The 72089-nt window shown below is 33.0% G+C and overlaps 3 protein-coding genes, 1 long non-coding RNA gene, 2 other non-coding genes and 1 pseudogene across 6 annotated transcripts in view; 4 read left to right on the forward strand and 3 right to left on the reverse strand.

Moving 5' to 3' along the window:
* Nucleotides 1-10529: 10529 nt before the first annotated feature.
* On the reverse strand, nt 10530-11009 carry LOC149498216 (uncharacterized). Its single transcript, XM_089717257.1, has one exon. The coding sequence runs from the start codon at nt 11007-11009 to the stop codon at nt 10530-10532; it is 480 nt and encodes a 159-aa protein (XP_089573383.1).
* A 1343-nt stretch (nt 11010-12352) lies between these two features.
* Nucleotides 12353-15636, forward strand: LOC105629088 (protein PSK SIMULATOR 1). The gene is made up of 2 exons (XM_012210606.4): nt 12353-12872; nt 13667-15636. Exon 2 carries the CDS (start codon nt 13694-13696, stop codon nt 15389-15391), a length of 1698 nt encoding a protein of 565 aa, XP_012065996.1. The 5' UTR covers nt 12353-12872; nt 13667-13693; the 3' UTR covers nt 15392-15636.
* A 130-nt stretch (nt 15637-15766) lies between these two features.
* LOC105629096 (iridoid oxidase-like) lies at nt 15767-47169 on the reverse strand (annotated as a pseudogene).
* On the forward strand, nt 35631-35737 carry LOC149498217 (small nucleolar RNA R71). The gene has a single exon (XR_016319866.1). It is a non-coding gene; the product is annotated as a small nucleolar RNA R71 (small nucleolar RNA).
* An 8185-nt stretch (nt 47170-55354) lies between the features above and the next one.
* Nucleotides 55355-55460, forward strand: LOC149498218 (small nucleolar RNA R71). Its single transcript, XR_016319841.1, has one exon. It is a non-coding gene; the product is annotated as a small nucleolar RNA R71 (small nucleolar RNA).
* Nucleotides 55461-70086: 14626 nt separating this feature from the next.
* LOC105629094 (iridoid oxidase) overlaps nt 70087-72089 on the forward strand; it is a 2131-nt gene continuing 128 nt past the window's right edge. Inside the window, exons 1-2 of the mRNA XM_012210610.4 lie at nt 70087-71172; nt 71452-72089. The exon at nt 71452-72089 is cut by the window's right edge and continues 128 nt beyond it. Coding sequence (XP_012066000.1) covers nt 70243-71172; nt 71452-72060 — 1539 coding nt within the window. The 5' untranslated portion in view covers nt 70087-70242 and the 3' untranslated portion in view covers nt 72061-72089. The remainder of the gene's footprint in view (nt 71173-71451) is intronic.
* The window catches only part of LOC110008955 (uncharacterized), an 8968-nt gene continuing 8733 nt past the window's right edge, over nt 71855-72089 (reverse strand). The window contains exon 3 of the long non-coding RNA XR_002283754.3: nt 71855-71979. This is a non-coding gene — a long non-coding RNA (uncharacterized LOC110008955). The remainder of the gene's footprint in view (nt 71980-72089) is intronic.

Consider the following 72089-nt stretch of genomic DNA (forward strand, 5'->3'; position numbering starts at 1 on the left):
AGGGCAGTATTTAAAGTACGAGAGAGAGAGAGAATACATCTACTGCTTTAAAGATAGCGAGAAGCATTGAATAATTAGAATCAAGGACACCCACAGACTCAAAAAATAAACATATCACTATACTGTCTAAATTTCTAAGAACTCCACTGATACTAGCTGGGCTTGGTTTTCCTCTAAAAACTCCATCGATGTTAAATTTTAGATAACCGATAGCAGGTTGTTGCCAATCCGGCACAAATTTATCTATAAAGTCGCCCAAAGATCCAAACCACCTACTTTTATAAACCAAGATCGGGTGAGAAAACGAATCATTAAAATAATAAGAAATAGATGAGAATTTAACCTTAATTATTATAATTTAGTTGTTTCTAGTAAAATTTTTCACCAAAAAAATTACTTTTTTCCTTTTAAAGTTAATTTTGGATTTATAGAAATAACTTTATTATAATTTATAGGTAGTTAAAATTTTTGGGTCAACAAGTAATAAAATTACTCAAAACTTTAAAGCAAAATTTGTTATTTGTAATTAATAATGATAAAAAAAATCAGGTCTGATTTGTTTAGCACTTTAGGCTTACTAATTTAGATTCTTAAAAGGGACAATTGCAATTTTGGTGTATTCAAAAATTTATATTTTTGTGTATGAATAGAAAAAGTTTACAATTTAGTGAACCAACTTCTAAATTTTTAACAATTGAGTGAATTTTGAACACGTGGACAACTGGAAATCCCTGTAGGATGATCAGGCCCCACATTGTCAATTAAGTGTTGCTGATTGAGCGCCAATTAGGTTGCCATATGGATTAAAAAAAGCATATGTGAAAAGACCTAAATATCCTCTGTCTTCTTCTCCTCTCCCTCTCACTTAAAAGCTTATCTGATCGACCCAGCTGCGATTTGTTTCTTTTAGATCCTAGATCCAAGCACTTTGTCTTCTCCGATCACAATCTTTTAACTCTAGTGACCTGCAGTTGCTCCTCCTTTGCCTCTTCTTATCTCTCACCTCCTTTTTCTTGATTCCATAGTACTTCAATTTCATTTCTTCTTCTCTTTTCCATTTTTTAGAAATAAATTCCATCTTTCCTTGTGATAGTTCCCATCATAGGTGAAGTAGTTATTCCCATTTTCTTGCTTTTATTCGTTAATCGATCTGTTTTTATTTTGCATCTTCTCCATCCTTATCTTGTTAAAAATTAAAGTTCGATACTTACTAGTTTGACTTTCAATATGATAAATTGAGCTCGAGTCGAGTTTGACTTTCAATATAATTTTAATAAATCAAACTTTGAATCAATAAAATTCGACAGGGATCAACTCAATTGTATTCTTTTACAATCTTACCTTTTATACTACGAGACAAATATTACATTGAATTTACATTTTATAGCGTCATATGATATCTAATATAAAATATATAGTATTGGGATAAAAAACTAAATATTATCTATTTTAATTTTAGAAAATTAGAGTTTATTGAAAAAATTAAAATATTAAATATTATAAATAATTAATCAATATATATCATATATAAAATGAGATATCATAATTAATAAAGTTTGAACAAAGTAGAGAGAAAACGATGGGTTTGGAAAAAGATATTTCTGTGTTATATCTTGATAATAGGAGATTACAACGCTTATATCTAAATATAACTGTAAAGACTAAAAGTAACTGTTAGTACAAAAGTGCCCTTAACTAACTAATTAAATTATAAATACATTTAATCTAATATACTCTTCAAAATTTATTGATGTTTGAACGTACAAAAGAATTATTTAAATCCTTTTAAGTAACAAAGCTTATAAAGATGATATTAGATTTAAATTCTGATACTTATACCTAATCATATTACAAGAGGATCTCTCATTACTTTACATCTAAAATTAGTCATGAAAAAAAAATTACTATATAAAGTTTATTTAATAAAAAACAATACTAAATTTTTTATTTACAATTTCCTACACAACCTTTATCTAAAAGCAAGTTATGACATTTAGAAAAACAATCATCAAAGACTATATAATAATAAAATATAAAATAAAGAACCATATGTATATCTAATCAAAGTGGGCAATTTGAAGGTGTTGGAATTGAAATTGTGGATTTTTTCATAATTAATGATAAAGTTTCCTCTTGTTTTGTCAAATTTCCTTCTTATGGGTAATTACTATGTTTCTTTTCCTAGCAGGCGTACCTAAAAGCTAAATGGACCAACTTTATCATGCCATTTTTTATTTTTCAAAAGAAAAGCAGTCCAAAAAGTAGAGATTCTGTAGTGATTAGCATGTGAGGTTGTTTTTTTATTATTATTTTTAACCCTTATCTTTGACAGTTGGCATTGGGTTGCCCTCATTTAGATTTCCAATACTGTGCAGTGGTAATAGGAATACTAACTACTAGAGTGAGCCATTCCTAGTTTCAAACTAACCGGAATCAAATCAAATCGATTTATTTCAATCAAATTTAAATAATTATTTTAAAAATTCAGTTGATCTGTTTGAATATATAAAATTTTAATTTTTTTATCTTTATTTATGTTACAGTGTTTAACTAATCAAATTGATTTTTAATAAAATAGTTAATTTTGTTTAACTGAATTTAAACTAAATCAAACTAATTTAATTCGATTTGAATATATTATTATACTATTTAATTTTGAATTTAGATACTATAAAAATATATTTGGATAAATTAAAATTGACTGATTTGGTTTGATCCGATTTGATTAACCAAATGCTAACCTCTATTAACTAAGCAGACCATAAGGCCACAAACTTACCTAATCAATCGGTTCGCAAAATTTCAATTCACTTTGGATATTAATAAAAAAATAACTTTTTTTCCATTGGATTGATTTTTTTATTATATATAAAAAAAATTAATAACTTTAAAATCAAACTGATTGAGTCGGAAATTAAGTTAAAATTGAAAAAATAAATTACACTGAAACAATTCAATTCAATCTCATTAAATTAGATAAATGATTTGATTTAATTTGATTTTTCTATTTAAATTCATTCGATTTGATTTCACTCAAGCAAATGAATGCTATTTTGTAGCACTAAAATAAAGAAAACAGAAAATGCTGATTTTACTACTAAAATAAAATATAAAAAAAAAACAAAAAATAGAATATATTGGTAAAGAAGATTGCCTATGTAGTATACATTTTAGAGGCTCAAAATGACTTTCGAGTGTTTGATAATTGTTAGTGCACTGGAGGGGACCATTCTTGAAATGGGTTTGATTTTTCTTAGAAGAAAATAAAAGAATAAAATATCAAAAAAAGCTGCCAAGGTTATAATTAATACCTGGAATTAATACAATGAATCCAGAACACTTTTCTTTTATTATATAATCCATGTGAATCGATTCTAATTATGCTCACGCTTTGCCCTTTACCCAAAATTATTTTTTCTTTCTATGATTTTTTTTGAAACGTAATTCATTTATATAATATACAAAAGTAGAGATATTTATTCTAAACCATAACCAAGTGTAAATTTTTCAAATTGCCAAGTGTAAAGAGAGCAGTTATTTAGCACAGTTGTAAGAAAATCAATTATTCTATATTTTCAAATAATATCATTATCAAGATAATATCTATTAATTACATTCCATCAAAATAAATTAAATTAAAATACATATAATGCAAGTTATTAAATTAAATTAAATGATTCTTTAAATAAATTAAATTAAATGAGTGTGTCTGATCATTTATTAATAAAAAAAAGTCACAAAAATTAAAAAAAAAACACTTCCTTTTTTCTCATATACTAGGAGCTAGGTTGTATGGACACCTGACACAAGATACGAAACGTACGAGATACGAGAATTTTTTTGAAAATATAGGACATCCACACTCTTAGGACACACTACATTAAATAAGTATAGTATATTAATATTTCAAATAAATAAACAATCATTTATAATAAATAATAAACATAAAATAAAAAAATACTTAATTTCTTATTTCAATATAATTAGTTAATTCTCAAAATAATTATAACTAGTGAAACATACATTAATAGTGTGTGCATTTTTTAACGCAAGTCATACCATGTATGACTTTTGCTATGCATATCTTGGTGAAAGACTTCATATGATACATAAAAAGACACATTTTAGCATTGCAATTTTTTCAGTATATCTTAATGAGATACAATTTTATAATGCATTACACGATCATTTTATTATACAATTTTAAGGGTGTCAAAATGGTCATAACATGCAAATACGATTCACTTAGCACGCGAAATAAACGGATTAGGATTAAGGTTAAATTGATATAAAATATTATAAATGGGTCATACATTTATGACACGAATATAAACGTGTTGTGTAACGAGTTGACATGCGGGTTAAGTGAGTGACCTGTTTATTTAAGGGTAGATATAATTACTCCAACTAAAATCCTATTAACTTTATTGTTGTATTAATTTTTTTTAATTTTAGTTGTGAATCTTGAAAAATCTATACAGTTATATATAATATTTTATTTTTAAATATAATTTGAGTTAAATAGGTTAAAACTTAAAAATATCATAAGAAAGTTAAGTGGCTCATATATAGGTCAATATGACTCACTTATCCTATTTATGATAGGCAGGTTACTAGACAGGTTCATATACGGGTCAACACGACCTGTCTAACTTGTTTATGATATTAGGCGAGTTACACATGTCGTGTTCGTGTTAACAAATTTGACACGATTATTAAATGTGTTGCGTTCGTATTGACCCTAATCATATTGCATGTTAGACGAATCTTTGTCAAACCCGACATGTCAACCTATTTTGACACTCCGAACAATTTTATTATTTTTAAATGATGTTATAAGAGATTATTTTATCTTTTAATATAGCTCCGCGCATCTCGCAGGTTCTAACATTAGTTAATAACTAGATAAAGCTCGCATATTGCGCGTGTATTGTTTTACAATCCAATTCAAAGAAAAAATAAAGACATATGAACTAAGTTATCACTACACAAAACTAAAATGAATTGATCATATTGATAAATGAGTGTTCTAATTAATGACAATTGAAAATTTAAAATTATGAATCGAATAAAACTATCTGCATGGACTTGGTTGGAATCATCTTCATGAACTCAATATCACTATACTTCATGGTTTTATTATACCTAGCCTGGAGTATTTGGATGTTGTAGCAACTATCTGCAAATATGAAGAAAAAAAATAATCAATGAACAATTGACTATGTATAATGATCGTGTGAATTGAAAGAAATAACAAAAAAATAGGAAGAAACTATTGTGAAAGAAAAAAAAACATACAGAAAATAACCATTATGAAAGAAAAAAAAGACATATAGAGAATTGAGACTCAACCAAAAAAAATATATATGTATCCTGATAGTTTTAGATAGATAAGATTAAATTTGAAAAGTATTGATTAATATAAACAAATATTAACTTTCAAATTTAACAATTATTTTAGATTTAAATTTAAAAAATATTTTAGTTGCCAATTAAATTATAAAAATGATAAAAAAAAAGAAAAATAGTTTTAAATAAGTAAGATTAAATTTCAAAAGTATTGATTAATATCATAAAATATTAACTTTTTAATTTAAAAAATATTTGAGTGGCCAATCAAATTGTAAGAGTGATAATAAAAAAGAAAAAAATTCAAAAATTTGTAAAAAAAGAAAAATAGAAATACTCAAAAAATAGAGCGTCACATAAGTATTTTTGATATATTTTTTGCTTCAGGAATATATTTCTATATAGATAGAGATAACATCAAGAATTATAAATAGGGATATAGACTACACATATAACTTTACTACTAATAGCTGATAGAGTTTGCTGATCTTTTAATGAAATAAAAGAATACATATCCTTTTACATGATGAAACTAAAACTGAAAAATATAATATTAAATATTTTCGTTTGGAATAGATCATGACAAAAGATATAAATGTTCATAGTAGCAACTAGTCTGTTAATTGATTTCAACGCTAAAATAATAATTCATCTGAATCTTCTATAACTGGATTATTTTTTCAATAATTTATTAATGTGCAATGTGGTGACTAACTCACGCTTCATTTTATTTTGAAATTTTTTTTTTTTGGAATGATTTAAAGTGCCTAAATAGGAGTAATATGTACGTTTATTGATTAATTCAAATTAATAAATAAATTTATTCTTTATTTTATGGATTAGAAATTATTTATAATTTTGAATTACTGTGAAATATTTTTATATATGAAGCAATCTATTTTAAAATATTAACAAAAGAGTCAACGAGTAAGGATATGATTTAAGAATCTAATTTAATTTATAGAATCTAAGATACAAAATATACATTCTATCCATCCACTTTTACCTATTGTTTTTTTAATTTTCATTCAAAATTACTTATCCTTTTTGAGAAAATTAAGAAGTATTAGTTAAATTTTTCTAATTTTACTCTTATATTTATTCAAGACGATAACAATTTTTTATTCTTAAAACTCATCTTATTATATTTCTCTCCTCTTTCTTAATTTTAGTGGCAAATTAGTTGAAAGAGAATAGCTAAAATTGAAGTAATCAAGTGAGATAAAAAAAAATAATAATTTAGTGAAATTAAAGAATATTGTATTATAATTTAGATATTTTTCCTTTTAGGAAAATAATTTAAGTGATTTACTTGCTTCTTTAATCACCACATGAAAATGGAAAGACGGGAGGAAATAAAATATATAAAAGTAAAACAGAAATAAATAAATAGTATACCATGAGAACATCTCAATTAATGGTTGTTAATGCCTCCTTAGACTTATTAAAGCTAAAGAATAAAAATTAAATTTAGTGTCACGACTTTCAAAATCCACAATAAATTTAAACTATAACTAACTCAACTTTCGATATCAAATAAATAGGTCTCACATAAGGATGATGATTTTACTCGACGCAAGAGATAATGGATCTAATTTTGATAGGTTTGGGACGGATTTGGATAGTTTTATTACTAGCCGTATGGGGTTCGGGTTGGGTTCTGATTGAATGACTCGAGTATTCGTTACTCGTTACCCGTTAAATTAATATTTCAAAAATATTTAAAATAATTATTTTTTAAAAAGAAACTATATATAATCAATGCTATATTATATTTAATATTTATATTACACTTTTTATCAAGTCAAAATAATAATTTTATAATTTTTACTTTTATTTTTAAAAATAAAAATAATATATATTTTTAATATTAAACGGATTCAGATATTTAAACAGGTAATTATAATCCAAGTAGTTTTTTTTTTTTAACTTATATTTTATTAATAAAAACCAAGAAAAACTTAGCATATAGATCCAAACTAGCCCAGACCAATAGATCCCCCCACACGACCCCAATGGTAAGTGAAAAACTTGATAAAGAAACATTAGAAATTAAAGCATTATACAGGGATGAGGAGAATCTCTCTAAATTAAAGCATTATAGTAGGACAAGCAAAAGAAATAGAAACCTGAGCTAATGAGCGGGCCACGATATTAGCTTATCAGCGTATCCACTTGACTTCAAAACCAACACCTTCATTCAAAAGAACTTGACACTTACAAATAATATTACCAAACTCATTATTTAGAATTGAATTAGAAGAAACACTTTGCCAAATCTCCGTACAATCCATCTCCAAAGCAACATTAGAGAAATGTTCCTGCTTAAAGCCAACTAAGGGCCTTATGAATAGCAATAGCCTCGACGACTTTAGGAGAGTAATACCCAAAAGTCCAAGAAGAATAGCTGCAAACAAACTGACCAGATGAGTTGCGGACAATAGCACCCCACGCTACCTTACCTTCCAAAGCAAGGACAAACTGACCAAATGGATTTAGGTATTTAATTTATAATAATTAGGTTTAGATTCCGATAGTGCATTTTAAGTAAGTAGTCGGCCTGTTTTCATCCTTAATCTCAAGCCCAACATCATAAGATTCATTTCAATTAAACATAAAAAGGGCTCACTAGGCCCATATTATCAAACCAGTCAATTCACATCCATATGATATCATATCATCATCATGATTATAATATAAGAGGTTCAACCATTCTCATATAATTTAATAATTAAGATTACACACGACATTAGAATACTAGATAACTGTCGTACTAGGTAACCAGTCATGTACCTGCGTTTTGTGCAGATATTCAATTTTTTGTCATTTAAATTTAATGATGTTATTAATCTAATTGATTATTGTAAAAAGAAATTTGAACGTTTTGCTATTTTAATTGAATATTAATTTTTAATAATAATTACAAGTAAAGATATCATTAATATTTGCTCTATTAGTATCTAAATTTAAAAATTAAATTATAAAAATAATAAATAAATAAAATAAAAAAAGGTAATTACTTTTAGAATAGAAAAATAAATATGTTAATATTTTTAAATTTTTTTATAATTCGGTCAAAACTCTTTTTCATCACAATGGCGACTAAAAAACTTAAAACATGATGATGAAAGACAAAATAAATCATTTCAAAATAAAATCGATCAACCCTCATATTACAAAGGGTAGAATAGTTTAGTTTTGATTTCTATTCAAAGAGGTACATAGGGAGGATCGACTATAAATTCAAGCTACGAGTCAAATCCACGACCAAAGACTCTTTTTGTCTTCTTTTCTTCTTTATTTTAGTTTGTTTTGTGTGGAGAGATGTGTAATTGCACTATTCCCCAAAAGTGCTAGAAGTAATCCTCCCTCTTTTATTTTGGTTTCATTTCATTTATTGCTTTACTTTGTTGGCTTCAATATAAATGTCATTCTTTTGGTCTCAAATCTCTTTCATTTGGCAATGAATTAATTTTTTAAACCGAAAATCTAGTCTTTAATCTGCCTTGGTTTCAATGGTTAGTGTCCTCTTCTTAATTGGAGTTAATCATTAATGGGTTTGCTTTACCATATTTCCTTATCCAAGCTTTGTTTCCTTTTCACCGGGGGTATGCAAATGGGAGGTTAAGTTTCCAACCAAATCACAAAAATTGAAAATAAAAAAAACTGTTCTTTGAAACCAAACCAAATCGAAATAAAGTCGAACTAAATCCATCAAACGATTTGATTTTTATCAGAAAATAAGTATTTTATAATAACTGATCCAAATACCGAAAATCGAATATATAATAAAATGCAAAGTTTTAGATTTTTTTATGTAAACTATTGATATCCGAATCCTATTACCATGGATTGTCTAATCTTGCTCGGTGTTTTGGTCAAAGTTAAGAGTTTTTTCCCTCCTTGTAGGTGAGTTTAATGGAAATTACATCCAAAATCTCTTTCTACATGTTCAACTTGTGTTGCTAATTGAGTCACAATCTGTCGGTAAGCTATAGTATTTTTAATAGTTTACTTTAGGCAGTATTGCTCATCTCTCTAACATATAAATCGCCACATGTACCAATACTATTTAGGGGAGGAGAAATGATTAATGGAACGATTCCTTCCAAGACACCACAATTGTTTATTGCCAAATATTGAGAAATAGGCCAGGTGCATTGGAAGTTAAACCTTTGTTTGAATGGATGTAAAGTTTGGATGGATGTAAAATAAAGAGTGAAAATTTCTTGGAATTATTAAAATTTCTTGTTTGGTTTGAGGTAAAATATCAAGGAGAGTGTAAAATAAATTTATTTTACACCAAATTTTAACTTCATTTTTACTCCATTTTGGGAGGAAAATAAATAGTAAACTTTTCCATCCCTATTTTACTTTCACCCCTTTTCTAACTTCCTCTCTTCCCAAACAAAGCATAAAAGAAGTAGAAATACTAGTAGAAAAGGACAAAGATGTAAAAGCAAAATTTATGACAGACTGTGCCTTTACAATACAATAAACAAAAAATTAATATATTATAGAAAGAAACATCATTAAAATGGGAAAACCTCTAATTTCTTTATTTTTTTAGTGGTAAATAATATAAATCCTTCAATAATATAACCTCAAGTTGATTAATTTCATGTTAAATTTATTTTTCTTTCAATATAAATCATTCAACTTTAAATTAGGAAAATTCGTAAATACTGTATTTATGTTTTGACTTGTTGAAACTTTTTATATACTAATTCATTTTTAATTTTTCTTTATTATATTCTAACTTTCTCTTCAAATTGAAAAGATTAAAATCTTGTCGAACCTAATAAAAAATAACTAAAATTTTCATTCCTTTCCAATTTTATTCACCATATCCAAACAAGGGAAATTAGTTTTTCCCTTAATTTGGTTAATTTTGTTAAAACGTTGCAATTTGAAAAGAAACCATGGGCTATTACACTGTGGGAAGAAAACACAAAATATATTAATATTGTTTTTTTTTTTTTTTTTTTGATAATTGCATCTCGTTTTGCTAAGTGTTAAATAGAGACGGCAGATTTATCTATTAATAAAAAGATTTGAAATGAGATTATAATTTTACTACCCATGATGGATTTTGATTAAGGACTTTGATACCTATTATATGCTTTAACTTTTTTTTTTTTTTTTTTTTTTAAGTATTGGGAGGAGATTCGAATCTGGATCTAATCATCATTTTCATCATAATTATCTTTCTTGCATTTGCCACATGGTGGAAATTTTTTTCTTTTTGATAAATATTTGTTCGTTGTCTTGGCAACTAAAGCAGCCTCTATAGTATTATCTTCTCTGAATGCTCTTCGTTGCTCCACAGCTTGTAGTGCATTAGTTAGTTCACCAACGGAAATTTCAGAAAGATTTTTTGTGTCTTCAAGAGAAGAAATTTTGGACTCAAATTTTTCGGGTAGACTTATTAGAATTTTTTCAATCACCTTTCTTTTAGGAAATTCCTCACCAAGTAATCTAATTTTGTTAACAATGGACATGAGATTGTTAACATATTCTTTGACACCTCCAGATGTTTCCATTTTTTGCATCTCAAATTCTCTTTTAAGATTCAAAACTTGCATCAATTTCATTTGCTCGTTGCCTTGATACTCATTTTTTAATGAGTCCCATATCTCATTTGCTGTTTCACAAGTCATAATACTTGTGAAAATTATATCCGAAACAGAAGAATGAAGATAGATTTTTGCTTTGAATTTTTTGGCTTTTTCTTCTCTATGATTCTTAATTTGAACCATAGTTGGGTTGGATGGCAATGGAGGGATTTCTTTTTCTGTTTCAACATGCTCTCATAAGTCATAAGCTTATAAATAAGCTTTCATTTTAACAGCCCATAGCTGATAATTTTCGCCAACAAAAATTGGAGGGGAAGAAAATGGAATAGTGTTTGTGACCATTTAACAGACAGGCTCTGATACCATGTTGAAATTTTGGAAGGAAGAATGGAAATGCACAATATGATTAACAATGTTTAGCACTTTATTCAATTAACAAAAGAATGTGTCTATTTATAGGCTTACAAGTGAATCAAATAAGACCTAAAAATACTCTTAAAAATCATTAATCCTAATAACAAAAATATCAAATTCTATGCAGAAAATCTGCACTAAATAAAATTGAAATCTCAACAGATTTTTCATAATATTATTTTGAATTAATCCTAACAGTCATGAATTGTAAACAATTAAAATGATATTTATACATTATAATAATAAAAGTACTTGACATGTTTTACATATATTTTACTGTAATTAATAAAAACATAGGAATACTTGCAATTAATTTTTTTATCATTATGATTTATCAAAAATTCATTTATTATTTAAACAAATTTGTAACTTGCTAACTAGTGTTCACTGTCCAGTTTAAAGAACTCAAGTTATAGTAACTTATCTATTTTTTTAGTTAGCTTAGCAAGTAGCCAAATAAACTTTACGTCACTTTCAAGAACTAAGTGGATTGTCTGCTTTACCCCTAGCTGAGTACACCTACAACCTTTTTTCATGTTTTATGTCCCTGATTCACTTAAGATTACTATGGCCCACCAATAATTGTAAAATATACTCCGTGCTTGGAACGAATCGTTCCATGTATCACTGCCCATGTAGGCGGTACATTTTTGCCTTTCCCAAGGTTCATTTCTTAAAATATTCAATTTTCAGTCGGCCCCACATTTTCTTTTCTTTTCTTTTTTTCTTTTTAAGTTCTTGATCTTTGTTTCTGAGTGGGATATTCTTTAATATATTTTCCTTGATGTATTGTAGAATTCAAATATGGTATTTCTATGAAATCAATGTCTCCTTCATTACATAAAGCCAACAAATGAAAGATTTGGCATCTGTCCTATAATTTAACAAGAGACAAAATGAGTTTTCTGTTCTTTTTCTTCTATAGAATGTATTAACAAATTCCCTTGTAAATATCACTGTACATAGAGTTTTGTCACCCACATTAGCTTTGATGGTAGGATTGTTGCCATGGACAGTTGTGCAAGAATTATTGCATTGCATATGCCTCCCAAATTCCGTATTCTCCTTCACAAAATCAACATTAACACAACTCTTTTCTTGTTATGTTCTACAATCCAAAATCCAACAATGACACACACATAAAGACATTTTATATGTAAGTTACCTTCTGATAAACAACAGTATAAAAAAGAAAAAAGGAAAAGAGAAATTAGTCAACTTCAGAAAATAATGGTGAATTATCCAAAGCTTTTGACAAACAAATCATTAGAAAATGATGTCCTTTGATTGTTTTCTAATCGTGTATCCTATGACATTTTGAAAAGGCATAATCCCACAACTGCGAAGCTATATTCGGAACTTTTAAACCTCGAGTCCAACGAATTTCACTTCTCTACGTTTACCTGTTTGTCTCTACTCAACTTCCCGTCTTCTGGTCCTTCTCCATATCTTCTATATGATGCTGATGATGGGTTCTTCTTAAATTCTCCGCATTTCAAAAAGTTTTCCTCGCATTCCATTGCTATTGCAACTGTAAGTGTTGCTTACTTTTATTAACCTTTATGGTTAGAAAAATAGTTTTTGTTTCTGGGTATTTGATTAAAGGTTAACAAAATAGTTTTTATTTCTGGGTATTTGATTTTGTTGATTTCAATTGCTGCATTATTGTTTTTGGCTTGAGATCTGTGAGGAAACTGAGTGGCTTAGCTAAAAGTTCTGTGGGAAGTTTATCAAGTTCAATTTCTTAGCTTAAAATTTAATGCTTTATTGTCTGACTTCTGGATTTTATTGGCTTAGGTTTCAGAACGAGTTAAGTTAATTTTCAGGATTCTTGAAGATTTTTGTGTTTATTCTGATATAGAATTTTCCTTTGTGTGTGTGTGTGTGTGTGTGTGTGTTAAGTTTTGTGCATTTTCTATCTGCTATGAAGTTTTGCTGCATTTGGACTTGTGACTTTGAAATTGCAATATCCTAAATTTCTTGTGATTTGTTAGCTGTGGAGATCTTTACTTTTAGATTAAAGAATCCTCGTTTGGTAACTAAAAGAAAATGGAGAATGATAGGAAACTCTTTGAAATAAAAGACTCAAATTTTTAAGTCCAAAATTGCTGTTGGTGAATTTTTTTTGTTATTCTCGAAGACATGAGAATTTGCTTTTGTGTTTTTAAAGTTCCTATTCAGTATGTATATTTCAGAATTCAGATAACACAAAGAAAACAAAGTTTTGAGTTTTATACTTTCCTGCCTTTATTTGGTGTTTTCTCTGTGTTTATCTTGTGAACTAATGTGTCAAATACATCTTATTATTTGTTTCATTATTTTTGTAGCATATGCGATTGGATTGAACCAGTTATATGGGGACCGAGTCTTGGTTTAGTAATTTTTGGCGGAATTCAGGTAGGGGTTCAGCAGAGAATGACAAGGCTGCAATTGGAGTTTTGGCATATGAAGTTGCAAGTTTGATGTCCAAAGTTGTTAGTTTTTGGCATTTTTTGAGTGACCAGGAGATATTGAGGTTGAAGAAAGATATTTTGAAGTCAGTTGGGATTCGAAAGCTTGTAGCTGATGATAATGATCATGTTATGGATCTTGCACTAAATGAGATCATGGAAAATTTCAGACTCATATCAAGCTCTGTGGCCAGGCTAGGAAGGAGGTGTGTAAAACCTCCATTTTGCCATTTTGAACATTTTATCAATGACCCACTTGGCAATCTTGAGTGGTTTGAGTGGGACTATAGATTGAAAAAGATGGAAAGAAAAGTGAAAAAAATGGAGAGATTTGTTGCCTTCACAATGCAATTATCTCAGGAGGTTGAAGTTCTTGCAGAGCTTGAGCAAACTCTTCGAAGAATGAAGGCAAATCCTGATGTTAATCGAGGGAAATTGGTTGAGTTTCGACAGAAAGTGACGTGGCAGCGGCAGGAAGTCAGAAATTTACAAGAGATGTCTCCATGGATTAGAACTTATGATTACATTGTCCGGCTTCTAGCGAGATCACTTCTAACAATACTTCAAAGGATCAAGTATGTCTTTGAGATTAGCCAACTGTCATCTACTAATGGAAATGAACATGTTTATATGAATCCTACTTGTCTTCCCCGGAGCCATTCTGTTTCTGTTCTTATGCAAGCATCAATACATCCTTCAGAGAATATTTTATGTGGAATCTCTACAGGACCTTTGTGCAAATCAGATTCAATGTCAAGAATAGTGGTTGACAAGAATAAAAAAAACGAGCAACAGCATCACTCGAAAACCAACCGTTTGTCTCATGTTGGCCCATTCAAAGAATGCATGATGAGCGGAAGCGAGTCTCCTTTTCTTGAGAGCTATAAGTCAACTTTCCAGGGTTCTGTAGAGTTTAACAGCAATTGTGCAAAAAGTATTGACAAAATTGAAAGCTTGAATGCGAAATCTCCTCCTCGCAATGGTAGAATTTATTCTAAATTAGCCCTTTTCAGCTCAAAATCTGGGTTGCTGGATGCTTCTCCATCTACTCTTGGCCATGCTGAGCTAGCTCTTCATTATGCAAATGTGATTGTATTGGTTGAGAACTTAGCTTCATCACCTCACTTAATTGATTATAAAAATAGAGATGATCTGTACAATATGTTACCCACAACTATAAGAGCTGCTTTAAGAACTAGATTCAAGGGTTATGGCAAATCTCTAGGTTCATTTGCATATGATGCTTCCCTTGCAGAAGAATGGAGTCGGGAACTCAAACGGACATTGAAATGGTTGTCTCCACTTGCACATAACATGATAAGATGGCATTCTGAGAGAAATTTTGAGAGAGAGCAGGAAGTTTCAAGGACAAATGTCCTTCTGGTACAAACACTCCATTATGCAAATCAAGCAAAAACTGAAGCTGCAATTACAGAGCTTCTTGTGGGCCTAAACTACATTTGCAGGATTAATGGATACCTTAATGAAACACACCAGCCGGAGTCTTCAGTGTTCAGAGTTGATTACAGTTCTGAAAAAGGACGACAATATATGCAACGAGGTATGGAGTACAACAAGATATTCAAAAGTCTCATGACTTGAAGATGATCAATCTTTATCAGATGCACCCCCAAACGGATGATTTGGTCTACTTGACAATGCTTCCATGAACTACTACTTGTAGCATGTCCACTTTGTGTCTACTTTCTTTGGAGCAAGTCATGGCTCATTGAATCAATTATTAGGGCAATTAATTATAGTCTTAGGGCATTCTATATGTAAAGTATATCTTATCTTGTATGATAATTTCTATAGTATCAGGAAATGCAAATTTCACTTTGAGCAAATTTTGGTTCCAATTAGGAGTTTAAAGTCACAACATTATAGCGTAAGAGACCATTCTTTTTTAACATATTTTAAAGGACTTTCGAACGACAAAGTTTAAGCACATCTACTGTTCAACAAATCCAACAGAACTAAAACCAAACCAAGAAAAAAGCGCAGGAAAGATCTTCATTCAGCCATCATCTTCTTCTTTGGTATTGCTTTGACGGGTTTAAGCTTTCTTACTGTAATTCCCATCCTTTCTTTAACATCCAAGTTCTCAGCAGCAGAATTACTGTCCAGTTCCCAGTCAAAGCAATGAAGCAAAGATGCTACAGCAAAGTGAACCACACGGTGAGCCATTGGAATACCTACACAAATTCTTCTTCCTGCTCCAAATGGTAATAACTCAAAGTTTTGGCCTCTATAGTCAATATTGGAGCCTATAAATCTTTCAGGCTTGAAACACAAGGGATCTTCCCAAGCTTCCAATACTCCATGCATTTACAAAAACTTGTGTGTGCTAGGTATTTCATACCCCATAAAGTTTGTGTCCTGTAATGTATTTCTTCGAGACTACAGGATGTGTCCTAGGTATTTCATACCCCATAAAGTTTGTGTCCTGTAATCCAAGTAGGGCAATTCATCTATGTCACTCTCCTCAACCTTCCTGTTAGATCCTATCACTCGATTTAGCTCTTCTTTGACTTTTTTCATTGATTCTGCAGGGTTCCTAAACAGCTCTGTCATCACCCATTCAATGGTTCCACTCGTAGTTTCAGTCCCACCAAAAAACATTTCCTGCATAGCAACATATTCAATCACAAGTGATCAAAAAGTAAAGTTTATTGACATGATAATGCCATGTTTGCTGCCCATAAAAGTATTATACATGTTAAAAATCCTGATTAAAGAGAACTTACACACATTTTATTTATAGAAACTCCAATATAATTAAAGAAAATTCTCAAATTGCTTCTTCCAATAGCATTTAAAATAACCTTTTATTCAGAAAATTAATCTGATGGAAAAATAAACTTGGAATAAGCAAATCCTACAAGACAAGTGTCAAAAATTATTTAAAGCGAACATTACGTTTTGGCGATCAAGAAACTTAGGATTCTTAATTTTTGTTCAGGCCCCATAGTCATTATTTCAAAAGTTGCATGGGAATCTTATCCTTGGTTGAGGCCCCAACTAATTTAATATCACATGTAATTATCTAGGTATAATCATCTAGGTTTAGAATATATCCCTTTTACAGTACTTCAAGAAAAAAAACAAAAAAAAAAATCTAATATATATATACTAGTGTTCAAGAAATCAGTTAGAATAATTATTTATAATTTATTTTTTATATATTTTTTTATTAATTTTTATAGAGATGATATAAAAATTCAATATTTTTAGTTATAACTATTATATGTATAAAAATAGGTGGAAACCACTATCATACATATCTAGTATTTGATGAAAAATTTTAATGATTTTTATAATAGATTTTTTAACAAAATGAAATAGTTACGAAGTTGAAAATAAATAATCATTTGATCTAAGATCTCAATATATATATATATAAAAATATACATATATAAATTATTGATAATCAAATTCAAAATTTTTTTCGTGATAATAAACCAAAATAAAAAAAAATCAAAAGTTAAAATTAATACCTCAGTTATTAATAATAATAAAGTGAGAATTTTTTGATATAGCAATAGTAAAGAAACTCTTGATAGTAGATAATCTTCAATAAATTATTGATAATAAAAGAAAAAAAAAAAATTCTTAAAGTAGCCAAAGAAAATGTAGTTATTTGATAAATTAAATTTTCAATTGAGTTATAATTTAAATATTTGTCCTTTATTATCATAATAATTGATGTAATATTAAAATCAAAATATAAAAAAATTTTTAAGCTAAAAATATATAACAACTTAAAAAAAAAAATGTTAAATGTTCAAAAGATTACAATCATGATTTAAATAAATTTTTTTTAAAAAAATAAATTTATATTAATTGAAAGTTGATTAAGAAACTTATTTAGCAGATTATGGATAACATAATTAATATTTTCAAGAGAATGATAAGACAAAAAGTAATTAACAATATTAATAACGCAAATAAAAAGAAAATATGAGGAAAAGAAAAGAATTTCAATTTATAATTTATAAATATTATTTTTAGATTTTTAATATAAAATAATTAAATCCTTTTGCAATAAAATTATAAGTATAATTGATTTAATTTTGGATTCAATCAAAATATCTATAGTAGGATTTTCATTCCAAATTAAGATTGGATAGAATTTTTTGATTATGATTTTTAATATATATTTGATTTAGTATTAATAATATATATATATATATATATATGTATATATAGTTTATTTAATTATTTTATTATTATTAGGAATCTTATATATTTGATTAGTTTATTACATTTTGTATTACTTTAAAAATTATTTAATATTAACTAACATTTTGTATGTATTAATTGTCAAGAGAATACAAATTTCAATTAACTAATACAAATTATATTCACAAAAGTAAATAATCTTTATTCCTTATTTTTTCTAACTAATGAATTTATTTATTCAAAAGTAAATTATCTTTATTTTTTCAACCAATAAAATTAAAATTCTTAAAGCTTGATATTCTTACCATATATATCTTATATAATATATAATATAATTTATTATTTTATCCAATAAAATTTATATTTAAATAGAAAATTTATATCCTTAATAATTAAATTAGTTTTATTTTTCAACCAATAAAATTAAAATCTTTAATAATTTCTTATTTAGAATTAAATTAAACTTACTATAGTTGTTAGAACATACTTAATAAATAAAAATAAAAATTATTTTATTAATTTGTAAATGGAATAATGTTATTTTTGGTGTTTGAACTTGCATTTTTTTCTATTTTGGTGTCTGAATGGACAATAGTGATAATTGAGTATTTGGACTTCCAATTTTTTTTTAATTTGGTGTCTCTTAATAAAGTGGATAGCCGGATTGTTTAATGGGATGAAGTGAGATCCATATTTGTCTACGTGTCTACTTACATGACATGACAATTAATCCATGTAAGCAATCCAACATGGCAAAGATGATTAAATTACCGTTTTAACCTTAGTTACCTACAACTTAAACACTAACTTCCCCAAATCCCTAACTAATTCACAATCCAAAAACTTTTTTCCTCTCTCTCTGTCAATTCTCGATCAACAGCTTTTGTCACAAAACTTTTATCTTCTTTAACTAAAATACTCCAAACTGAGCCCAAAACATTTTGTCTGTGCTAGCAGAGAACGATCACCGTCATTCACCGCGTAAGCCTCTGCTATCGTTGACTCTTCTTTTCCTTTAACAAACAATACAAAACCAGAACAATTAATAGCCTAGAAGAGAGAAGATCAAGTTTTTTTTTTTTTTTTTTTTTTTTTTTTTTTTTTTTTTTTTTACGTAAAAATTAGCTAGATTTTGGAAAAAAAAGGTTGAAAATGCACTCTAACCAGTTTATGTCGTCGTCTTCGTCTTCTTCTTAAAAAAAAGGTTGAAAATGCACTCCAACCAGTTTATGTCGTCGCCATCGTCTTTTAACAAACAACACAAAATCAGAACAATTAACAGCCCAGAAGAGAGAAGATCAAGTTTTTTATATAAATTAGCTAGATTTTGGAAAAAAAAGGTTGTTGTAGTTGTGGTTCTTTTGTTGGAAAAAAAAGATCAATTAACAAAATCAGAACAATCTCTTCTAATAATGATACGTAGATGAAGATGAGTACCCTTATATCATTTTCTTTGCATTCTTTTGTTGTAGTTGTGGTTCTTCATAAATAGCCTTATTCAACCACATGCAACTCATCATTGGACATGAGAAAGGCTTCCATTTTTAATTGCCCAAAACTCACAATTTTCACCACTGAAAGTTATTGTTTAAATGAAATACTTGTTGAAGCATTGTGGAGTTCTTTAACTTCGTATGCAACTTTTTTTTCTTCTAGAAGAAAAAATCTTCATATCTAAATAGTAAATTCCGTGATGTATATTAAGCTACTATCTTTGACTAATTGACCTACGATTCTTCCTTGCTTAATAAGGCAATCTTTTTTTGATTTTTTTTTTTCTATTTATCCTATAGCTTTTGTTTGCTTTTCTTGAACGTTGACAACTTGGTTTCACTGGTCGTTGATTCGTGTTTCGCTTGCGGTACTTAAATTAACATAAAAATATTAATGAAATAAAATAAAATAAAATAATTTAAAATTTTCGAACTTATAATAATTTATATAGTTAAAACAATTGTAAAAAAATTTTAAAAATATATTCAAGATCCAATTAAAATTATAGAAAAATAAAATAAAATACTAAATTTTTTTTTAAAAAAGTAGAAAGATGAAACACTACAAAAAAAACGCCAAATTGCGACCGACCAAAATCGGTCGCAATATTGCGACCGATTTGCGACTGTTTGCCAATCAGTCGCAAAATTTAGCGCGGAAAATTCGCGCGAGTTTGCCTCTCTGTTTGCGACTGAATTACTACTCCTTTGCGACCGATTTGGCGACCGCTTTGCGACTAACTGTGTTTCTGTCGCAAAAAATGTCCGCGTAAAAAAATGGATAAATTCTGGGACCGAAATGAGATAAAAGTGCGACCGATTGTTTGCGACCGACTATTTCAGTCGCCAATCGGTCGCAAAATGCTCGCGTAGTAAAACGACGTCGAACAATTAAAAAATTGCGACCGATTTAAATTACGTTTACGACCGATATGTCGGTCGCAAATTTTAGGGCTTTAAACGCGCCCTCTTCTTTTCTTTTCTTCTTCTTTCTCTCTTCTCCTTCTCCTCTCCTCTCCTCCGTCCGCAGCGCCGCTCCAGCCCCTCCTGAGAACGCTCCAGCCCCTGTGACGCCGCCACCGACGCTCCGGTCACTCCTCTACGCCGTTCGCCATCGTCTGGACACCATTTGAGGTAAGCCGGTTTGCATTTTATTTTTTTCGAAATGTTTTTTTTTTTTTTTTTTTGCGATTTTTGTGTATTTTTCAATTTATTATTATTGTTATTATTATTAATATTGTTAATGTTGTTGTTAGTGTTGTTGTTATTATTATTATTATTATTAATATAGTTATACTAGTTTAGTTTTTTTTGTTTTACTGTAAATGAAATTGATAATGTGAGCTTTTGGTTTCCTTTTATTTATTTATGAATTATTAAGAGCTGATTATTTTATGGGTTTGATTTTCAAACTTGATAATATTCAATTAATTAAATGAGTTCAATAGATCAATTTAGGAAAGAAGAAACTTAACAGATAAAACTATTTTAATAATCTAGCAAAAAATTCAGACTTTTAGCTATAGTAATTAGATTGCAAGAATTCTTATGCTCCATCTAAATTGAATTCTGCAAATTATCAGGTCAGTGCCAATTTTTCTGCTCCAAAATATCTTTCTGTATGAATCTTCAGCCACTATCTTTAAAAATAGATAAATATATAGAACATGTAGAGGTTTCATCATGTAAAACCAATATGATTAATATTTTACAGTTCCTCAATTATCAGGTGTGCACAGTTTGGAAGCTGAAACCTAAACAATATGGAAATTGAGAAGAAGGAAAATTAGGAAAGATTTGTTGGGAAATCTTGAATTTTTCAAATTTTAGTTGGAAATTTAGAATCTTGACTTATTTGCTATTTTTGAAGGTCCTAAATTATAAGCAGGCAGCCAGATTAATCCAAAAATTCATCAACTTGTTTTCTGATTTTTCTTCCCTGATCAGTTCCAAATCAACCTCCATACAATAAATAAATAAGGGAAAAACGTGTTTACAAGTTTATAACTACCACCACCACCAATATTTTATTTAGTTTATTATCGCAAAGCCACCATCTTTCTACTGGGATATTAATTGAGGCTCCGTAAATTACAAGATCATCTAAAGAATGTTTGATTATAAGCATTGAAAACTTTTTTTTTTTTTTTTTGATAGCTAATAATTTTTGATATATATATATATATATATATGCACACAAACATTCTCCTTATACCCAATGTGAATTAAGAGAATAAAAAGGGAAAAAAAATGCATCAGATGCCTCAAACTTGAACTAGTAAATTTTATTAACAAAATATGCACATTCCAAAGTCTTTTTATATTATATATATATAGATATGGTTGTGTCAACCAACCATTTTCAGAGCTTCTTCACCCTTCTTTTATTATTATAAAAAGGATTCCAATATTTTTTAAAAGCCACTAACAATGCACAAAGTTTGATGATAAATTCTGCAACCCTTTTAGAAATGGAAGCCCAATTGGAAAATAACCATTGTTTCCCAACAACTTGGTTTCTTTGTCAACCCCACTTACTATGATTGGCTCTATGCCATTAATTCAGGTTTTCCATTGTAATTAACCAACTAAAAGTAGTATAAACCAAACTAATAACAATTTGAATTTTTTCTCATGTAGTAAAAGATACCTTTATTTTAATAAAATTTTCTATTTTCATTGTTTCGATGACCGAATTTCGCATTTAAGCTATAACTAAACTTTCACTACTATGGTATACATTTTATTTTGTCATACCTAAGTTACTAGATGTAGGGTTATTCTTGGTGAAGTTAGGTTAGGTTTGATACAGTTTAAAATTTATCCAAACCAAATTAATATTTTTTTCTTTATTATAGATATTATTGTCGTTATTATTCTTAAATATGTTTTTATTAAATGAATGTTGAGTTTGGATTGGAGGCCTAGTAGTGGCCATTTTGCCTTTGGAGAATGTTGATATGTTATAGAAGTGTTTATTGAAGTGTCTTTGTATTTGAGATTTGATTGTATTGTGTCGAAATGCTGCCAAATTTTTTTCAATAAATTCAATATGTAGAATAGTACACTTACCTTTATTATAGTAGGTATATAACCTTTGTATTGAATAAATGAACTTAGTTTTTTTACATTTATATATAGTTCCCCTTATTATAGAAATAACCTTAGTTAGTTATAAGTGTAAATTGAACATTACATTAGTAGCATGTTTTAAGGCTAGATCAGACTAATGCAATTACATATAATTTACCCTTGATAAACACATTGTTAATTAGGTAAAGAAAATGCGAAATAATCGCGATTGGATGTACTGGAGGTTCGAGGTCAATGGGATATTAAGACAAGAGTTCCTGAACGGATTGGAGGCGTTTATACAGTTTGCAGTTGGTAATCCCAGTTTTATGGATGGGAATAAGTTGAGGTGTCCATGTAATCACAAGAAGTGTCGAAATCGAGCCTTCTTAGACATTGATACAGTGAAACTTCATTTGTGCAAAAATGGGTTCGTGGAAAATTATTACGAATGGATACATCATGGTGAAGCGCGAGTTGCCAGTGGGTCAGGCCACTCCATCTGAAAATTATTACGAATATGAAGAAGAGGAAGCTGATGAAGAGGAGGAGGAAGCAGATGAAATTGAAGACACTTAAAACTTAGAGCAATTTTACTGTTACAAATTGATAAATGTATATGTAATTAATATTATTAATGAAGAATTTTAATGGTATTCACTTTGTTTACTCGTATTTACCACATGTTCTACAATTCATATAATTGTATAAATTCATTTTATCTAGGTTCTGATATCTGCAGTACAGATGGCTAGAGGCAGAGCGTTTGATTCTGACGCATCTGGTAGTGGTTCGCGTGGGGGTCGTGGCCCTGGACGCAGTGCCCGTGGACGAGGAGGGTCGATCCCTCGTCCTTCGTCAGGTACGTCTGGGGCTTCGTCATCTGCTCAGCGACCAGTACTGCCACCATCACATCCTTCTTCAGGTACGTCTGGGGCTTCATCCTCTGCTCAGCATCCAGTACTGCCGCCATCACATCCTTCTTCAGGTACGTCTGGGGCTTCATCCTCTGCTCAGCGTCCAGTACTGCCGCCATCACAGCCTTCTGCTCCTTCCTCTTCTGCTCCATCCTCTTCTGCTCCTTCCTCTTCTACTCCCGTTTCTGGACCAGTACAGACTCCACCAGCTGCACAGTCACCTACTGTGCAAGGTAATCATAAATGTCATAACTGTCATTTTAATTATATATTAATTATCTAGAAATTTATAATCTTTGTATTTCTTTTGCAGTTTCATCAGATCCACGTATCACCCTCAGTTTGGTAGCGGGACAGTAAGTACTTATTCAAATTTTCTGCAGGCATATTTTGTATATATATTTTGTACTTATTCATAACTGTGATGCTTTCGTGTAATTATATTTTACTTCTGTTTTTTTTTTTTTTAGCATATATCCATCTTCTCGAGCAGCGAGGCAAATTTTGAAGATAATCAAGCTACAGCTGCATAAAGAAGGATACATATGGGATGCCGTACCACAAGAGGCGAGAGACTTTTATTGGGAGGAGTTCCAGGTATTCTTTGGTTTAAGTTATATCATCATTCAATGTTTACAATTCAAGATACAAATCGACAATGTTTAAACGCTATATTTCATTTTTTTTGCAGAAACATTTCATATGGGACGAGGCCATTACGGCTATCCTGATCCCGGTGCTGCAGACGATACCTTGGTCACCCCTCCTGGCGCTACATCACATCCTGCAGGTACTCCTCCCGGCGATCCGACATCGGATCTTGCAGATGAGCAGCAGCATATATAGATTTGATTTTGGACCTTTTTAGTTTTTCATTTGTATTTTCATATTTTAATTTGTTCAGAACAATAAAAATTACATTTTTATACTGTTCTTGAATTGCGTGTGTGATATATATGCATTTATGTCAATTTTCACAGGTGCAGAAAAATTTTGGTTTCAAAACAATATTTAATTTTTTTTTATTTTTTTTTTTCATTTTTGCGACCGATTTGCGACCGATTTGCTACCAAAAGTAAACATTTTGAATTTACAATTTGCGACCAATTTGCGACCGATTTCAAAACATTGCGACCGACTTTCTGCGACCAAATTTGCGACTGATTTTCCAATTAAACCGCGATCAAAAATTGCGACCGCTTATTCACGTTTGCGACCGATTTTATCGGTCTCTAATTTGCGACCGACGACACAATCGGTCGCAAACTTGGTTTGCGACCAGTGATTTTGCGACCGACACTTATCGGTCGCAAATCGGTTGCTACAGTAAATTAGCGACCGATTTTTGCCATTTTGCGACCGATTTGTCGGTCGCAAAATGGCGTTTTTTTTTGTAGTGAAAGGAGTCAACATCTAGAATTTTATTTTTATTTATATTTTTGGTTGAATAATTATTATTATCAAATATTTTATAATTAAATGTATTTAAAATTTCAAAACATATAATTGATTTTTTAAATTTTTAAAAAGGATATACAATAAAAGAAGAATTCTTGAATTTTTTTTATTCAATGTTTTTATATAAATTTTAATTATAAAAATATTTTTATTTATGTATTGTCTCGTTACTTTAATTAATAATTCTTTACTGCTTACATAATGTTTAAGATTTAATATCATTAATATAGTTAATATACAATAAATAAATAAACAAAAACATCAATTAAACTATTAAATATTTTAATAATATGTTTTTGTTAATGTTTTAATAAAAATTCAAATTAAATTGATTTGTTCCACAATATTTTAAATTAAATTTGATGTGAGAGTATTGATTAGGATTTAATTAATAGAATGTATTAGAGATTTAATTAATAGAATGTGTTAGAGTCATATTTAAACACTCTAACTATATTAGAGTTTAAGTTAGAGATAAATTCATAAAAAAAATGCAAATAATTTTTATTATTTAACTATCAAATATTAATAATTAATAATAGACATGCAACAAAGAAAAAGTCAAACAGTAAGTAAGAAATACGAAAGTCATCTGTAATTAGTCCTACAACCATACAAGCACACGACAAAATGTAAATCTAGAATAAAAGTGGAATCTTGTATCTGATACGCTCGTGGAACCATTTACTCATTTCGCCTCCTATAAAACAACTTCCGTTTCATTAATATAACTCGTTAGTTTCCTTTATCCTGAAAATACAATCCTGACAGCTTATTTCGCAAATGTACGGATCGCTACAAGTAATACATGATAAGTAAGATATCGTTCCCACGAGAATTGTAATCTAAGTACCAAAATTATGTTATCTTATTATTATTTAAACGATAAATGAGGAAATTGTTTATAGAAATTAAATTCAACAAGTAAAAATAAGAAGTTAAGCAAGTAATTATTGATTAAAGAAATCAAGGAAGTAAAACTACTAGGGGTTTCGATTTCACTTAACTCTATCAAATTTATTTCATTAGTTCATTAATCAATTTAATTATTCAAGTAGGGAAAACAACTCTTAATTCCCTAACAAGCTCTTCCGATGTATTGCTAGCTATTTAATTCCATTTAATTACCTATCTTCCAATAGTGCAACCAAATATAAATTAAATCATTAGGTTTTGTAATTTGTTTATGAATCCATAAATTAAGGTTGTTAATTCATGAAAACCCCCATGAGTCAAACCATATAGCTTCCGCATCAAGTTGTTATTCTCATGTGATTTATTAACCTTTTTCATATCAAAGATCCTTCTTCCGATAGTGATAATTGAAATAAATCAACCTAGGGAAAAATTCTGCTTAGAAGCATTAAGTTCATTAATAAATCATAACTTGAATAAGGAAAAATAAATCTAATTGCATAAATTGGAAAAGAGATTAAGCTACATCAAACCCCTAGTATAAGATTTTAGTTACACATAGTACTTAAATAAAACTCAACAATACTTGATAAATATTCCATAATCAATAATGAAAGAAATAAACAAGATTAAGAGTTTAGAAATAAGAACTAGTGAGGGATTGCTTGGATGGCTTCCTTGAAAACTTGCACAACTCTTGAGAGCCTAACTTCTAAAGAGAAACAAAACTATATACAAGCTATGAGAGATGGGAGAAGAGATGTAGAATATGGGATAGGATGAGTTGAGATGAACTCTCCTCTTCTTTATATAGACTTCTTTGGTATAGGATTCCATATGGTTTAATGATCAAAGTCTTCTTTTGTTAGGTTGTAAAGCTCTCTTTTAGGTCTCCATTTTCTTTAATCATGACTCACCCATGTGCATAGAGTTGATCTTGGTTTGCATGTGAGGAAAGTTGTCCAAAGTGAGCTATGAAAATAGTAGGAATTAGTTGGCAACTTTTGACTTAAATTCAGGATTTCTTGCTTGGCACGGACATGCTGCCTGGCACGGTCTGAGGCGTGCCAGGCTCTGGAAGTCTAAGGCTCTCAGCATGGGCCGTGTTGTTCAGCACGGTCTGGGAAGGTATAGCGCGCACAGGCGTGCACATTGGCACGGCCTGGGACGTGCAAGCCCCTGGAAGTCTGGAACATGTGTAGCACGGGCGTGCCTCAGCTGCACGGGCCAAGCTTCTATCTCCAGCGCGCACACGGGCGTGTGCCTTGGCACGGTCTGAAGCGTGCAAGCCCCTGGAAGTCTATGGCTTTGGCTGCTGCCCATCCTGCTTTTTATTTTTTTTTATTTTAGGATTCCTCTGTGGTTTCTCGAGCATTTTTTCTGGTTAAAGTACAGGAAATAATTTCTGGAAGAAATGATAATAAAAGAGTTTTTCACAAAATAATTAAAAAAAAAAGAATCAGAAAAAGATTAGAGATTGGAAAAAATTGAAGATTGAAATTGAAAAAAAAAAATCTCATTTTTCTTACAAATCAAAATGGATAATCATGCATACATATAAAATTTTCAGTACTAACCAAGTGCAGGTACAGTCAAAGTACAGTACAGAAATACAGGCAAGGAAAAAATACGAACAACAACAGAAAAAAAAATCTGGCCACAACAGCATCAGCGACGGGGTCTCCTCCTCCTCTGATCATCAAAGGCCCTCAGAGTCCAGGCCGAAGAAAGCTCCTGCTCCATCCCGAGAATCAACTCCATCATCTGACTAACCAAGCCGTCAGGAACCTGGAAATCATGCAGGAAACACAAGTCAATATTAAATCTTTTACGAATCCTTTTTGTGAAAGATTTATCAGCCATTACCTCATTAATGGGGTCGGAAGGGAGATTCCAATGATTCACATTAGCCAGGGAAACCTCTCGAAAAGCTAAAGTACCGTCCGGAGTATGATAAGAGATGCTGTACGGAAGATGTAAGTTGGCTAGATCTGGGTGAAGAGGCCCAGTAGCATCTGTGACGGCACGGGGAGCCCTGGAAGGACCTGTCGAGTGGCTAGGCCCAGCCCGAGATGGACCCTCAACCGGAGTGGAAGAAGAAGGATCGGTCGTAGGCCTCCTCCTTGGAGTCCTAGTCGAGGGACCCGAAGCCCGAGAAGAATTGGTGTCAAAGGGTTGGGAAGGTGCCGATCTCTGAATACTATCAAGCTGAGATCCAATGGGCTGCATCAAAAAGACTCTGCAGAACTCGTCATAATCTCCCCCCAGGATGAACTCCACATGTGGAACACCCTCAGTATGAGCATCGGTGAGCGTCATCTGCTTGCCCGCTCGCATGTCCTCGGGAGGGGGATAAGGGACAGAACAACAGTCTCTTATCTGAAGGTCTACTCTCTCGCCTAAGTAATATCGTCTCAAGACGGGGTACGACAGGACAACTCTCCGCCGAGACAAGGCATCCGATCGCTAGAAGTGGGGATCGGCCTGAATCCAACTCTGTAGACGGGCAGTCATCGCCCCCACCTCAACCTATAAAAGATGCAAATGTGTTAAATAAATCCTTTTTATTTAACTTAAGAATTGCTAAGCACTTACCTGCTCCAGAGTGCAAGTGTCAAAAAAGGTCCTTAGATCCCTCAGCGATTTTTTGCACGGAATGGTATGAAGGTTTGATCGGTACCATCTCCAAGCCAAAGGCACCAGTCCCAGCCCAAGATCAGCACGAATGAGCTCCGGGCGGGTATATGGGAAGTACTCGAATGCCCAAGTCTGCAAAAAAAAAAAAAAAAAAAAAATCAATGAGGAAAAATCAAGAATGACAAACAAAAAGACAAAAAAAGGGGAATGTTCTTTACGTTACCTCCCAAAAGTAGTAAGTCCCACTGACTTTACAGTGATGCCGACTCAGATCGCACATGTCATCATACATGCGGCTCAAAATAGCCCTCGCCCAGTCATACTCCTGAAGGTGGGCTAGATCTTCCAAGCTTTTCAAAATGGAAGGGTTGAATTTTTCCTTCCTGTTGGACCAGAAGGTCGAAGCAAAAAGTAGCAGCAATGTGAATCTGGCCACCTGGGTAGCCGTCAGGTCTCCCTGTATGAATCTAGCATATATATCAGGGGCTTGGAGGGATAGCCAACGTCTGGAAACGCTCAAAACTGGTGTGGAAGAACTTGGCCCGACAATCCGAGGCAGGTCTATCCCGATCAGCTCCACCATCCGGTTCGGGGAGATCTTTGTCCTCCAGTCATCATATAACTCGATCGCCTGAGTGCCAAAGGGGATCCCAGAGATCACAGAAAAGTCTGTGGGGGTCATCGTCAACTCGCCCCAAGAAAAGTGGAAGGTATTGGTGGTGTCCCACCATCTCTCGGCCAAAGCACCCAGTAATTCTTTGTGGCTGCTTCGACCCACGTCAAAATGCCTCAGGTAGTCCAGATGGGACGGGCTAATAATCGCTCCAACTGGGTTGTTGTGGTCGAATATCTCGACCGGAATTTCGTTCACGGAGGTCTCACCCACATCCAATCTAATATAGGGGTCCTAAAAGGTAAAGCAATCTAAGAGTTATTCCTTCTTACTAAGGATAATATCTTAGTTCTACCCTAGCATGCATGCTAATAAGACAGTAAAATGCAGAAATAATAATAATAAAGGAGAAAGAGTAAACTTACCTGGGCATAGATACCAGTCACGGAAGCGTGGGTGTCTGCGTCCGCTGTAAGATCAGTGTCTAGGGAAATTCCCAAAGACTCCAGAAAATCCTCGTCGCTGCTGTGACTCGAAGAAGTCATTGAGGAAAATGATGAGGAAGTTGAGAGGATTTGAGAGAAATCTTTGAATTTGAAAGTTAATAATGAATGTAAAAGTGAAACTTTAGCTATTTATAAGGTAAATAGCCAAAAGGCGGGTCTTCTGGACGCGTCCGATTTTCGCCTTCAAAATTTGTTTTTCAGACAACCACCGACTCCCATAAATCATTTTTACGGTTGCCGGTGGGGGGCAACTGTGAATACTCAAATTTTGAGGCTCAAAAAGCCTGTTTTTCCGTACTGCAAACAGTCCGGCCGGACCGGAGGCCATTCTGAAAGTTCACCGAAAGTATGCCAATATGATACTTGAAATGTCCGGAAAATTATGAGGATCGCAGAACTGGTCCCGGAATATTTTTTGGAGGCACGGAACGCCCGAAAAAGCCTTTGGAACGAAAAACTAGCGAGTGGACAGGATAGGGTGGCAGCGGCCGCCGTCCACGGCGGCGGCGCCGGCCGTCCGCGGTGACAACAGCTGCCCTCCAGCCTGTTTTTTCCCATAAATACAGCCCCGAATCGACATTTTTACTCACTCAGTCTGTGTTGACGGACGCTCTCTTCTCTCCTACGCTCCTTGCGGTTCTTTTACTGCTTTTCTGCATTTAGTGTAGGCTTTTATTACTCTGCTGTTGTGATATTTGGTCACTTAATTGAATTAATTTTTAATTAATATTCCCCAAACGAGGAGCTTAATGTGGAATTTTCAAACTGAAGCTAAGAACCGGCCGCCGATTAACTCAGGTAATAACGAAACCCTGCCCATTTAATTTCAGCATTTTGTACATATTCTCTTCTACTCTAAATTCTAATTAAGTAATTAAATAACTGCATTCACGCCATTTGTCATTTTGGCGGCAAACTGCCTTAAGTAAATAAGTTTAGGCTAAAATGCCCGGTTAATCAATAATCGTGGTATTAATGCTTAACTCCGAACATATTGGCTAAAGTGCCTAGTTAATTAATAACTACGGTGTAATTGCCTTCATTTCGAGCAGTTCGGCTAAAAGTTCAATTAATCAATAATTGTGGCTAAAAGCCTTAATCAATCACGTTTTTTGGCAACAAATTGCCTACAGTTTAATCAATCACATTTGGCAACAAATTGCCTATAATTCAAATAACCATTTTTTGGCGACAAATTGCCCAAATATCACCTTTTCCTTGGCAATAAATTGCCTAAATTACATATCATCTTTTGGCACGAATGCCTTAATCATTTTGGTGACAGATCGCCCAATAAAACCCCTTTGGCACAAATGCCCTTAATCATTTTGGCGACGAATCGCCTAACCAATCTTTAGCAACAAATTGCCTAATCAAATGTCAACTTTTGGCACAAATGTCGTAATCAACCATTTTGGCGACAAATAGCCCAAACATCAATTTTTTGGCAATAAATTGCCCAATCAAACACCTTTTGGCAACAAATGCCCCAAAACAAAAATCAATCAATCTTTGGCAAAAATGCCTAAAAAATGCACGAAGCATACACACACTCATGCATGAAGCATACCCCTTCAAAATGCCTTTGAATAGGCTTTATCGAACTACGTCGGCTTTGATCTCTCATTCGAATGAGAGTACGTAGGCACGTTCGGGATTTAACCTCGAGCGGCAAGTCGAAATCATCAAAACACTTTACTGGTCCAATTGCATCAATTATCTTGCAAAGCATTTACACTTAAGTTAGTTAATCAGCATGACATAGTCTCGGGATCCACCTCGGGTTCGTAGATTGTGCCTTATACTTTGGGATAATTAACCTAGACTTAGGTTAATTAAAATTGGAGTCATTTAGGGTTCTTTCTTAGTTTTCCCTTATAAAAATAAACTAGGTGGCGACTTCATAAAACACACATGTGAGCATACCTCGTTCTAGCATAATTTTGCCTTCGGGGGAGGGTTCACAGGGAGTGACAAGCCTTACCGTATACCATTCGATATGGTGACATGCCAATTGGTGTTTTGAATGCAGTTCTGTAGGCCCAAAGAGCATCATCGAGCTTCTTGGACCAGTCCTTCCTTGATTGGCCAACTGTTGTCTCCAAAATCCTTTTAAGTTCCCGGTTCGTGACTTCTACTTGCCCACTCGTTTGAGGATGATATGGGGTACCTACACGGTGAGTAACACCATATTTGGAAAGTAGGGAGTCAAGGTACTTGTTACAGAAGTGCTTACCTCCGTCTGTGATTATTGCTCTCGGAGTTCCATGTCGTGTGAAGATATATTTCTTGATGAAGCTCATCACACTTTTGGCATCGTTATTGGGTAAGGCAACAGCTTCTGCCCATTTTGATACGTAATCGACTGCTACTAGGATGTATTGGTTTGAGTATTATGATGGAAAAGGTCCCATGAAGTCCAGACCCCAAACATCGAAGATTTCGACTTCAAGAATGCTATTCAAGGGCATCTCATGTCTCTTTGAAATGTTACCTAATCTCTGACAACGATCACAAAGACGAACATAGTTAAAAGCGTCTTTAAATAGATTAGGCCAATATAAACCGCTTTCCAACACACGCGCTGCTGTCTTGTTGGCTCCAAAATGCCCTCCACATTCCATTGAATGACAGAATTTAAGGACACTTTCCATTTCACTTTCCGGTATACACCGCCGGAATAGCTGATCACAACAATATTTGAACAAAAAGGGCTCCTCCCAGTAGTAGTATTTGATATCATGGAAGAATTTTTTCTTTTGTTGATAAGAAAAATTGGGAGGAGTGATTTTGCAAACAAGATAGTTAACTATATCAGCATACCAGGGGGTTTGAGTAAGTGCCATTAGCAAAAGTTGCTCATGGGGAAAGCTTTCATTGATTTGTGGCTTTGTTGAATCTTCTTCCCCCAATTCTAACCTGGAAAGGTGATCAGCTACTAGATTCTCGGTTCCCTTTTTGTCGCGAATTTCCAGATCAAATTCCTGCAATAAGAGAACCCAATGAATTAGTCTTGGTTTAGCATCCTTCTTTTCTAGAAAATATTTGATAGCTGAGTGATCTGTGTAAACTATTATTTTGGCTCCAATTAAGTAAGCTCTGAATTTGTCAAAAGCAAAAACAATAGCTAACAATTCTTTTTCAGTAGTTGCATAATTCAATTGCGCATCATTCAATGTGCGACTAGCATAATAGATAACATGCAACTTCTTTTCCTTCCTTTGCCCAAGAACGGCTCCGACAGCATGATCACTAGCATCACACATTAGTTCAAACGGGAGAGTCCAATCTGGTGTAGTGATGATAGGTTCTGAGATCAATTCCCTCTTTAACCTGTTAAAAGCATCTAAACACTCTTTGTCAAAATTAAAAGGAACATATTTAACCAATAAATTACAAAGAGTTTTTGTGATTTTCGAGAAGTCCTTGATAAACCTTCTGTAGAAACCTGTATGACCTAGAAAACTCCTTATTCCTTTCACTGAGTTAGGAGGAGGAAGTTTTTCAATTACCTAGATTTTGGCTTTGTCTACTTCAATTCCTGCTTGGGAGATCTTATGCCCTAAGACGATACCTTCACTAACCATAAAGTGACATTTTTCCCAATTTAAAACAAGGTTAGTGTCTTCACATCGTTGCATTACTAAAGATAAATTATGAAGACATGCATCGAAAGAAGACCCAAAAACAGAAAAATCATCCATAAATATCTCAATAGATTTCTCAACCATATCAGAAAATATGGACATCATGCATCTTTGGAAGGTTGCAGGAGCATTGCATAGTCCAAAAGGCATTCTCCTATAGGCAAAAGTGCCATAAGGGCAAGTGAAAGTAGTTTTCTCTTAATCTTCAAGAGCAATAGGTATTTGAAAGTATCCTGAATATCCATCCAAGAAACAATAAAAAGGATAACCTGCAAGTCTTTTAAGCATTTGATCAATAAAGGGTAGGGGAAAGTGGTCTTTGCGTGTTGCCTTGTTCAATGTTCTGTAATCTATACACACACGCCAACCCGTGACTGTTCTAGTGGGAATTAATTCATTGTTTTCATTTGAGATAAGAGTCATACCTCCCTTTTTTGGCACAACTTGAACATGACTTACCCAACTACTATCGAAGATTGGATAGATAATGCCAGCATCCAGAAGTTTTATGATTTCAGCCTTCACTACCTCCTTCATGTTTGGATTCAATCATCTTTGATGCTCGATTGAAGGCTTGTAGTCTTCTTCCATCAGGATTTTGTGCATGCATACACTCGGGCTTATTCCTTGTAAATCAGAAATTGACCACCCTATTGCTTTCTTGTGCTTTCGAAGAACCTGCAACAACCCTTCCTCTTGATCAAGTGTTAAGTGAGAGGAAATAATAACAGGAAAAGAGTTGTTCTCATCTAGAAATGCATGCTTCAAATGAGGAGGAAGCTGCTTCAGTTCTTGTTTGGGTGGTGTACCTTTTTTTTCTTTTTCTTCTGTTTTATTTTCATTATCATCTACGCTATGTAAAGCATTCTCTACACATTTATCAATTACATCTATTCTAAAGCAAACATCGTAGTCCATAGGAAGTTTACAAGATTTTAACACATCGAAAACAACCTCTTCTTGGCCAACTCTCAATGTCAGTTTCCCATCGTTTACATCAATTAGAGCTCTTGCAGTTGCAAGAAAAGGTCTTCCAAGGATCAATGATCCTTCTCTACCTTCATCAATGTCAAGAATGACAAAATCAACTGGAAAAATGAATTTTCCTACCTTGACTAGTACGTCCTCTACAATTCCCTTGGGGTATTTGATTGATCGGTCGGCCAATTGTAGGGACATCCTTATTGGCTTGAGCTCCCCCATACCTAGCATTTTGCAAACTTCATAAGACATTAGATTTATGCTAGCTCCTAAGTCGGCTAAAGCCTTTTCAAAATTTAAATTGCCAATATTACAAGGGATAGAAAAACTTCCTGGATCTTTGAGCTTTGGTGGCAATTTATTTTGAATGATCGCACTGCATTCTTCGGTCAGTTTCACCATTCCTTGGTCATCAATCTTTCTTTTCTTGCTTAAGATTTCTTTTAAGAACTTTGCATAGCTGGGCATTTGAGCAAGAGCTTCAGCAAAAGGGATGTTTATTTGAAGCTTTTTGAAGATGTCCAAAAATTTCATGAAGCTTTGGTCATCCTGCGTCTTTTTCAACCTTTGTGGAAATGGAACGGGTGGAACATAAGGTTTCACTTCTTCCCCTTCCACCAGATCAATGATAGGTGCCTTTCTCTCTTCTTCTTTCTCCTTCTCCTTTTTAGGCTTGTCCTCCAATTCTTTACCACTCCTCAAGGTTATGGCTTGTACCTGCTCCTTAGGATTTTTTTCAGTGTTACTAGGTAACGTACCTTGAGGTCTAGCTGCCATCATGTTTGCAAACTGTCCCATTTGAATCTCTAGATTTCTTATCACAGCTTGTTGGATTTTGTTGTGTTCTCTTGTTTCATTCATGAAATCCATGTGCGATTTTGAAAGGGTAGTAAGGAGATCATCATGAGACTTTTTCTCAGGAGGCAAGAAACCTGGTGGTGCATTTAAAGTGTTGTTAGGATTACCATATGAAAGATTCAGATGATTTCTCAACCTGTTATCGTAATGATTCGAATATGGATAATTCCTCCTCTGTTGGTTCATCACGTAGTTCACTTGCTCCAAAGTTTGTGGATTTGTAGAATCTAATATGCATTCTCCAATTCCATGTGGTTCGTTACATCTGTCACAGGTTTGCATGATGGAGTTCACAGATTTAGTGGTTAGTAGGTCTAACTTTCTTACCATGTTGTCAACCTTTGCATTTCGTGCAGTGATGGCATCAATTTCATAGATCCCAGCAGTTTTTCTTCTTTCAGAACTACTTTGATAATGGCTATTGCTTGCCATTTCTTCTATTAAATCGTATGCTTCATCAATCTCTTTTCTTTCGAAAGATCCTCCTGCAGCTGCATCAAGTGTAATCTTAATATTAGGTGATAATGAATTATAAAAAGTTTGGACTTGTAACCATTTGGGCAAACTATGGTGAGGACATTTTCTCAGCAAATCTTTAAATCTTTCCCAAGCTTCATATAAGCTTTCTTGATCATGATGAACGAAGGTCATGATCTCATTTCTCAATTTGGTGGTTTTAGAAGATGGAAAGAATTTAGCCAAAAATTTCTGGGCTAATTCTTCCCAAGTTGTAAAACTCCCAGCTGGGTAAGATTGTAACCATGATCGTGCTTTATCCCTTAGAGTAAAAGGAAATAGTCTTAATCTAATGGCATCGTCAGAAACACCATTTTGTTTAAAAGTATCATAAATTTCTAGGAAATTAGTGATGTGAGCATTGGGATCTTCACTAGGGAGTCCCCCATATTGAATAGAAGTGGAAAGCAACTGAATAATTGCTGGTTTGATTTCAAAGTTATTAGCTTCCACTCTTGGTCTAGTGATGCTGGAGGTAGCTCCATTAAGAGAGGGCGTGGTGTAGTCTCGCAAGGTGCGAACATTTTGTTGTTGTCCGATCTGAGGATTTGCAGCAAGAGGTATGTTCGGAAGTTGAGGATTAATGCCGTCCATGTTTGATTGTTGCTCTGATCTGTTTTCTTGTGCTCTCCTTGCTGCGTTATTTCTTCTACAGGTTTTCTCAATTTCTGGATCAAAGATCAGAGGTTCTGTTCTCCCTGATCGTCTTTGCATAAAACCTGAGATGTTTTTTCTTTAAAAAAAAAAAAAAAAAAGCAAATGAATAAATGAATGTCTAAATTAATAACAAGATAATTAGTATTGATATTGGTATTGCCATTCCCCGGCAACGGCGCCAAAAACTTGACAGCTTATTTCGCAAGTGTACGAATCGCTACAAGTAATATATGATGAGTAAGATATCCTTCCCACGAGGATTGTAATCCAAGTACCAAAATTATGTTATCTTATTATTATTTAAACGATAAATGAGGAAATTGTTTATAGAAATTAAATTCAACAAGTAAAAATAAGAAGTTAAGCAAGTAATTATTGATTAAAGAAATCAAGGAAGTAAAACTATTAGGGGTTTCGATTTCACTTAATTCTATCCAATTTATTTCATTAGTTCATTAATCAATTTAATTATTCAAGTAGGGGAAATAACTCTTAATTCACTAACAAGCTCTTCCGATGTATTGCTAGCTATTTTAATTCCATTTAATTACCTATCTTTCAATAGCGCAACCAAATATAAATTAAATCATTAGGTTTTGTAGTTTGTTTATGAATCCATAAATTAAGGTTGTTAATTCATGAAAACCCCCCATGAGTCAAACCATATAGCTTTCGCATCAACTTGTTATTCTCATGTGATTTATTAACCTTTTTCATATCAAAGATCCTTCTTCCGACAGTGATAATTGAAATAAATCAACCTAGGGGAAAATTCTGCCTAGAAGCATTAAGTTCATTAATAAGTCATAACTTGAATAAGGAAAAATAAATCTAATTGCATAAATTGGAAAAGAGATTAAGCTACATCAAACCCCTAGTATAAGATTTTAGTTACACATAGTACTTAAATAAAACTCAACAATACTTGATAAATATTCCATAATCAATAATGAAAGAAATAAACAAGATTAAGAGTTTAGAAATAAGAACTAGTGAGGGATTGCTTGGATGGCTTCCTTGAAAACTTGCACAACTCTTGAGAGCCTAACTTCTAAAGAGAAACAAAACTATATACAAGCTATGAGAGATGGGAGAAGAGATGTAGAATATGGGATAGGATGAGTTGAGATGAACTCTCCTCTTCTTTATATAGACTTCTTTGGTATAGGATTCCATATGGTTTAATGATCAAAGTCTTCTTTTGTTAGGTTGTAAAGCTCTCTTTTAGGTCTCCATTTTCTTTAATCATGACTCACCCATGTGCATAGAGTTGATCTTGGTTTGCATGTGAGGAAAGTTGTCCAAAGTGAGCTATGAAAATAGTAGGAATTAGTTGGCAACTTTTGACTTAAATTTAGGATTTCTTGCTTGGCACGGGCGTGCTGCCTGGCACGGTCTGGGGCATGCCAGGCTCTGGAAGTCTAAGGCTCTCAGCATGGGCTGTGTTGTTCAGCACGGTCTAGGAAGGTATAGCGCGCACGGGCGTGCACATTGGCACGGCCTGGGGCGTGCAAGCCCCTGGAAGTCTGGAACATGTGTAGCACGGGTGTGCCTCAGCTGCACGGGCCAAGCTTCTATCTCCAGCGCGCGCACGGGCATGTGCCTTGGCACAGTCTGAGGCGTGTAAGCCCCTGGAAGTCTATGGCTGTTGTGGCACGGGCGTGCGGCTCAGCATGGGCTGGGGCGTGCACGTCTCTGGATCTTTGCTTATTTTGCCTTGCACTTGGCACGACCGTGCTGATCAACATGGGCGGGAACGTGCTAAATATGTTTTGCCTTTATTTTTGTTCTTTTCTTGCATAATCCTACAATTTTCCTCCAAATCAAGTGAGTTGTGTTTCAAGGAAGCTTTTTAATAAAAATATAACAATATTATATAAAAACTAATTTAGATCGATAAAATATACTAGAATTCTAAGTGAAAATTAAAATAAAAACACTATAAAAATGAGTGCTATCAAATCCAATTTAACGTTTTAGTTGGATTAGATTAGGTTTTAAAAATTATCAATTATCATTATTATATATTAAAATATTAAATTAAAAAATAATTATTTTAGCTAATCAAAACACAAAAAATACAGAAAAAATAAAAATTTTCTAAAAAAAGAAAAATGGAATGCTGAATAAAGAGTTGTTTCAACTTTCATATATATATATATATATATATATATATATATATATATATATGTCACGACCCATTTCCATGGGCCGGACCGGCACTAGGACCTGGGTGGGCTTAAGCCCCCGAAGCCCGTAGTAAGCCTAACTTATTTAAATCTCATATTCTATTCATAATTATGGATTCAGGCCCATTAACTTATTTCACATATGTATCCAAAATATAGTTCATATATTTAACATGGACTTTTATTATTTATTTACAACCCAACTGGAATACAATTGCAGAACTCTACCTTTACATTTACATCGTCATTTCTATCATTAACAGTCTTCTATAATTAATGTCTCAACTCCATAGGATTTTTCTTTCTTCTATTACCTGAAAAAAAAAAATAGGTAGGCAGGGGTGAGCGCCAAACTCAATGAGTAGGGTTAGATAACCCTCTCACCCAACACAATCACACAGATGCTAAAAATATTTTTATCTGGTCACCGATTAATTTTATGATCATGCAGTTTGTCACACAAATGGCAATACAACAGCAATCACAATTATTATCACCTTCATATAATCACATCACGTGGAAATTAGTCAGTGGTGTCACCTAAACCCCCGACGAGCCATCCTCCCACACGGCCCATCCTCTCAAACGTGTGCACCCAGGGAGCCAATCCCCCATATCTGGCCGACTGGTCTAATCCTCACATGATCAGTCCTCTCATTCTTTTTACACTCTCTCTTTTCTTTTCCATATCATCCATATCATATCATCAGGTGCACACGGGGACGCTGATCTCCCATTTACCCGGCCGACGGTCCAATTTCACAATTTCATCATAATCAGGATCCATACTTTACCGACCGTACTCACAAACCCATGGTGACCCATTTCATCCCAATTCCACACAAACAAGGCACAGTATATTCATAGCACAAGTAATCAAACAATTTTTTAATATGAACAAATAGTGCATCATAATATGGCAATTCAACAAAATAAGGGATGATAACATTTAGCCGTGAATGCATGAATGCAGGCGGATGATACTAGTTATCTAACACTACTCACAGTTCTTTATTGTCCTCTAAAGGGACTGCTTTTCTAGCCACATGCTTCGAGCCTTTGTCCTTGCATTTCGGAATTTTATAAACCTTTAACATAAACAATAAAATTCTAAGTAAGCATTTTAATTCAAAAGATTATATTTCATATTCGTTCATTAGTTTTGGTTATCAGTTATTTAATTCACTTATTAATTTAAAATATATATATATATATTTATAGACATATATTGGGTTTCCTTATTTATTTATCTATTCTAATGTATCACTTTTAAATAAAAGGTTTAGTTATTTGTTAAGTAAAATTTTATGATAATACTAATCAAAATATTAATATTACTAATAATAATAATAATAATAATAATAATAATAATAATAATAATAATAATAATAATAATAATAATAATTTTAGTCGATATTTAATTTATTAGACTATATATACATTCGTTACTCTTGTTTATTTATTTATTTGTTTATATCTTTCAGAAAAGTGTTGCTAGTAAATTAATGTTCCATAATAATGATGATATTAATAATATTAGCAATGTTAAAATGAGAGTAGCATAATTAACTAGACTGGTTCTTATACCACCGATGTACTATAATTATTAATTCCCTTTTTATAATATAATTAATCATAATTAACGATATTTACATATTAATTTGAATTTAAGCATTTCTATTTTCGGTGAAAATCTTTATTATCCTTCAACTACCTAGAAGTCCGATTCTATAATGGATGTTCATAAATTTCCAATTTGTACTAATTCAATTAATCTTATATTCAATTAATTAATTAATTCAAGTTTTGAAATTTATACCGAAAACAAGCAACTAGGCCTTACAATGTACCGATCAAAAATCGGATTTGATTTTCGTGATCCGCGCGAAGAGGAGATTATTCTGTCTCTTAGAGTCCTCACCGGAGTTTCGTCGGAGCCTCGTCGGTCCACCGCCGTCGCCGCCGTGCACGGTGGCCGGAAAAGTTAAACCGCCTAGAAAATTGCAAGGTCACCACCACCCGACTCCAATTTTCGTGAGGAATCCAAATCTGCTATCAATTTATTGAGCCAGTGGCTCGTTTGGCCGAATTGACCTCCACAGCCACCTTCAAGCCGCCGTCCATGGTGGTTCATCAAAACTCAAGCAAAATCACAAATTGATGGAGGGGAAATGTTCATGTGGAGGAGAGGAGTCGATCGAGACCATCTCTAGCACTTGAAGTCGACGAATCGGTGAGCTTTTCATCGGAAAAACGCCATCGCATGGTGAGGCGGCCTGTCATTCGCGATCTCTCTCGCTTCAGGCTCTCATCGCTCAAACCAAGGCCACCGGAGTGGTTGTCTCGTTGAGCTCTTGCGATTAGAGTCCTTGCTTGCCTGAAACGATGGCCATTTGGCCGGCAAACGGGAAAGAGAGGAGGGAGAGCTTTCGCGCGCTGGAGAAGAAGGAGGAGGAGAAGAAAGAAAAGAAACAAAAGAAAGGAAAAGAAAAGAAAAGAAATGGGTCGGGCTAGTTCGATTCAAACCGGTTCGGTCTGATTCAGTGATTTGGTCTCATTTCGTTTGGTTTTCGAGTTTTCCAATCGATTTTCGGATCCTTCGTGTGGTTCTCGACAAATTAAACAGATTTTTAGGTCCGGTTTGATTTATTTTGATTGTTTAGTTCAGTTCCGTAATATTTTCTCTATTTATTCAATAATCATAAAATATTAATAGCAAATATATTTAATTTTAGGCTGATTAATTTATATAGTAGTTACATATATATAAACACCTTTATAATTGATTAGCCATTAGTGTTCCATTTTATTTTCATCGAAATTTTAAGTATTACCTAAACAAAAATTCCGAATAATATGTTTTTGGGCTTGGGCCCAATTCGTAAAACTTTGGGTTCAATTAAAATTACTCGGTCTTAACAGCCCATACTATCATAAATCCGGATTTTTGATTTAATGAAAATTTCAAAGTTTTGAAAATAAAAATTCGGGGTATTTCAATATATTTCTTGAATCTTCTTAGGGCCGAACTATCAATTTCACCCTTAACTTTTGGAGTAGTTACACTTTTACCCTAAATTGACCTTTGTACCCTGAACACTCTAAACGTATCAACCTAGTTGCAATTATAACCTAATTTGCTTTTAGAGTGTAGTTACGCCCTAAAAGTGAATTAGAGCACCCTGAACTTATCAATTTGTTGCAATTTCATCCTCTAAACAAATTAAGGTTGGAATTACAATTAAAATGATATAAAAATAGGCTCCATAACTCATTCAAACTTTGTTAAATGAAATACATAATATTTAAATTAAAAGAAAGAATTTATCATTTTACCTCTTTTGATTTTTAGCTTATTATCTTTCTCCTCATATAAGAAATTAAATAATGGCTACAACGACAGTAATAAAAGAATCAACATATTTGTTTCGTTGTCTTAGGAAGTGTAACCTTGAATTAGTATTCAACTCATTATTTTTGCATTTTAAAATTTATTTAATTTTAAAATTAAAGACGCAATCTTGATTTTTTTATTTGTTATATGAATAATTGAGTTCAATTTTATTATTTATTATTTAAATACTCAGATTGGTTATTGAGTCAATTTTTTTACATTATTTTAATTATAATTCCAATCTTAATTTGTTTTTAAGGTGAAACTGCAATAAATCAATAAGTCCAAGGTGTTCTAATTCACTTTTAGAATGTAATTACACTCTAAAAGCAAATTAGGATTTAATTGCAATTAGTTTGATAAGTTCAGAGTGCCCAGGTATAAAGATTGATTTACAGTAAAATTGCAACTACTCGAAAAGTTCTGAGATCAAATTGAAGGTTAGGCCTCTTCATAGCAAAGAATCATACTTCAATAATTATCATTAACAAACTACAAAAAAATAAATTGAAAAAGACAAATTGTTATTTTTGACTGGGGATGACCACGGTTCGGTTTCATATCGAAATTGGATCGGTTAAAACCGGCACTAAACCATGGTCAACGATCTGATTCTAAAATCATAATCGAAACAGTGAACTTAAAGTTCGGTTCCGGTTTTTTATTTTTTGAAACTGAAACGGCGGTTTCGGTTTGAAAACATGAAAAATATGTTCTTAAAAAAGCTCTGAACTTATTTTTTTTATTTTATTATAGTTTTTTAAAGCAATTTTTAAGAATTTTTGTCAAATTGATTTAGTTTTTTTAATAGTAAAATTTATTATTATTATTATTATTATTTACTCAAGCTATAAATCATAAAAAAACAATTTAAAAAGTTTAAAATATATTATTTAATTTTGGTTCAAAACCGGGAAGAAACCTTCTAAAACCGTCATAGAAACCGTCTAAAAGCGATTTGATTCCGATTTCACCTTCTTATAATCGAAACCGATGGTTCTAGAATCGTGGTTATGTCTATTCTTACATTCTCATATTGAATCTTCTATTTTATTTATCTTTTTTTCCCTTGTTTTATTATATGTGGTGCAACCTTATTTGTTGTTATTTTAATTCATTACAAGCCTCAATAACTGAACTAATATTATAGGCCTACAGTGGGGGCAAATTGGCTGCTCAAAATGAAGTGCATTATGTAGTCTGAATTCTGAAACGAGTTGCGCAAGTGGGGATGGAAAATATTGGATTCCTAAAATGTTCCTGATCAATTTATGAATTGACTAAAATATCATTTAGGACTTTAATATGGTAAGAGTATAATATTTTTAAAGATTTTAATTTTATTGGTTGCAAAAAAATAAAGGTAATTTAATTTTGATTGGTTATATTAATTTCTTCAATTTAATTTTATTTGTTGTATTAGTTTCCTACTTTAATCCAAATCTTATTAGCTAAAAAAAGTTATAAATTATGATAATTTTAAAATTTTAATAATAATTTATATATAATCATGTATAGTTTTAAAAGCATACGCCGTAAATTTAGTTTTTTCAGAAATTTAATATTTTTTAAATATATTAGATTTAGTATAGTTGTAGTATAATCTATACATATGATATGAAAACTAGATATAATGTAGTGAATTTTCTCTTTTCAAATAAAAATAAAAACCAATGGATTTCACAAAAATGTAGTGAATTCATCGACACAATTATTAACAAGAAGTTTATAAAAATTCTAATACTAATCAAATATTTATATATTAAGAAGTAAAGAATATGCATACAATTAGTTATAAATAACAATATTTATACAATGACTATCTATACATAATTAATATATTATTTTATTTTATTACTATTCTTTAGAATGAAAGATATTTATTTAGAAAAACAAATTTAATTCTTTATCTTAAAAGTTTTATTATACCTTTTTCGCTATTTTACAAACGTGTCATTAATGCATAATTGGTCATTATAAAAATAATTTTTTTATCTATACGGGAAATGAAAGAAGAATTAGATGAATAAAATAAAAAATTAATATTGAATTTAATTAAAAAGGTTAATTTTTGAAAGAGAGGCAAATATTTTAACTCAATTCGGATTCTAATACTTTTGTAAAATAAATTAAATTTTTTAGTAATTTATTATTATGGCGGCAAAAATTTAATATTTTTAACGAATCTTATTATTTTAGGAAATAAAAGTATTAATAACCAATGAAATTAGTAAATAAAATAATAATAACAAATCAAAATACAAAAAGACAAAACATTTTAATTCAATTGATGGAAAATTATATAAAATTATTTTATATTAATTTAAGTTACTAAAAAAAATCTAAAAAAATTTAAAATAAAACCATTAATAAAATAATAAAATGATTAAATAATAAATGATGAATTGATATCTATGACTAACCTAGTTATGTTAGCTAACTCTTATAAGAGATAATTTTAAAAAAATAATAAAATAATTCAATTAAAAAAATTAAAAAATCTGTACTTTTTTTTTTTTGTAATTCCAATAATAGAATATAAAACATATGAGGAATATCGTTATTATGAATTACAATATAACTCAATTAGAAATCTTATTAAAATATTAATTGATTACCAATAAAACTATTTAATTCTTATAGAAAAAATCAACATAAAAATTTTATTTTTCTTTAACTATAGAGTTTATTATTATTTTACGTCAAATACTTTTCTTTTTATCATTTTGCTTAATGTAAAAGGTATTATTTTGCTTCAGTTATTATTATTATTTTTTGCATATTGTTTCAATCATAAACTTTTATTTCTCATTCAATTTTTATTTTTTTTATAATATTCATTCATTTTGTCCACATACATATTATAATTCTTACAGTAAAATATTAAATAAAAAGCATGTGATAAATATATTTATTTTTTTACTTCATAATTGTTATCATTTTTATTATATTATAGAAAACTCAATCAACCATATTTAGAAAACAAAAACGAGTAACTATAATGGTTTTAATGTGCAATGCACATTGTTACAATTATAATACTAAAAATTAATTCTATATATTTAATTTATATACTAAATACTCAATTCATTTAAATATCTAATTTATACATTAACATAGAATTTTATTAATTATACATGCTATTACACGATAGACAAAAATCAAATTTACTTTATAGATTCAACAAAATCTTGAAAATAAAAAAAAGATAAAGATAAGCTGATTTTGAGTCCACAATTTGTTTATTACATGATATTATTCCAAATCATGGAATACTAGATCATACAACCATAAATTAAATTAAGTCTAGCTAGTTAGATTTCATTGGAGGTTTCTTGCATATTAAATTCAAGGATTCGAGCTTCCTTAGTGATATTCCTATTCTTTCACTCATATCTAAAGTCTTAGGTGTAAAATCTTTGTCAAGATCCCACTCAAAATTATGGACTAGAGAGGGCAAACCAAATGGAACTACTCTTTGAGCCAATGCCATACCTACACAAATTCTTCTTCCTGATCCAAACGGGATGAGGTCAAAATTCTGCCCCTTATAATCAATATTTGAACCTAAAATCTTTCGGGCTTCAAATTTATTGGATCCTCCCAGGAATCAGGATCTCTTCTTATTGCCCATACATTTACAAAAACTTGAGTGCCTGTAGGTATATGGTATCCCATAACATTTGTATCTTGTATTGTATTTTTCGGAACGAGTAAAGGAACTACAGGATGCAACCTAAGTGTTTCTTTCACAACAGCTTGTAGATATGGCAACTTGTCTATGTCAGTCTCTTCAACTTTTCTATTTTCTCCAACGATCGAATCGCGTTCTTCTTTAACTTGTTTCATGTCTTTCGGATAGCGAATTAGCTCTGTCATTGCCCATTCCATTGTTGCGCTTGTAGTGTCTGATCCAGCAGAAAACATTTCCGTCAACATTAAACACAATCAAGAATTAATTAATTCAAGTTGAAAATCCAATCCAATAAGTGGAGAAGCACTAATGAAAGGCAGCAGAAAACCCCGGAACAAGAGAGATGGAGAAACTCGTGTGTAAAATAAAAATCCGAAATAATAATAATTTTTATAAGGGTATGTAATAATTGTTTTGGAATTTTCAAACCATAACCTAAAAATAACCAAAAAAAAAAAAAAAATGTTTCCGTTAAATTAACCTAATAGTAATAACTTTAATAACCTCTAATAAATATTTCCAAGGCAACGCTTTTATTTAAAAGAAAAAAGAATTCAAACAATAATACCAAACCTACTCCTATAACTAGCTTTATGTTCTTACCAAAATAATTATGATGATGCTTTTATACGGAATTTTTCCATTCCATTCTTTACCATCACCTTCATATTCCAACAACACATCTAGGAAGTCCTCATTTGCCTTTTCCTTCCCCAGTTCATACTCCTCCATTCTTTCTTTAACAAACCCTGCAACAATGTCTTTAGCACGTCCCATGTCTCTTGACATGTTCCTTCTCAGTCCTTGTGGATCCGGCCATTTCAAGAATGGTAGAAAGTCTGCAGTATTTGGTTTTCCAGCCCACACCGAGATCTTGTCCAAGGCCTCAAAGAACTCATACCCTTCTTTGCACTTTGAATCTAAAAGGTCTTTTGATAGCGAAAGATTACCAATCAAATTGAATGACATTAGGAAGAGATAGTGGGCCACTTTCACCTTTCCTGATTCTCCCTTGTTTGCAGCAGTCAAATTATCTTCGATACTCCTGTTGACAAAATTTTTAATAGAAAAACCCTACAATGTGCAAATCTGTGCTGTAATAACTTGAATCAAGCAAAATGTAATAAAATTTCAACTAAAACCTTGTGAAATATCAAATACAAACTTTATATTACCAAATCCTTTGATCGATGCATTTATGTCGAATATGAACTGTCTCATTGATTCGCTTGTTGGCCAGTAATTCTGCAGCGCAAACACGCCTTAACATTCGCCAATAAGGCCCAAACCGACCTATTGCAAGTGATCCCTCGCAGTAATTATGAGAAGTCAATACATAAGGAACCATACGGTCACAGAAGCGGGCGTCGTGGTTCTTGAAAAGCTCTGTTGCGGCCTTCGCTAATTGTGTTACCACCGTGTCCACCAATCCTAGTCTCAGCTAAAGGACAGGTCCATATTTGAATTTAAGCTCATAGAAAGACCAGTGAGCTCCAGCTCCGAGATAGAAAATGTTACCGACAACCGGCCATCCTGGTGGCCCTGGAGGTTTGTTATTTTTGCCATTATTACTCCAGTTTTTCCTATTGAGCCGTAAAATTAGAGATAGTAATAACAAAAGGCTTGACCAAATAAGGGCATTGGAGTTCATCTCTCTGTTTGTGGGTTGAAACTAGTGGCTGCGAGTAGTTTTTCCGCTAAGTTTTCATGATAGTATATATATTAAGTTTTCATGATACCATTTATTACAGTCATTGAATCCTATTAGTCTGTCATATTCATTCATTTAAGTATAATTAGACTCTCAAAACCTAGACTTACTTCTAGTCGAAAATAAATTTGGATAAACAATACTCTATCCATCCGAAAAAAATAATCTACTTTTTCTTTCACACGTATTAAGAGATCAAAGTTATTGTGCTTATTGGAAAATTTTTTTATCATAATTTTTATATTATACCCATCTTAAATAATACATCAATAATTATTATATTGAAATAATAAAAGCCACATTGGTGATATAAAATGAAAAATATAAAATGAATTTTATAAAGTGAAAATTTTTTCTTTGTCTGAATTGAAAGTGAAAATCCAGCATGCAAATCTATTATTCTAATTTTATGGATTTCAATTGAAAATTAGTTTCAAAAATTGATAAAGAATTAAGTTTCCTCTTTGCTTCATTGAAGATATTAGCTTGTTTCCTTGACTTAATAAGGACAAAAATTTTAATAAGTTAATCAATTAATCACCTAAAATTATTTTTATTTCTTTATGTCAATATCAATCTAATATATAAAAAGATGAATACTTGTCGAGGAAAATTATAATTTTTTTATAAGATTATATGTATTTATATTTAAATGAAATTGGCTCTTTCTATGTTAGAAATACTACTCTATAGAACTAAATTACCACCTTAAATTTTCTTTTTGGTAATTTAATAATAAAATAAACGAAAATAGAAGAGTTTAAAGACAAGAACATGGATTGTCTCCCATAAGCACTTTTATTTAACGTCATTAAGCTTGACTTACTGGATCCCTTTTAGGTCAAGGCCAGGGAGCTCTTTTCTGGATCAAAACTCCCTTCATTGTATACTCTTAATCTTTTTGCATTTACCTTAAAGCTCTCATTGCCTTTTACCAATTCAATAGCTCCATGAGGAAATATTTCCTTGATTATGAAAGGTTCGATCCAATATGAGCGTAACTTACTTGGAAAAAGGCTTAGTTTTGAGTTATAAAGCAACACCTTTTGTCCAACTTGTAGAGTCCTTTTTATGATCTTCTTATTTACCATTGCTTTGTGAACTATCTTTGTATATTCGGGCACTCTCATAAGCGTGAAGCCTCATTTCATCCATCATATTCAGCTATAGCAATCTTCTTTCACCTAATTCTTTGGCATTAAAGTTGAGAAATTTGATTACCCAATATGCCTTGTGTTCCAACTCTACAGGTAAATGACAATCCTTACCATAAACCATTCAATATGGAGACATACCAATTGGAGTTTTGAATGCGGTCCTATAAGCCAAAGTGCATCATCCAGCTTCTTAGACCAATCTTTTTTTAATGCCCAATTGTAGTGTCCAATATCTTCTTGATCTCTCGATTTGTTACCTCAACTTGCCCACTTGTTTGTGGATGATATGGTATACCTGCACGATGAGTGACACCATATTTTGAAAGAAGAGAACTCTAAGTACTTATTGCTAAAATGCTTATCTCCATCCGTGATTATTGCTCTAGGTGTACCATGACGAGTGAAAATATGTTTTTTAATGAAATTAATCACACTCTTGGCATCATTGTTAGGGAGACCAACGGCTTCCGCGCATTTAGAGACGTAGCCCACTGCCACTAATATGTATTGGTTAGAATAAGAAGTAGGAAAACGTCCACTGAAATCCAAACCCCAAACATCAAGTATCTCCACTTCAAGAATGTTGTTCAATGGCATCTATGTTGCTTGGAGATATTCCCTAACCTTTGACAACGATCACAAAGACGAACAAAGTTAAAAGCATCTTTAAATAAGTTAGGCCAATACAAATTGCTCTCTAGAACATGTGCTGCTATTTTGTTTCCTCCAAAGTGTCCTCTATATTCCATTGAATGACAAAAGCGAAGAACAATTTCCATCTCTACTTTCGGTATGCATCATCTAAACATCTAGTCACTATAATTTTTAAACAAGAAAGGCTCCTTCCAATAGTAATAATTAAGATCATGAAAGAATTTTTTTCTTTTGTTTATAAGAAAGATTGGGAGGAGTGATTTTACAAGCAAGATAGCTAACTATATCTGCATACCATGGAGCCTGTGTACTTGCTAGAAGAAGAAGATGTTCATAGGGAAAGTCCTTATTAATTTGCACCTCTTCTTGTCTTTCTGCCCCCAATTCAAGCCTAGACAAGTGATCAGCAACAAGGTTCTTAGTCCCTTTCTTATCACGAATCTCCAAGTCAAAATTCCTATAAAAGAAGAACCTAATGAATTAGTCTAGACTCTGCGTCTTTCTCTTCTAACAAATATTTAATACCTGAGTGATCAATGTGAACTATTATTTTAGCTCCAGTCAAATATGCTTTAAATTTACCAAAAGCAAAAACAATAGCAATGAGCTCTTTTTTAGTGGTGGCATAATTAAGTTCAGCGTCATTCAATGTACGACTAGCATAATAAATAAAAATCAACTTTTTTTATTTTCTTTGTTCAAGAACAGCTCCTATAGCATGATCACCAGCATCACACATGAGCTCAAAATGTAAGCTCCAATATGGTGTAGCAATGATAGGAGCTAAGATTAATTACTTCTTCAACCTTTTAAAAGCATTCAAACGCTCTTCGTTAAAATGAAAAGGAACATCTTTAACCAGTAAATTACAAAGAAGTTTTGTGATTTTTGAAAAGTCCTTGATCAATCTCCTATAGAAACCTGCATAACCAAGAAAACTTCTTACCCCCCTTCACTGAATTTGGAGGTGGTAAATTTTCAATTAACTCTATCTTGGTTTGGTCCACTTCAATCCCTTTTTCTGAGATTTATGCCCTAAAACAATACCTTCACAAACCATAAAATGACATTTTTCCTAATTCAAAACAAAGTTAGTGTCCTCACATCGTTGCATTACTAAAGAAAGGTTATAGAGACAAGAATAAAAAAAAAAAAGAACCAAACACAGAAAAATCATCCATAAATAGTTCAATGAATTTTTCAACCATGTCAGAAAATATGGACATCATACACCTTTGAAAAGTTACAGGTGTATTGCACAACCCAAAAGGCATTCTGCTATAAATAAAAGTACAATAAGGGCAAGTAAAAATAGTCTTCTCTTGATCCTCGGGAGCTATGGGTATTTGAAAATACCCTGAATAACCATCTAGAAAACAATAGTAATGAAATCCTACAAGTCTTTCAAGCATTTGATCAATAAAAGGTAAAGGGAAGTGACTTTTACTTGTTGCTTTGTTCAACTTTTGATAATCAATACATACACGCCAACCTATGACAGTTCTAGTGGGAATCAACTCATTATTTTTGTTAGAAATAACTGTTATAAATCCTTTCTTTGGGACAATTTGAACAGGGCTTCCCCAACAACTATCTGAAATAGGATAGATAATGCCAGCATCCATAAGTTTTATGATTTCAACTTTGACTACTTCCTTCATGTTTGTATTTAATCTCCTTTGATGCTCAATTGTAGGCTTGTAGTCTTCTTCCATCAAAATCTTGTGCATGCACACACTTTGATTTATCCTCTTCAAATCTGAAATCGACCATCCTAAAGCCTTCTTATGCTTTCCTAGAACCTGCAACAACCTTCTCTCTTGATCAAGGGATAAGTGAGAAGAAATAATAACAGGGAAAGAATTGTTCTCATCTAAGAATGCAAACTTTAAATGAGATGGAAGTTGTTTCAATTCTTGCTTTGGTGGTTCACTCTCTTCCTTACCTTTGATGCTTCAAATATTAATGTTAACGTCACCTTTGTCAATGGCCAATTTATCTTTAACATGCAATGTATCTTTTATACAATCATCAATAACATTAATTCTAAAGCAATCATTATAATCCATAGGAAGCTTACAAGATTTAAGAACATAAAAAACAACTTCCTTTTGACCTACCCTTAAAGTTAGTTTATCTTTATAAACATCAATCAAAGCTCTTGCAGTTGTAAGGAAAGGTCTTCCAAGGATTAAGGATCTTTCTCTATCTTCATCAATGTCAAGGATAACAAAATCAACAGGAAAAAATAAATTTACCTACCTTGACTAGCACGTCTTCTACAATTCCCTTTGAATATTTCATTGATCGATCCGCCAATCATAGAGACATCCTTGTTGGTTTTAGCTCTCCCATCCCTAGCATCTTGAAAATCATAAGACATAAGATTAATGTTTGCACCTAAATCAGCTAAAACTTTTTCAAAATCAAGATTTCCAATATTACAAGGGATAAAAACAATTCCTGGATCTTTTAACTTTGGAGGTAATTTATTTTGAATGATTGCACTACACTCCTCCGTTAGCATTACCGTTCCTTGCTCATCAATCTTCCTCTTCTTGCTTAGAATCTCCTTCAAGAATTTCGCATAATTGGGCATTTGAGAAAGAGTTTCAGCAAAAGGGATATTTATTTGCCGCTTCTTAAAAACATCAAGAAATTTGAGGAAGCTTTTATCATCTTGTGATTGCTTGAGCCTTTGTGGGAAAGGAACAAGTGGAATATAAGGCTTTACTTCCTGTTTTTCTTCAAGGTCAATGATGGGGATCTTTTTCTATTCTTTCCTTTCTTCTTCCTTCTTGGGTGGATCCTCCAATTGTTTGCTATTCCTCGAAGTGATAGCTTGTACCTATTCTTTGGGATTTTTCTTAGTGTTACTGGTAACGTACCTTGAGGTCTTGAGGCCATCATGTTGGCAAACTGCCCTAATTGAATCTCCAAGTTCCTTATCACAACTTGTTGGACTTGATGATTTTCCCGAGTTTCATTCTTGAAATCAATGTGAGATTTAGAGAGAGTAGTAAGAAGATAATCATGAGTCTTCTTCTCTTGAAAGGAAAACCTGGTGGTGCAATCAAGGCGTTATTTGGATTCCCATAAGAAAGATTAGGATGATTCCTCAACTTGTTATCATAAGTGTTAGAATATGGGTAATTCTTCCACTACAAAAAAAAAACACGGTTTTGCGACTGATTTTTGCGACCGACATAAATCGGTCGCAATATTGCGATGATTTTACGACCGATTACGATGAATTTTGAAGTAACAGGGATTAAATATTTTTCGAAGGATTCGCAACCAATCTGCGACATAATTAGCGACGGAATTGCGACCGACTGCATATCTGTCGCCAATTCTAGCACTAATAAATTTTGCGACTCAATTGAGATGAATTTGCGACCACATTAGCGACTGTTTTTCCAATCGTTTTTCTGTCCATCACTAAATTGCGCGATGCAGTTCCGCGCCAAATTTAGTATCTGGTTTACAACGGATTAGTGACTGATTTGCGACGGATTTTTTGCGATCGACTTCTTCGGTCGCATTTTGTTTAGCTAAATTGCGCGCTGCAGTTTTGTGCCAAATTTAGTATCTGGTTTGTAACGGATTAGTGACTGATTTGCGACCGAGTTTTTGTGACCGATTTCTTTAGTCGCAAGTTGGTCGCAATTTGTTTGATTATAAAATGACATCGCATGATTAAAAATTGCCACCGTTTTTAAATGAATTGTTGGTCGCAGAAGATTAAGGCTTTATAACCCCTTGGTCCCATTGGGCGCAATTGCAGCGCGCCGCTTCTCCTTTTTTTCTCTCTTCTCTCTGTTTCTAGCACGCCTCCCAAGTGCAATGCCGATCGCCGGAGAAGCTCCTATCGCCGAAGAAGCCACGTCAGTCACCTGGTTAGGTAGGTGCTCTTACCCTTTTATTTTATCTACATTTTTGTTTTTATATATGTTGCAAAATAATTTATATTTTATTTTATTTTATGTTGATTTTATTTTTTGTTTTTTGTAATTTGTTTTTTGATTTGTGTGAATGTTGGTGAATTTTTTGTTGTAATTTTGAATGGATAATATATTTTTTGTTATAAATAGGATTTGTTGGAAAATTTGAAGTTTTTAAGTTTTGTTCTTTATGTATTTGCTTTTTTTATAGAATTTTTGTTTGTTGTAATTTTGTATGAATAGATAATATCTTTTGTTGTAAAATTGTATTAATGAATGGATAATAGAAAAATGACCTTAAGTCTAAATTGTAAAAAATAATGCACAATTATTAGAAATAATTGTAACTTGTAAAAAAAAAAATTAATGAGTGTAATTTAATACTAATCAAATTTTATAGTAATCAAATTAATAAGTGTATTGAGATTTATTTTTGAAATTACTTTATATGTAATTAATTACTATATATAAATAATACTGGATTTTTCAAAAAAAAAATTATGAAAAGGGACATAGGAGACCTAAAGATTGGATCCTTAGCCTCTTTTCATTAAATGAAACATTGAATTATGATATGTTAATTTCATTGTCCCTAGTAATCAATACAACTCCATTATATTTGCATCTGATTTTGGAAGGAAACCTTTGTAAATTTTATCACATAATTTTCAACAAAAAAAAGTTTATATTTCAACCAAAAGTATGTTTTTTTTATTTGATATGTAAAACCAAACTGGGCCATTGCAACCAAAAGTATGTTTTTTTTTTTTTTTTTTGATTTGATCCCTATTAAAATTTTAACTCAAACTTTTTCAGGTCTAACAACCATCTTGACACCACTAAACTACAAGTCGTTTGCTAATTTGTTATTATCTTAGACACAAGGCTTGGGGAGAAATTTTGGTAAATACAATATCATCCTATTTTGGTAAACACACGCAAGCATTGTCTCACTAATCACACCTGGATCGTTTTTATTGAGTGGAAATAACATGAATGATATGTTTGAGTTAGAAGCCTAGTGGTGGCCATTTTGACTTTGGAAATACGTTGGGATTATATATAAGTGTTTATGTGAGTGTGTTTTGACTTGAGTTTTGATTATGTTATACTAAAAGTACTGCCAAAATTTTTTTAAAAACTGAAAAATGAGAAATCGTACACTTACTGATATTATAGTAAGTTTATATATATATATATAGTTAACCTTAGTTAGAAATAACCTTAGTAAGTTTACATATATATAGTTACCCTTATACATATTTATACATATTTACTACATGTTCTACAATTCATATATATATATATATATATATATATATATGTTCTGTTATCTGCAGTACAGATGGCTAGAGGCAGGGCGGTTGACTCAGACGCGTCTGGCAGTGGTTCGTGTGGAGGTCATGGCCAAGGACGCAGTACACATGGACAAGGATAATGTTTCTTAGATTGTCGTTGATTTTTTCATATTTTGTATAGCACATTACATTTACAATTCTTTCTTAGATTGTTATTGTTTTTGATGATGTTTGTGATATGTATATATATGTCAATTTTTGACAATGGAAAAAATTATGGTTTTTAATATTATTAAATTATTTTTTTTGTGCCGTAATTATATTTTGCGATCGATTAGCGACCGAACTGTAATCAAATTATAACCGTTAAATTTAAATTTGTGACAGATCGCTAACCAATTAATTTCAAAATCTGCGATCGATTTGCAACTGCGTTTGATAATTGCGACCTACACTTTATGTCGGTCGCGAATTTGCGACCAATATTTATAATTTTGTGACCGATTAGTCGGTCGCTAATTTGCGACCGCTTAAACAATCGATCGCAAAATTATTTGCGACGAGCACTTTTTGCGACCGATTAATTTCTATCGCAAATCGGTCGCTACATCCATTTAGCGACCGATTTCTTATATTTTGCGACCGATATGTCGATCGCAATTTACCAATTTTTTTGTAGTGTTCCTTCCTTGATTCATCACATAGTTGACTTGCTCCAAAGTTTACGGATTTAAAGTATCCAACATGCACTCCCCAATTCCATATTACCCATTATACCTATCACATGCTTGTACAATAGAATTAACAGATTAGTAGTCAACAAATCCAACTTCCTTATCATATTGTCCATTTTGCCATTGAGTGTTGTAATGGCATCAACCTAATAAACTCATGTAGGCTTCTTCCTTTCAGAGTTGTTTTAATAATGGCTATTGCTTGCCATCCCTTCTATTAACTCGTATGCCTCATCAATTCCCTTTCTTTCAAAAGATCCACCAATAGTTGCATCTAAGTAATCTTTATGTTATAAGACAATGCATTATAAAAAGTTTGTACATGTAACCACTTGGGTAGGCAATGATGCGGGCACTTCCTCAATAGGTCATTGAATCTCTCCCAAGCTTCATTCAGACTTTCTTAATCATGGTGGGCAAAATCATTATCTCATTGTAAAGCTTTGTGGTTTTTGAAGATGGAAAGAATTTCGCCAAAAATTTTTAGGTTAATTCCTCCCATGTAGTAAAACTTTTAGTAGGGCATGATTGCAACCAAGACCGTGCTTTATCCCTTAAAGTGAAAGGAGACGATCTCAACCTTATGGCATCATCAAAAACTCTGTTTTGCTTAAATGTATCGCAAATCTCCAGGATATTTGTGATATAGGCATTTGGATCTTCACTGGGCAAGCCTCTATACTGAATTGAGGTGGAAAGCATTTGAATGATTGTAGGTTTGATCTCAAAATTGTTAGCTTCCACCCTAGGCATGGTGATACTTGAAGTGGCTCCATTAAGAGAAGGAGTTGTGTAATCTCGCACGGTGCCAATAGAAGGTTAAGGTCTTTGATTCTTATTGTTGGGCCATGGAGGCACAATCTGCTGCCCTCCTGGTAGAGGTACGTCCCTTGTTTCTAAATCATCAGCCATGTCTACTTGTTGGTCTAGTTCGCTCTCTCGTTCTCTCCTAGCAGCGTTGTTCCTATGATAAGTCTTTTCAATTTCTGGATCAAAGACTAAGGGCTCAGTTTTACAAGATCTTCTTTGCATAAACACCTGAAATACTCTCTAGAAAAAGTAAAAGTAACTAGAAAAATAAATGTCTAAATTAATAATAGGGTAATTAATATTGATATTGGTAATGCTAATCCCCGACAACGGCACCAAAAACTTACCAGACTTTTTGTAAGTGTACGAAATTGCAAACAAGTAATAAAGAGTGAGTAGAGTATCATCCCATAGAGATTGTATACAAAGTACTGAAATTGTGTTAACCTACTATTATTTAAACAATAATAAAGAGAATGTGTTTGAAAATAAAAGAATTAAAGTAAAAATAATAAGAACGAGATCAAGTAAGAAGTTGTTGAAAAGAAATCAAGGTTTAAAAGTTACTAGAGATTGTGACTTTACTTAATTTTATCCAATTTATCCTATTAGTTTGATAATCAATTTTAATTATTCAAGAAGGAGAAATAACCTAAAATCGCTAATAAGCTCTATTGATATTTTATTAGCTATTTTAACCTAATTCAATTACCCATCTTTCAATGGTTCAACCAAATATAGATTAAATCATTAAGTTCTATAAGTATTCAGGAATCCACAAATTAAGGCTTTTAATTTTATGGAAACCTCCCACGAGTCAATCCATCTAGCTCTTGCATCAAGTTGTTATTCCCATGAAATTTATTAACCTGTTCATATCAAAAACCCTTCTCTTGATAGTAATTAATGAAATAAATCAATCCAGTAGAGAAACTTTGCCTGGAAGCATTAAGATCAATAAAAAACTTTACTTGAATAAAAAAAATCAAATCTAATATTATAAACTGGAGTTGAATTAAGCTACATTATATCCCTAATAAAGAGATTTACTTCGACACAGTAAGTAAATCAAACTCAATTAAATTTGTAAATAATCCCATAAAGAATAATAAACAAAAGAGAGTTTAGAAATAAAAAATAGCCAATGATTGGCTTCAATGGCTTCCTTGAATCTTGACACCAACTTGAGTACCTGTAGGCTTAAAGAGAGAGAAAAATATTTAGAAAACAAGCGAATTAGAGATCAAAAGATGATCATAACCTAGCTAATCTCTCTTTTTTTATAGACTCCTTGGAAAATCTCTGAACTTGATTAGGAAATAGAATCTCTAATAAGGAAGAAATAGTTGGAAACTATTTAGGCTTTGTATTTCTTCCAATTTAGGATTCTTCTAGCAGCTTGATAGGATTTAAACTTGATTGGTGTGACATCCTACCGAGTCGAGTCTTAGCATAGAGTCGAGTAGTCGAGTTGAGTCGAGTTGAACCAAACCCGGTTGGGGTAGAATGGGATTATAAGTGGACTTACTTGAGTGAGAGAAAAAGATCAAAGCATATGGGTGAGGATTTATTTGCATTAAAAGATCAAGCTTGGGTCTTAAGTAGTAACCTGTTGACAATTGAGGTACCATTTAGGAAGTTTCACACAAAAATTCATTGATATTTTGATGGCCTACCCGTAATAACCATTTCACTTTCCCATTTTCATCCTTATCTTCATTTACTTCATCTCCTTCCTTTCTCCATCCATTTTCATGGTAGTTAAGCCTTAACTTCAACTTCTCTTCTATCCAAGTAAGTAAACCTTCTTGAAGTTCATAATTGAATCATTTGGTGCTATTTTTAGAATATTCATAAGAATTCTTATTTATAGGTGAAGTGAGTTCAAAGGTAGTAGAAAAAGGAAGTTAAAGAAGAGCTCAAGCTTTTTGGAGTAAAGGTTTGATATCTCTTTTCATTTACCATTTTCTTTGCATGAGAATTTGTGTGGTGTGTTGCTAATGAGACAATATTGCTTCATGTTGAGTGGGAGGACTGGTAATGGTGAGAAAACAGGGGAGGAATTGAATAAATGAAGTAAATAGTGAGTTTATGCTGAAATAGGTTTTGCTGGAAATTTTACCAGTAACTTCATCTTGCTTTTGACCCCATTTAATGATGGAATTAGGAAGTGTCATAGAAGCGTTATTTGTTCCTCTATGTGTTAGCTTTACATGGGTTTTTGAATCATTCAAATCCGAGTTGTATATTGAGAGATATGACCAAACGAGTACAGACTGTGCAGGCTGGAAAACGCGACGCGCGCGCGCGAATTGCATGACGAGCTCGCGACTTGTGCCCGATAACTCACTGCCTCTCATTTTGCACATCTCGCGCTCGCGACTTTGCACTGCACGCTCGTGACTTGTGCCCGATAACTCACTGACTCTCATTTGGTGTTTTACGCGCTCGCGACTTTGCACTGCGCGCTCGCGATGACTCTCATTTTGCATCTCGCGCTCGCGACTTTGCAAGGCGCGCTCGCGACTTTTGTTTTCATGCACTTTTGAACTTCATTTTCTATGCAATTGGATTCCTTTGCTCAACTTGTATGCCTCCAATCATTTTAAAACAAAAATACAACATTAGAACATGTATCAAAACAACATGCAAGCATGCAAATGATGTGAAATCTAATAAACATTATGATTTATGAAGTTATGAACTATTAATATGATGTTGTGTTATATTATTGACACACCAACATTAGGCTCCATTGAGGTTAGGTAGAAACCACTTAGATAAGGCTATGTCGCGACATAGGATAGCAGATCTGCACCCCATACAGTTCGATACTCCGGCTACAAGCCGTTGAGTGGATATGATTATATATAGGCCATAGCGGCCAAGCATACAGTATTCATCCAGTTTCATACAGTTTTTCTTATCACTTCGGTTTCACTATAACCTTATGGAGCCATACAGATATCTTGACATAACATTTCATGAATCATACAGTATTACAAACAGTACGAAAGATAATCAAGGTATAATGAAAGGATCATGTTATATGTGCTTATATGTTTAAATTATCCATATGCATTTACATGCTTATTCCTACACATGTATGCGCTTACTTGTTTCTTTTTATGTTGAGATATCCACTGAGCTTTATTTGCTCAGCGAGTTACCTGTTTAACTCGCAGGTTTTGAGTCTGGACCGTAGAGAGTCAGCTTACAACTGCTGCAGTTCATCTGTAGAAGACTCAGTCTTCAGGGTAGCTACTCATTTGGATGTGTATCTTTTGTCTACCCTTTTTATGGCATGTACAGGGCACACAGTTGGGCCCATTCCATTTTGCAAACTAGTATCATGTTTTGTAAATATTAAGTACATTATTAATATAAACAATATCAGCATGATGTTATATTCCATATACATTATGATTTCAGCATGACAGGCCATACAGTCAACCAGTTTGTAGCGTCTCGGTTCGGTTCATTCGGGTTTACGGGTGGACCGGGAAGGGATGTTACAAATTTTGGTATCAGAGCCCTAGGTTTAGTTTCCCCAGGCTTGCATGCATAAGTCAGTATAGTGTACATGCCATGCTACCCTGATGAACTAAGCAGTTGTTGTTCTTTTAGGAGGATGTCACAGGAAGGTGAGAGCGAGTCACACGCCTCCAGAGCAGTGGAGGGTGAGGCTCCAGTAGCACCAGGTCAAGCCAGAGCAGTGGAGGTTGAGGCTCCAATAGCACCAGGTCAAGAGGTATTGTTAAAGCAACTTGCGGATACTTTTAGACAGATTGCAGGGGTGATACCTCAAGCACCAGTAGTGGTAGAAAGAGAAAGAAAGCCCCCACTAGAGAAGCTTCGAAAATATGGGGCGAAAGAATTCAGTGCTAACAAGGATGATAGTCCAGAAATAGCTGAGTATTGGTTAGATGGGACATCGAGAGTTCTGGAACAATTACAGTGTACACTAGAGGACAAGTTGATTTGTGCCACATCATTGCTGATAGATGAGGCATACACATGGTGGAATACTGTTCAGCAGCGAGTATCAGCAGAGCAGCGTACATGGCAATTCTTCTTGGATGAATTCAAGAAAAAGTTCATTACAGAGGCTTACTTAGATGCGAGAAGGAAAGAATTCTTATACCTGAGGCAGAACAGAGTGTCAGTTGCCGAATATGAAAGAGAATTCACCAGGCTAAGCAGGTATGGTAAGGGGATAGTGACTACAGAGGCCGAAAGGTGTAAAAAGTTTCATGAAGGCCTGAACGATGAGATTCAAATGGGAGTGGTAGCTTCCAGATTCAGAGAGTTTTCAGCTTTGGTAGAGGCAGCTCAGGAGATAGAGCGAATTCAGGCCAGTTAGCGTACCAGACGCCAGCGGTCTCAGCAGAGGAGAGACCAAACTCAGAGTGCACCCAGTGCATATCAGTCAGAAAGCAAGAGATTCAGAGGTGCTAGTAGTTCAGCTAGTTCTAGACCTTCTTTTAGCCAAGGCGCAGCTAGGGTTGCTAACGCGCCAGCGGTATCAGTTGTGGCTAGTTCTGCCGGTGGTAGTCGAGGTTCAGGCAGAGGAATTGGTAGAGGCACCGGTAGAGGTGCAGAGTCAGCCGGTTATACTTTTCCACCTTGTGAGCATTGTGGCAGACGGCATGGTGGAGATTGTTGGTTGGTGACTAGTAAATGTTGGACATGCGGAGCATCAGACCATCAAAAGAAGGATTGTCCGAAGAGGGCAAAAGTTCCTACACAGTTCATAGCAGGCAGAGGTAGAGGTGAGAGCTCCGGAGGGCAGAGACAGCAATCAGAGACTGTGGACAGACCCGATACAAGAGGTCCAGCCAGGGTCTATGCGATGCGAACCAGGGAAGATGAGGGAGCTCCAAATGTAATAGTTGGTGAGTTTTCTTTATGTGATCATACAGTTTCTGCTTTAATTGATCCTGGATCATCTCACTCATACATTAGTGTACCTAAACCTTGGGTTAAAGGGTTAGAAGTTGCATATGTGAGTCAGGGTATGTTAGTTACAAATCCATTAGGAGATGTAGTACAAACTCATACAGTGGTTGAAGGATGTCCAATTGTTATTCATGGAAAAGAGTTTCCAGGAGATCTTATGGAGTTACCATTTAGAGAATTTGATGTTATTCTGGGTATGGATTGGCTATCCAGACATCAGGCTATAGTTGATTGTGCAAAGAAAAGGGTGACACTATATACAACAGCAGGGGAGGAGATTACAGTAGTCGGGAAGCGGCGAGAGTTTCTGGGTAATGTGATATCAGCCATGGCAGCAAAGAGATTAATTCAGAAGGGTTGTGAAGCATACTTGGTATGTGCATTACAGGCAGAGAAGGAACAGTTAAAAGTGCAAGATATACCAACAGTGTGTGATTATCCAGACGTATTTCCAGAAGAGTTACCACCAAGGAGGGAAGTGGAGTTTACCATAGATGTCTATCCTGGAGCAGCACCAGTATCAATTGCACCTTATAGAATGGCACCAGCAGAGTTAAAAGAGTTAAAGATTCAGCTGCAGGAGTTATTGGACAAAGGCTTTATTAGACCCAGTGTATCACCTTGGGGAGCACCGGTATTATTTGTAAAGAAGAAAGATGGAACATTCAGATTGTGCATTGACTACAGACAACTGAACAAACTGACAATCAAGAATAAGTATCCATTGCCTCGAATCGATGATTTGTTTGATCAGCTAAAAGGTGCAGGTATGTTTTCTAAGATCGACCTTAGGTCGGGATACCATCAGTTGCGGATAAAGGAAGAAGATATCGCTAAGACTGCATTCAGGACCCGATATGGTCACTATGAATTTTTAGTCATGCCATTCGGTCTCACAAATGCACCAGCGGTTTTCATGGATCTCATGAACCGCGTGTTTCATTCATATCTGGATCAGTTTGTGGTGGTGTTTATAGATGACATTTTGGTCTACTCCAAAGATAAGGTCGAACATGATAAACATTTGCGAATTGTACTTCAGACACTGAGGGATAAACAGCTTTATGCCAAGCTCAGTAAGTGTGAGTTTTGGCTGGAAGAAGTTTCTTTCTTAGGACATGTGGTGTCATCGGAGGGTATTAGAGTGGATCCTCATAAGATTGAAGCTATTGTTGATTGGAGACCACCCAGAAATGTCACAGAAGTTCGAAGTTTTCTGGGTTTAGCCGGCTATTACAGAAGGTTCGTAAAGGGATTCTCTATCATTGCATCACCTTTAACAAGATTATTGAAGAAAGCAGTCGTATTTCAATGGGAGGATAGATGTCAGCAGAGTTTTGACACTTTGAAGAAAAAGTTGACTGAAGCACCAGTGTTGACCTAGCCAGTGTCAGGTAAAGACTTTGAGATTTACAGTGATGCCTCTCATACTGGGTTAGGATGTGTACTCATGCAAGACAGGAAAGTGGTAGCTTATGTCTCCAGACAGTTAAAGCCACATGAATTGAATTATCCAACCCATGATTTAGAACTGGCAGCCATTGTTCTAGCATTCAAAGTATGGCGGCATTATCTGTACGGTGAAAAGTGTCACATTTACACAGATCATCAAAGTTTAAAGTATTTACCGACACAGAAAGATTTGAATTCAAGACAACGGAAGTGGATGCAGATTCTGGCTAATTATGATTATGTCATTAATTACCATCCGGGCAAAGCTAATGTGGTAGCTGATGCCCTTAGCCGGAAATCATTGTTTGCTTTGAGAGCAATGAGAATTTGCATGGAGTTGCAACAGCAGGGAATTATTCTAGCACAGATGCAAGTACAGCCATCTTGGGTTCAGGAAGTTGCAGAAGCACAGAAGAAAGATGCACAAACAGCACTATGGGTGAAACAAGTACAGGAAGATCATGGTGGAAAATTCAGATTGGATAACAGTGGAGTCTTATTCTATGAAGACAGAGTTGTTGTACCACAGATAGGGGAGCTTAGACAAAAGATTCTGTATGAAGCTCATAACAGTCCATATACAATGCATCCAGGTAGTACCAAGATGTATCAAGATTTGAAGAAAGGCTATTGGTGGCCGGGCATGAAGAAAGATATCAGAAATGTTGTAACAAGATGTTTAATATGTCAACAAGTAAAAGCAGAACATCAATTGCCAGCTGGGTTACTTCATCCAATCACAGTGCCAACATGGAAGTGGGATCAGATCACGATGGATTTTGTTACTGGATTACCTCAGATGCAGCGGAAGCATGATGCAGTATGGGTAATTGTAGACAGATTAACTAAGTCCGCGCACTTTCTACCAGTTAGGATGGACTATTCTCTGGACAAGTTAGCAGAAATTTATGTTAGAGAAATAGTTCGACTACATAGAGTTCCATCATCCATTATCTCTGATCGTGATCCAAGGTTTACATCGAAGTTTTGGGGTAAACTGCAGGAAGCATTAAGGACAAAATTGCATTTCAGCACTGCATTTCATCCTCAGACAGATGGCCAATCAGAGAGAGTAATTCAAATCCTGGAAGACATGATGAGATCATGTGTTATAGAATTTGAAGGCAGTTGGGACAGTTATGTACCTCTCATGGAATTTGCCTACAACAACAGCTACCAATCAAGCATTAAGATGGCACCATATGAAGCATTGTATGGTAGACAATGTAGGACACCTGTGTGTTGGACAGAACTGAGTGAGAAGAAGATTTTGGGTCCAGATTTGGTTAGAGAAACAGAAGAGAAAGTGGAAATCATCAAAAAACGACTGAAAGAAGCAAGTGATCGACAGAAGTCCTATGCCGATTTAAAGAGAAAGGATATTGAGTACTCGGTTGGTGATAAAGTATTTCTGAAAGTTTCACCATGGAAAAAGATCCTAAGGTTTGGACGAAAGGGTAAGCTTAGCCCTAGGTTCATTGGTCCATACGAGGTTGTTGAACGTGTAGGACCATTAGCCTATCGCCTAGCGTTACCTTCGACCTTAGATCGAATTCATAATGTCTTTCACGTATCCATGTTAAGGAGATACAGATCAGACCCATCACACGTGTTATCAGCAGAAGAGATTGAAATTCAGCCGGATCTCACTTATGAAGAAGAACCAGTTCAGATCTTAGCCAGAGAAATTAAAGAATTACGGAACAAGAAAATAGCATTGGTAAAAGTTCTTTGAAGGAATCATAAGACAGAAGAAGCAACTTGGGAATCTGAAGACACCATGCGACAACAGTATCCGCAATTGTTCACAACAGGTAAACTTCGGGATGAAGTTTTTATTTAGGAGGGGAGAATTGTGACATCCTAACGAGTCGAGTCTTAGCATAGAGTCGAGTAGTCGAGTTGAACCAAACCCGGTTGGGGTAGAATGGGATTATAAGTGGACTTACTTGAGTGAGAGAAAAAGATCAAAGCATATGGGTGAGGATTTATTTGCATTAAAAGATCAAGCTTGGGTCTTAAGTAGTAACCTGTTGACAATTGAGGTACCATTTAGGACGTTTCACACAAAAATTCATTGATATTTTGATGGCCTACCCGTAATAACCATTTCACTTTCCCATTTTCATCCTTATCTTCATTTACTTCATCTCCTTCCTTTCTCCATCCATTTTCATAGTAGTTAAGCCTTAACTTCAACTTCTCTTCTACCCAAGTAAGTAAACCTTCTTGAAGTTCATAATTGAATCATTTGGTGCTATTTTTAGAATATTCATAAGAATTCTTATTTATAGGTGAAGTGAGTTCAAAGGTAGTAGAAAAAGGAAGTTAAAGAAGAGCTCAAGCTTTTTGGAGTAAAGGTTTGATATCTCTTTTCATTTACCATTTTCTTTGCATGAGAATTTGTGTGGTGTGTTGCTAATGAGACAATATTGCTTCATGTTGAGTGGGAGGACTGGTAATGGTGAGAAAACAGGGGAGGAATTGAATAAATGAAGTAAATAGTGAGTTTATGCTGAAACAGGTTTTGCTGGAAATTTTACCAGTAACTTCATCTTGATTTTGACCCCATTTAATGATGGAATTAGGAAGTTTTATAGAAGAGTTATTTGTTCCTCTATGTGTTAGCTTTACATGGGTTTTTGAATCATTCAAATCGGAGTTGTGTATTGAGAGATATGACCAAAAGAGTACAGACTGTGCAGGCTGGAAAACGCGACGCGCGCGCGCGAATTGCATGACGAGCTCGCGACTTGTGCCCGACAACTCACTGCCTCTCATTTTGCACATCTCGCGCTCGCGACTTTGCACTGCGCGCTCGCGATGACTCTCATTTTGCATCTCGCGCTCGCGACTTTGCAAGGCGCGCTCGCGACTTTTGTTTTCATGCACTTTTGAACTTCATTTTCTATGCAATTGGATTCCTTTGCTCAACTTGTATGCCTCCAATCATTTTAAAACAAAAATACAACATTAGAACATGTATCAAAACAACATGCAAGCATGCAAATGATGTGAAATCTAATAAACATTATGATTTATGAAGTTATGAACTATTAATATGATGTTGTGTTATATTATTGACATACCAACATTAGGCTCCATTGAGGTTAGGTAGAAACCACTTAGATAAGGCTATGTCGCGACATAGGATAGCAGATCTGCATCCCATACAGTTCGATACTCCGGCTACAGGCCGTTGAGTGGATATGATTATATATAGGCCATAGCAGCCAAGCATACAGTATTCATCCAGTTTCATACAGTTTTTCTTATCACTTCGGTTTCACTATAACCTTATGGAGCCATACAGATATCTTGACATAACATTTCATGAATCATACAGTATTACAAACAGTACGAAAGATAATCAAGGTATAATGAAAGGATCATGTTATATGTGCTTATATGTTTAAATTATCCATATGCATTTACATGCTTATTCCTACACATGTATGTGCTTACTTGTTTCTTTTTATGTTGAGATATCCACTGAGCTTTATTTGCTCAGCGAGTTACCTGTTTAACTCGCAGGTTTTGAGTCTGGACCGTAGAGAGTCAGCTTACAACTGCTGCAGTTCATCTGTAGAAGACTCAGTCTTCAGGGTAGCTACTCATTTGGATGTGTATCTTTTGTCTACCCTTTTTATGGCATGTACAGGGCACACAGTTGGGCCCATTCCATTTTGCAAACTAGTATCATGTTTTGTAAATATTAAGTACATTATTAATATAAACAACATCAGCATGATGTTATATTCCATATACATTATGATTTCAGCATGACAGGCCATACAGTCAACCAGTTTGTAGCATCTCGGTTCGGTTCATTCGGGTTTATGGGTGGACCGGGAAGGGATGTTACAATTGGTACATCATAAAAGCATCTCAAGTAGGTCCATGCAAGTGGCACGGGCTAGAGTTGTCATTTTCGACCCAATATGAAGTCAGGCAATTAGCACGGGCGTGCTAAACTCTGAGTCTTCAGGGTGGATGCAGCACGGGCCGTGCTCAGATGAGCATGCCCTTGGATTGACATTCTCTTGAAGCATGGGCGTGCTAGATAGCATGGCTGGGGCATGCTAAGCTCTGAGTCTCCATGATGATTTCCTTTGAATTTAGCAAGGGGGTGCTGGATTATACGCCCAGGGCGTGCCATCGTTTGAAAGCTTTTAACTTCACTCTTTTCTGTAATTTTAACTAGTTTCCTATCAAATCCTACAAAATTCCTTAAGATTAACTGAAATGTGATTCAATGAAGCTTTATTGAAAAACATAAATAATTTAGCAGAAATAAAATAAAAATAAACAAAAACTAAATAAAAACTGGAATAAAAACTGCTAAAATTATCTATAAAAATAAAACCTATTAGTAAACCATATCCTACATTTTGTGTTGTCTTCATCCCATACCTTAGGGAACGTTTCTTTAATCACATTGGCCTTAGAAATCTTGAAACCTTGACTTTTTGAGTAACTTTGAGAAATACCACTCCATTTGAAGCCCTAGTGTCCTAAGCACCCTCTGTCTTCAAATTCTTGCCCTAAGCCCATATATCATAAGGCATTTTTTTAACTTTATATGTCAGAGCATCTTGGGTTATTAACAAATGTCCTCTATTGACCTATGTGTTTTAATCTGACCGTAACACTTATATTCTTTATATTCTTAAAGGTACAAATGACCGACATTCTTACCAACAAATGACATCTTGACTCTTGAAGTCCTTCAAGACATGTTCACCACCCTCCTCAAAAAGTAAGAGAAATCCTTCAAATCCATGATTATTGATGCTTTTAACTCTTAAAAACTTGTCATCCTTAAAGAAGTTAAGGATATGTTTCACAAGCATATTCCTAATTACTCTTCCACCACTTAAAAGAAATCTCCAATTGTTAACCTGACAAATAATAGGAAAGTAACTAAGCTCATTAGCCCATCTTTCTTCCTTAAGAATGGAGGCAATGTTGTCCCACCTTCTACCACTTACAGTTGCAAAGGACTCCGTGTTTCTAATTTGACAAGAGATGAAAAATCAATCCAACTATCGACTATTATTATCTAGCTACTGTATTGTAGTGTAGAATATTCTAGCTACTGTTATTGTAAAACTGCTTCTGTAACTAACTCTAATGACATTAGCAAACAACTAAAGAACTTGCCAACTAGGACTAATAAACTTACTAACTTGACTAAATAAATGAAAGCTCCAATCCACATTATTCCATTTAACTTATGTCTTTAGAGTATTGCAATTTAGCTCCAAACTATCATTGTCTATCATTAGTGTCTAAATGTATCAATATATCCATCTAATTTTTATAAAAATTTTTGTGCCACCTCAAATTTTACGAGATTTATTTTGCTTTTAAAGTTAAGAATTTTAGTAATATCGCACGACTCTCTGCACTAACAATAATAAAGTTTTAGAATTTTTAGTCTGTATGTACAAAATATTACAATTTTATGTATGATTAGTATAAATTTTAGAATAATATAGTTTTCGTTTTTTTCAACTATCCAAAATATATTTAATCGATCTAATTTTATAAGTTAGGGTGTTCAATAAAATAATTTATAAATTGAAGTGTTTATTAGATGTAATTTTATAAATTGAAGTATCTAATTAATCAAAGTGAAAATTAAAAGTGATACAAATTTTTTTTCGAAAACCACGAGCTGAATTTATACATTTCGTCTATAATCAGTTACTAGGATATGAAAAGGAAAAATCTTTTGGGTATTTTCTAAAATGTGACAAGTATTATAAAAACGGAACTAGTATTCCAATAGCAACAATTCCAAACGAGTTTATACTAAAGAAAAAAAAAACAATAATTTAAAGCCAATATCTATTAAATATGTAAACAATTTAGTATTTATATTCAAAATTATAAATCAAATCAAATTAGCTAAATAATTCATAATTACACATATATATTATTTATGGGTTGGGTCGGGTCTTTGGATTTATCTAATGAACCCATGATCCAATCTAACCCGTAAATTATAAAAATGATTCTTCCACCCCAATTCATTATATCTTCAACCTACTGGATTGGATTGGATTGGATTGAGTTGCTTGGGTTAGATTGGACAATTACAATGGGTGATGTACAGCCTAGCGGAAAGCTTTAAGAACATTAATTTACTATTATTCAATGTCAGCAAATTTATTAAGTCCATATTTCATGTGATAGTTAGTCAAAGTTAAGAGTATCTTTAGATTAATTAATACTGATAGATTACGAATATTAAATTATAATGTCGAGTGATTTTAGGTTTCTTCTGATAAACAGTAATATAATAATAATATTGTACTGTAATATATGAGCTGGAACCTTTATTGCACGCATTTGTCATATTGGATGAAGTGCTATTCAGCAGTATTGTTGCCCCGACAAATTAAAAAAACAAAAATATTTTCAGTTTTGAATTTGAAATATCGAAAAAATATAAAGGAGTCTCTAAATTATATTGAAATTAATATATGACGACCTCCAATGTTAAGAATTAGCTGTAACATCCCTAATTTTTTATTGTGTGAATGACAATAATCTTTCGGTCTAAAATATATTTTTTAACTGTAAATTGAGAAAATTTTAAATTGAACTTAACCGAAGCAAACTGACCTTGACTAAAAATGATTTTCCAATACCCATAACTTACCTTGACTAAAAATGACCAAAAAAGAAAAAAAATTAAATTAACCTCTTTTGAGTGCCTCAAATAAGAATATCTTTTTGTGTGTTTAGCTGCAAAAACTTCCCTTCACTTATTTTTCTTTTGGACTTTGTTGTTTTTTGAAGTCCGGGTTTTTGGTCTCTAATGGTGGGAATGGGTCGTTCCCTTAGGGTTTAATTTTTGCTTTATTCAATTTTTTGCTATTTTCTTCAACTTTATTTTATCAGTGGATCAAATTTTTTTTTAAAAAAAATGGTTTTTTAAAAAAATAGTTGGTGATTGGAATTTGATGGTTTTTTTTTTTTTTTTTTTTTTTTTTTTTTTTTTTTGTGATGCGTGTTGTTTTGATCTTTGGAATTTCTTATATACATAATTTTCGACTCATTTATATTTGTAGAATTATAATTTTATTAATTTTATTAAAAATTAATTAAATATATTAAAATTTATAATTTGTATATATACTATAAAAAATTATTTAGAACTACATAACTTTCTTATTTTAAAAATTTATTATTAAATATAGGAAAAAATATAAAAAATGATAAATTGTCTTAGATGCCCGTGACTGCTAATGGCCAATAATAAAAATAATTTTTGGTGGTAATTGATTGTGATAACTATTATCATCAACGGATTTATATAAATGTATTTATCATGCTATAATATATTAACATTAATATTAATATTTCTAAAAATGTTTTGCCCTTTGAAAAGAAAATGTCATTTTTTTTAAATGGCTCAATTTTTCCTTTGATAAACATATTTTCCAAGCATTCGAAATCTAGAAAAAAGTTCTCTAAGTAATGTTATTGTTTAGAAACAAACGGAGCCTAACTAATTATATTTTATTATTTTAAACTATTTTTTATTCCAAAATATAAATTGTTTGAGTTTTTTATATAGTGATTAAGGAAATAATTAATTTTCTTAAATTATAACAAAATCAAAAATAATTTAACTAAATTACGGTTAATCTTAAAATTAAGGTTAAGTTGTGAAGATTAATTATTATATTTAATATTAATAAGGGTAATACTATAAAAACATATTACATTGCTTTTTAAAATACTCAAAAAAGATTTATATTTTAAGATAAAAGTATTACTCTAAAATCACTTGTATTCAGGAAGGAATATGTTTTATCATTTAATCTCTAAGAATCACTCAAAAATCAAAGGATGGAATAAATTTCCCTATACAAAATACGTGCCTATACAAAATTTCTTGCTTACACAGTTAAAGAATTTTCTTTCTATACAAATATTAAAAACTCAAAATAAGCTAAGAAGATAAGCTCCCACACAAAAAGAAAAGAAAATGGAGTGGAGCTATGACAACTTACTTGCCAGCTTTAGCCTTCTCTTCTTGGCAACTATAGTACTTCTGCTGCTGAATCAGAGAAAAGCCAGACATGGAGCCAATCGGCAACGACCACCAGGGCCAAAGCCTTGGCCGATCTTCGGCAACATACTGCATCTTGGATCTATGCCACATAGGACCTTATACAACCTAAGGTTCAAGTACGGCCCTGTACTTTGGTTAAGCCTCGGTTGCTCCAACACACTCGTTATTCAATCTGCCAAGGCAGCTGAAGAACTGTTCAAGAATCATGACATCACTTTCAGTGACCGGAAAGTTCCAGAATCTTGGACAGCTCATAATTACTATCAGGGTTCGCTTGCTTTTGGCCGATATGGCTCCTACTGGCAATTTCTTCGCCGGACAGTCACGGTTGAGCTTATGACCAGCAAGAAAATCAATGATTCGGCTTTGATTCGCCAAAAGTGCATAGACAAGATGATAGAGTATATTGAGGAGGATGTGGCCACGGCAAATGCAAAAGGAGATTCAGGGGAGGTGGTGGTTGCTCGTTATGTATTTGTAATGGCATTTAATTTGATAGGAAATCTTGTTCTCTCAAAGGATCTTTTGAATGCTCAGTCCAAAGAGGGAACTGAGTTCTTTGATGCCATGGATAAGGTTATGGAGTGGGGTGGGAAGCCAAATATTGCTGATTTTTTTCCGTTTTTGAAAGGTCTAGATCCTCAAAGAGTAAAAAAGAACATGAAGGTAGCTTTAGGAAGAACCATAAATATAGTGGACAAGTTTGTGAAGGAGAGAGTTGAAGAGAAGAAATTAATGAAAGAAAATGTGAAAAGGGACTTATTGGATGCATTATTGGAGTATGAAGGTGATGGCAAAGGACCTGATAAGATCTCAACCCACAATATGCACATAATAATATTGGTAAAACATTTTTCTCTCTTTCTCTCTTAACAGTTTATTCATGTCAATCCAACCAAATCTGTTAGTACTAATCAAATATTAAATTGCTAGCCGTAATGCAAGATGTTAAAAAGATTTAAGACAGATTAATTTTGGAGGCAAAGCTTATATCATAAAGTTAATTAATAAACTATATTTATTTGACCAAGACGCTTTGATCTAGTAATATTAGAGTTTTCGCCTAATTGATTCATAAATGTTGCTGTTTTTTGAACTTATGATTGATCTGTTGCTGTGCAGGAAATATTCTTTGGTGGCACTGAAACTACTAGTGGAACTATTGAATGGGCGATGTCAGAGCTGTTCAGTAACCCAGAATCAATGATGAAAGTCAAAGAAGAGCTGAATCAAGTGATAGGAAAAAGGAAGGTTGAGGAGAGTGACATAGATGAATTGCCATACTTACAAGCAGTAGTCAAAGAAACGATGAGATTGCATCCTGTAATCCCATTGTTAGTTCCAAGAAATACATTACAAGACACAAACTTCATGGGCTATGAAATACCTAAAGACACACAAGTTTTTGTAAATGCATGGAGTATTGGCAGAGACCCAGATGCTTGGGAAGATCCATTGTCTTTCAAGCCTGAAAAATTTATAGGCTCCAATATTGACTACAAAGGCCAAAACTTTGAGTTGTTACCATTTGGATCGGGAAGAAGAATTTGTGTAGGCATACCATTGGCTCACCGCATAGTTCAATTTGCTTTAGCCTCTCTGCTTCACTGTTTTGATTGGAAGCTTGACAGCCATTCTGCTGTAGATACTCTAGACATGAATGAAAGGATGGGATTTACAGTTAGAAAGCTCAAACCAGCAAAAGCAATACCAAAGAAGAAAATTTTCTGAATAAACGATCAATTTCTCTTGTTATTATC

Source organism: Jatropha curcas, chromosome 2 (assembly GCF_041381405.1).
Source record: "Jatropha curcas cultivar XTBG-Jc1 chromosome 2, XTBG_Jcur_1.0, whole genome shotgun sequence".
Classification (NCBI taxonomy): domain Eukaryota; kingdom Viridiplantae; phylum Streptophyta; class Magnoliopsida; order Malpighiales; family Euphorbiaceae; genus Jatropha; species Jatropha curcas.

What these genes read in the sequence shown, in the direction of transcription:
- LOC105629088 (XM_012210606.4), top strand. Translation starts at nt 13,694, where the DNA reads ATGGGGACCGAGTCTTGGTTTAGTAATTTTTGGCGGAATTCAGGTAGG.
- LOC149498216 (XM_089717257.1), bottom strand. Translation starts at nt 11,009, where the DNA reads ATGACTTGTGAAACAGCAAATGAGATATGGGACTCATTAAAAAATGAG.